Below are 72,089 nucleotides of genomic sequence, written 5' to 3'. Positions count from 1 at the left end.
GTGATTGGATTATGAGTTGTGGACTAATTAATCCACTGATATGGATTAACTGGGCCTTAACTCTGGGCAGCTATGGTGTGGCTGGAGGAAGTGGGTTAATGGGAGTGTGCCTTTGGCAATTGTATTTTGTCCCTGGTGCATGGAGCTCTCTCCCTGCTTCCTTTTTGACATGTCCAGAGTGGCTTTCCTCCGTCACATCTTTCCACCATGACATTCTGCCTCTCCTCAGTCCTAGAGCAATGGAGTTGGCTAACCATAGACTGAACTTCTGAAACCATGAGACAAAATTAACTTTTGCTCCTCTAAGTTGTTCTTGCCCTATATTTTGGTCACAACAACAAAGATTTGACTAAAACAGGAATGTTTCATGGGGTTGTCCAACAGCATTTATTTTATTAACTATCAGAACAAAAGAACTAGCAACAAGGTCATGATCAGGTTAACTAGAGAGGAGGCCTAAGGCTGAGAATGTAGGTGATGTGCCCTGGGAGGAAGCAGCACCACACACTGTGGGAAGAGGTGGATTCCCATGTGTGGGAAATACTGGCCTAAGTGACCTTCATGGAGCCTTCTGCTCTGTGGCTTTAAAGCACAAAGATCCTAGTCATCAGGCTGTGGACAAGTTATCTCAAGGGGGGCCTTTAGGAGTTCTCTGCACCCCTCACCCTCCCTGCTTTTGGAAGAGGAAGCAGATGTTACAAGGTCACCTCATGCTGTCCTCCAACTTCTGGAAGCCAAGAAGCATCCTGAGAGGTTGGGAACCATCCTGAAGGCCTTAGATTCTGCATAAGGTGGAATCTGAACCTTTGCCCTGATTGTTCCCTCCTGAGCCACTCTTCCCTGTGCTGTAATTTGGTCATCCTTGTCTTCAGCTCCCCACGCCTTTATCTTTGCTCTCTGCATGCTCTAATGGCACATACCCTTTCGAATTTTGAACTCAGTGTACAGGCTTGTCTCCCAGGCTGGAAGCATATTGTTTACTTGATAACATGCTGAGGGCCCAGTGAATGCCGTGAGAGGAGAGGCAGTGTGGGAAGTTCACTGCTGATTCATAGCAAGGCTCTGGGTTTTCCTGGATAAACAAACAAGTTCCCACAGCCTAGTCTCCTGCCTCTGCCTCACTAACATGCTATCTGATTCTTGCCCAAGCCACCCAGGACTATTTCCTTTCTTCAGGGCAAATATGGTGCCTTCATAGTAGAACCCTAGCTGGTGTTCGCCTATTTTAAAAACAGCAGCGGGAGCTGAGCCTCAGTCAGCCAAATCCTGTGCCTAATGTTCCCAGAGATTTCATCAAGGGCTCCAAAAGGGTGTTCTGGCCCATTAGGCTCCATGGGGCCAGGAGGGCAGCTTCTTTCCCTCAGGACACCTGCAGATTTACTTATAGTGTTTGCATTCAAGAAGTGACTTGTCAAAGACAAAATCTTAGCTGGTTGTTGTTGCATACACCTATAATTCCAGTGGCTCAGGAGGCTGAGGCAGGAGGATAGCAAGTGCAAATACACCCTAGGCAAAGGCAAGGTGCTGAGAAACTCAATGAGAAGCTGTCTCTAAATAAAATATGAAACAGGGCTAGGCATGTGGTTCAATGGTTGAGTTTCCCTGATTTCAGTCCCTACTACAAAAGGGGAAAAAAGGCTTTACTGCCCAGGTACCCAGGAGGTTGCCCTGCTCACAATTCTCCATGGAGACCACAGATGCAAATATGTTCCCTTGCATTTCCTAGGCAGAGCATCTGCTCTGAATCCACAATGCAGGACCTAGAGCCTGTGTAATGGTCGTGGGTTGTGGGGAGCACCTCCCATGGGATTCCCTCTACCTATGGGAGAGTGCTGGAGAAAGGGATTTCTGTTCTATCCAGCAAGGGAATCCCTGACAGCCTTGGAGATGAGGCCAAAGATGGGATGGGCAGACGGGACCCTTGGAAGACATAGGCCTGTGGTATCCAATGTACACAAAACTCTCAGTCCTGTGAGTCAGGGGTTGGGAACCCAGGAAAAAGGTCCATGAGTTCCTGGGAGATGGAAGCACCTTCTTGTCTTGGAGTATCGGTCCCAATAGCATAATTTCACCCAGCTCTCTGAAGCTCTTTAACTCTGTCCCATGCCAACCTCCATCTCTCTCCCCCTGCTCTTTGGTGTTCTCTTCCCTCCCACCCTCAGTCTCTTTTTCTGTCCCTTTCAGCCTGTCTTCCTTTGCGCACTTCTCTCTGTCTCTGTCACTCTCTTTTCATGTGTCTTGTTTCTGTACTTTTCTGGGCCTCACATACTGCCACAAACAGGGATCAGTTGTGTTAGGAGCTGGAGCAGAAGCTGCTTGGAATTGTTGAAGTTGGGTAAAGTTGGCTTTGACCTTGATTGCTCTTGGTTGTCTTTGACCATGATCTTTCCCTGTGAGTCCCTTGCTCCTTTCCACTGGGCCCCTTTTGCAAAACCAAATAGTCTTCCACCTGGGCTCTGACTCTTGTCTCTCTGCACAGGTGGGAGGAGCCTGCAATTGCAGGAAACTTAAGTACATGCTTAGGACCCCTGCAGATGGAGAGTGACCTGTTTGACCTTGGGGATGTTTCTACCTCTCTAACCTCATAGCTCCCATCAGAAAACTATATCTACTCACTATGCCCAGATCAAAAGAGTAAAGGAAAATTAATTTGAAAAACATTCTTTGTACACCAAAATAGGAACATAAGCCCAGTCACCTTCAGGGCCAGACCAGGAACATGAATGAGCAGAGGGATGAGATGGCACACAGGGCAGCAGGCAGGTGGGGACTGTGGCAAACTGGAGAGCAGCTGATTGCCACCATGCACAGGTATGTGGACTAAACATGGTCAAACTTCAGAATTTCTAAAATTGGATCAAAGATCTGTGTTAAAATTTGTTCATGATGATAGATTCACTTTGTGGACTGGTATGGCCTGGTTTCCACCAGCCTTCCACTTCTGCCTGTGAAGATGTGGCACAATGGCTTCTCTGATCACCCACCTCTCCATGAAAAGGTCACAGGCTGAAGACTAACCTTCACAGAGGATCCCTTTGGGTTAGTAACCTCTTTCACATTGAAAAGATTAACTTCACATTGGGATAGATTTATGTGGTGAAGGACATAATCAGGAGTTGTGGTAGATGGTAACAGGGTGGCAGGTGAATGAGGGGTGCTTTCAGATGGGAAAGGTGATTGGCCTCCACTGGTGAAGTTACTGAGACCAGTCTGCATGTTGAGCTGAGTTAAGGAGGCCTCACTCTCCCGTCTAGGAACTGAAGAGTGAGAGCTTGGCATCCAAGTTGTGACTTTGAGGATGCAGGCAAGAGATGAAGACAAGAGCAGAATGCTGAAAGACCCTGAATCTACAGTGATATCACACTGATGCCACCCCATCCCTAGTAACTCAGGGCTTCAGGAGTCTTGTTCATATAGGACAAAATGATATCTTGTAAATCCTAACACCGTTTGTTGGATGTTCTATAACTGCAGCCAAGCACATCCCAATGTTACAATATTTTCTCTTCAGAATGAGCTTTGATGAAGTCTTTCTCAGGAAGAAATCAACAAAAATGCTATTTATCCACACTTACAGGCTGGTCATTTTCTATGCTCTTAGATTTTGAGATGAATTGAACTCAATCCCTGCTTTCACAAAAGCAGCAAACAGGGAGAAAACAACATGCAAAATGGTAAAGGCGTGCACATCTGCCATTGTTCATGGTGGCTCCACATGGGAGACATTGTGCTTGAGGATCTGCTGGATTCTGGGTGACCAACAATGATGACACATCCTATGCCTTGATGGGTGGGGTGGATCTGGCCATAACCAATCCCAGGTCCATGTTGGTTCTGACTGAAAAAAATTAAGAAAATTCTAGAAACCTCTGCATATGGACACTTGAGCCAATCAGGCCAAATTGGATTCCTATGTGTCCCATGCCTTGGTTCCCCTGGCTGGGAACATAATGGCCTCAATGGTGTGTGTGGCAGGAAGGTCACAAACAAATCTTTGCCCTCCCTGTAGCCCTTGCACTCTGAATACTCAGACTTGGGTATCTTCTCATTGTTGAAAGCTTTGCCCAGCCTGATGTGTGTCCCAGTTAAAATTATGCACAGTATGACTTTTGTAAAAACAATCTTTTATAACCAAACATCTTTGTTAAATTTTGGGAAAATACGTAGACACCAATGGATACACGAAGGAACTTAATTTCTGAAGTAGATAGTGGGTTCTTTTTAGAAAATATTCCAAGGCCTCTGTGGAAGTGAATGTACTTCAATTTATTTATTTATTGTTAGAATTTGGTAAGAATATTGAAGAGGGAAGCAGCCTCCTTCACTAACTTCCAGGTCACAACAGTGCGGCCTGGATATCTATAAGCCCAGCTCTCTAGATTTGCATCCTCTGCATCCCTGAAATTTTATCTCTGGTGATTAACATGTCCTTATGCCCCACCTTTGGCAACTCCCCTTCTACTCTCTGTGTATATGAGTTGGACCATCTTACAGACATCATGTGTGTGGAGTCCCGCAGTGTTTGTTGTGGAACTGGCCCACTTCTTTTGGTCATCTGTGACTCCCTTGTGTTGTCCTGGACTGAAGGTATTATTTCTTTATTTGAAGCTTCATGTGTGATCAGCCATAATCTGTAAACCTATACATCTTTTGATAGACATCTAGAATTGTTTCCACATCCCAACTCCTGTGACTAATGCTAGAATGAAGGTGGAAGTGCTAATACCTTTTTCAAAACTCAATTTCAGTTTTTTTTTAGTAAATACACAGAAATGGTGTGGCCAGTTCCTGAGAGTTCTAGTTCAATTTTTTTTGAGGAACTGCCATACTAGTTTCCATAGCAGCCACACCATGTTTCACTCCCACCAATAGAGGGGTTCCAATCCCCCTAGTCTCCACTAGCACTTGATGTCTTTTGTGGGTTTTTGATAAGAAAACACAGAGCTGTAGCATGTGGTGTGATGTCTAATTGAGGTTCTGATTTTCATTTCCCTGAGCACCTCATAACAGTCATCTGTCACACACCAAATCAACTGAAACAAGGATGAAGATCACATGGTTATCAAATTCAACACCTTCATAACAAATATACACAATAAACTAGAAAGAGCCAGAAGTTAACTCAACCCCATAAAGGCCATATATGAAAACCTCATAATATAATCCTCAGTGGCAGTGGGAGCTGTTTATGTATGATCAGGAACAAGGCAAGAATGCCCAAGCTCACCACTTCTGTTCAGCAGAGTACTAGAAGCCCTAACCAGAGTAGTTAGGAATGAAAAAGAAAGAAAATACACCCCAATCAGAAAAGAAGTAAAGAATGTCTCTATTTGCATATGGTGATCTTATGGATATAAAACCATAACAACTCCATAAAAAAATTTAGTGAGAAACAATATGCCCGCATGCCAAAAGATGAAACAAGATGCTTATCTTATGCCACATGCAAATCACTTTAAAGTGAGTGGAAGACTTAAATGTGAGATCTATGGCTGTAAACTTCCTAGAAAAAAAAAAAAAACAGGAGAAAACAACCCTTCATTGTCTAGTCATTCTCATTAGTCTCAGCAATGATTTCTTTCTTGTTTCTTTTTGTTTTGTTTTTTTGTTACAACATTTATAGCACAGACAACAAAACAAGAATAGATATTGGGCTGGGGATGTGGCTCAAGTGGTAGCGCGCTCGCCTGGCATGCGTGCGGCCCGGGTTCGATCCTCAGCACCACATACCAACAAAGATGTTGTGTTTTTTGGTTGAGAACCAAAAAATAAATATTAAAAATTCTCTCTCTCTCTCTCCTCTCTCACTCTCTCACTCTCTCTTTAAAAAAAAAAAGAATAGATATTGGACAACATCTTCCCATACTGCAGAAGGGGACAATCAAAGTCAGGGCAGAAAACAACCTGCAGTAGGGAGGAAATGCTTTCACATTGTGGATTTCCAAAATATATAAGAATGTCCTAGGGTTTAATAGCCAAAAAAGTTACCAATCCAATGAAATCATGGCTAAGGACTGGAAGAGACATTTCTGCAAAGAGACCTGTCTTTATTAACCTAAGCAACCTTCCTGGGAAAGGTATGCGTGTGAGCAGAGAAATGGTGTCCAGTGACTTTCCCCAGGAACCCGAGGTCTGATTCCCAGCTGGTTCGGACCTTGGTTACAATGATCAATTTAAGAATTGCCACAATGACAATAAATAGGTTACTTAAATTGAAATTCTTGGCCAAAAGGTAAGCATGCACTTCAAATTTTGGTAAATGTTCTAAAACTTCTCTGACAATTTTGCATTGCAATTATCAGAGCATGAAAATTCCATTTTCCAACCCTGTCAATATTAGATTTTTCTCATTCTCTTTATTCTTTTATTAGATAGGAACATACACATTATATATTTTTTGGATAGCTATATTAACATGAAATGCCATCTCAAGTTTATAGTATGTCATATTTTATAAATGACCTACATTTGTCTTTTCCCATTTTTAATAGGCTGTTTGTTACTTTTTCTTGAATTATATGAGCTCAGTGTATGACTAACCTCTGGTGAGTGAGCTGTGCAGGCACCCACATGAACATCACCAAAATTCTGTTTTCAAGCAACTGTCAACAGTTTTGCCTCATGTATAGAGCTCTTTGCCAGCTTGGAAATTCTGGTTCTTCTTATAAGTTTCCAGAGTGAAATCAAGTTTTTCAGATGAGATATTCTGGTGAATATGGTTGATATTGTTGACAAGTCAGAGAAGATAATTTCAATATTTCTCAATCATGATTTATTTTTACATGGACAACATTTGGCCCACCCAATTCAGGATTAGGTTCTATAAATCTCTTGAATTAATGAATAGAGTCAATCCATGAAGTCCTACTGAAAGGAAATGCAAAAAAAAAATCAGGAATATGCATAATCTAGATTCATCTATCTATCTATCTATCTATCTAGGCTATTTGTTTCTTGTTGAGCTCCTGGGGACTTTCCTGGCGGAGAGATTGACTTGCACTTTATCTGAGCCCTGGCAGTCATGCAGGTTGGCAAAGAAGATCTGGGCCAGTCCTGAGCTCCTGCAGGGGATCTCCTGGTGGCGGGATAGATCCAGGGCTATCCTATGCAATGGGCTCCCATGCATGTCAGCAAGGCAGATCTTGGAGGAGCAAGAGCTCCTGTGGGGTTCTGCAGGTGGTGGGATAACCCTGGGCCTACCCTGAACTCTTGCTGCTGCACAGGTCGTTGAGGAGGACCTGGGCTGTGTATGAGCTCCAGAACATGTCTTCCTGTTGGCAGAGGCAATCCTGGGTGCATGCTAAGCTCCAGGCAGTGTATCATGTTGGCAGGATGAACTTGGGCCTAACCTGTGCTGAGGCTCCCTTGCAAATCTGCATGGTCAATCTGGGCAGAGACTGAGCTCCTGCTGGGGTCTGCAAGTAGTGTGAAAGACCAGGGCTTACTCTGTGTTCCTGCTCCCATTCAGGTCATAGAAGCTGATGTGGGCCAGTACTGAGCCCCAGCTGCTATCTGTCTGTGGCCAGAGGAGATCCTGGGCCATGCCTGAGTTCTGGAGAGAGTTCCAGTGGGCAAAGGCATTCCTGAGCTCCAGCATGGTTGGCTGGTGGGTGCAGGTTGTCCAGACCAAACCTGAACTCTGGTGGAGGTCTCACAGAGGTTTTATGGACCCTGGCTACCCTGTCCCCTGGCTCTTGGGCATGTTGGTAATGTAGATCTAGGCAGAACCTTAGATCCAGCAGGGGTCAGTTGGTGGAGGAATGGACCCTGTGTTACCCTGGGCACCATCTCCTGTGCAGGTCGGCAAGGCGGACCTGTGTGAGACCTATGGCTACAAATTTCCTAGAAAAAAACAGGAGAAAAAAACCCTTCATTGTCCAGTCATTCTCATTAGTCTTGGCAATGATTTCTTTCTTTTTTCTTTTTTTCTTCCTTCCTTATTTCCATCCTTTCTCTCTCTCTCTCTCTCTCTCTCTCTCTCTCTCTCTCTCTCTCTCTCTCTTTCTTTTTTTTTTCTATCTTTCTTGATACAACATCTATAGCACAGACAACAAAAGCAAGAATAGATAATGGACAACATCTGCCCATACTACAGAAGGGGACAAAAATCAGCGCAGGAGACAACCTGTAGATGTGAGGAAACACTTGAATCTGAATTTCCAAAATATATAAGAATGTCCTAGAGTTTAATGGGAAAAATGTTACCAATCCAGTGAAACTATGGCCCAAGAGCTGAGAGAGACATCTCTGGAAGGAGGGCTGTTTATGATTGTAAGCAACCCCCAGGAAAGGCATGGGTGTGAGCAATGCAATGGTACCCAATGACTTTCCCCAGGGACCTGAGGTCTGATCCCCAGCCAATGGGGACCTTGATTACAATGATCAATTTCATGGTAAAATTTAAAAATTTGCCATAATAACTATACATAAGTTATTTGAGTTGGAATTCTTGGGTTAAAGGAAAGTGTGCACTTCAAATTTTGGTATATATTTTAAACTTCTCTGCAGAAGGGTTATGACAATTTTTCATTGCAATTATCAGAGCATGACAATTCCATTTTCAAACACTGTCAACATTAGGTTTTCTCATTCTCTTTATTCTTTTTATGTGATATGCACACACACAAATGTACTTTATATATTCTTTGGATTACTATATTGACATGAAATGCCATCTCAAGTGTATGGTATGTGATATTTTATAAACAGCCTACATTTGTCTTTTCCCATTTTTATTAAGGTGTTTGTTTATTTTTCTTGAATTTTACGAGCTTCGTATATGATTAACCTCTAGTGAGTTGTTCGGAAACCCAAAGGAACATCATCAAAATACTGTTTTCTACCAACTGGGAACAATTTTGCCTCATGTAGAGAGCCCTTTGCCAGCTTGGGAATTCTGGTTCTATTTCCAAATTTCAGATGTGAAATCAAATTTTTCAGATGGGGTATTCTGGTGAATATGATTGATATTGGTGAAAGTCAGGGAAGAAATCTTCAATATTTTACAATTATGTTTAATTTTTGCATGGATAACATTTGGGTCACCCAAATCAGGCTTAGGTAATATAAGTAAGTCTCTTGCATTGAAGAATAGAGTCAATCCATGATGTCCTACTGAAAGTAAATGTGAATAAAATCAAAAATATGAATGAACTAGTTTTCTTTCTTTTTCCTTCCTTCCTTTATTTATTTATTGTTTTGGCTATTTATTTATTCATCAGCTCCTGGGGGCTTTCCCCTGGTGGGATTGATCCATACCTAATTAGGGTTCTGGCAGCCATGCAGATCCATGAGGAGGATCTGGCCTTCCTGAGCTCCATTGGGAGTCTGCTGATGGGTGCATACAGTCCTGGGCCCTGCCTTAGTTCTGGAAGTGTCTGCCAGTGGACTGAGATAGTCCTGGGATGAGCCTCAAATCTGGTGAGGGTCTTCTGGCCTCAGGCCTACCCTAGGTAAGGACACCCATGCGGTTGCAATAGGCTGATCTGGACAGAGCCTGAGCTCCAGAAGAGGTCATCCAGTGGCGGGATGTTCCTAGGCTTACCCTGAGCATGAGCTCAGGAGAGTTTGGCCAGGCAGATCAGATCTAGGCATAAGCTCCTGCAGTGGTTGGCTGGTGGGGGAATGGACCTGTGGCCATTCTGTGCCCAGGCTTCCACTGCAGGTCATCCTCACAGATCTGGGGTGATCCTGAGCTCCCAAAGATGTCTGGCAATGAGTGGAGGAAGTCCTGGGCTGAGCCTAAGAACCACCGATGTCAGGTGGTGGCAGGTAGAACCAGGGCTTTCCCTGGGGCCTGGCTCCTGGGCAGAGCTTGAGGTCCAGGTGAGGTGTGCAGGTGGTGGGATGGAACCACTCCTACACTTGCCAAGGTTCCCGTGCAGGTTGGAGAGGCCATCCTGAGCCAAGCCTAAGCTCCACCTGCTATCTGGCAGTGGAGAAATGAACTCAGGCCTACTACTGGACTCCCACAGGTGTACTAGGATAATGTGGGCTGAGCTCAAGCTCCAGCAGGAGTCAGCAAATGAGCAGAGGCAGTCCTGGCCCGGGCCTGAGTCTGGTGTGCATCTGACCATAGATAGAGGTGGTATTGGGCTGAGTCTAAGCTCCAGCAGGGATCACACACTGGTGGGATGGCACTGTGTCTATCCATGTGTAGGCTCCCAAGTAGGTGGACTAGGCTGATCAGAGAAGAACCAGAGTCCAGAATGTGTCTGCCTGTGGGGTGAGGCTGTAGAACTTGTGGACTGAGCTCTACCTGGGGCCTACTTGTGGCAGTTGATCCCAGGCCTAGCTTGGACCAGGCTCCCACACCTGTCAGCACTGCTGATCTGGGTGGGGTTGAACTTGGGTGACTGATTGTCAGTGGGTAGAGTCATTCATGAGCAGAGCCTGAGCTTTGGTGCCAGTCTCATGATGACTGAATCGACTTGGGCTACCCTGGGCTCTGGCTTTGTCTCCTGCCAGGACACTGAGTTAGATCTGGTTAGAGCTGGAGCTCTGGTGGGATTCTGCAGGTTGCAGGGTGGAACTGGGCCTCCCCTTGCACAGGATCCTGCGCAGGTCAACAAGGCCAATCTTGGGCATGTTTGAGCTCTGCCTGTGGGCAGAGACGGTCCTGTGTCTGGCCTTAGGGCTGCTTGGGCCCTGCTTGTGGCATTGGTCCAAGGCCTAACTTGGGGCAGGCTTGCTTGCCTGTCAGAGGGAGATCTGTACTGGGGCTGAACTTTGGTGACTGTCTGACAGTGGACAGTCATTTCTGGGAGGAGCCTGAGCTCAGGTACCAGTCTGAAGGTGACTTGATAGACTTGGGCTACCCTAGGCTCTGCCTCTGTCTCCTACCATGTTGTCGAGTTGGATCTGGGCAGAGCTGGAGCTCTGGTGGTGGTCTGCAGCTGTCAGGATGGAGCTCAGCCTCCCCTTGCCTGGGCCCTTGTGCAGGTCAGCAAGGAAAATATGGGCTATTTATGAGCAGCAGGGGACTGCATGAGGGTGGTGGTGGTCCTGGGCCAAGCCTGAGCTCCAGCAGGGCTCAGACAGTAGAGGAATGGAACATTCCTAACCTTTCCCTGGCTCTGCTGCAGATGCTCCAGCTAGACCTGGGCTGGGAATGAGCTCTGGAGAGTGTCTTGCCTGTGGGCAGAGTCAGTCCTGGGCCAAGCCTGAGCAGAGGTGGAGGTCTGGTGGTGGCCATATGTTCCCAGTGTTACCCTGTGCCAGGGCTCCTGTGCACATCTGCAAGGGTTAACTGGTTGGATGCTGAGATACAGCAGGGTGTCAGCTGTTGGCAGGAGGGAACAGGATCTACCCTGTCAGGACTTCTCAGTGGATCAGCAAGGTGGATTGGGGCACAGATGAGCTCTGGCAGAGGTGGGCCTTTGGGTAGAGACTGTCTTGTTTCTGGCCTGAGCTCTGCTCACAGCCTGCTTGTGGCAGTTGGGTCCAGGCCTACCTTGGGCCAGGTTCCTGCACCTGTCAGCAAGGCTGATCTGGGTGGCTGCCAAAATGACTTTTGGTAGGGTAGGCCTTTGGGCAGAGACTGCTAGTCTCATGGTTACTGGATTGCCTTGGTCTACCCTGGGCTAGGACTTCATCTCCTGCCATATCATGGAGTTGTATTTGGGTAGAGCTGGATGTCTGGTGGGGTTTTGCATGTGGCGAGAAGACATTGGGCCTATCTTTGCCTCTGCCTTCAAGTAGGTCAGCGGGGCCAATCTTGGCCGAATTTGAGCTCCACTTGTTGATCGGAAGTGGTCCTGTGTCTGGCCTGAGCTCTTCTTGGGGCCTGCGTATTTCAGCTGGTACCAGGTCTACCTTGGACTAGGCTCCCGTGCCTGTCAGTGAGGCTGATCTTGGTTGGGGCTGAAGTTCTGCAGCTGTCTGTCAGTGGGCAGAGTAGGTCCTGGGCAGAGCCTGAATTCCAATGCAAGCCTCTTGATGACTGGAAGGACAGGCCAACCCTGGACTCGGCTTTTGTCCTGACAGGTCTTTGAGTTGGATCTGGGCAGAGCTGGAGCTCTGGTGGGGTTCTGCAGGTGGTGGGTTGCAACAGGGCCTCCCCTTGCCTGGGCTCCTGTGCAGGGTAGTGAGGCTGATCTGGGACTTGTATATGCTCTGGCAGGACTCTGCCTGTGGCAGAGTCAGTCCCGTGCCGAGTCTGAGCTCTGGTGGTGGTGTGGCGTTGGACATATGCTCCCAGGGCTACCCTATTCCTGGTCTCCTGTGCCCATCTACAAGGCCAATCTGGTGGGTGCCTGAGATACAGCAGGGGTCTGCTGGTGGTGGGATGGACCAGGGCCTATTCTGGGCTTCAGCTACCACTCAGGTCGTCAAGGCTGAAATGGGCCAGGATTGGTCACCAGCGAGTGTTTGTTGGTGGGCAGTCTGTCCTGGTCCAAACCTGAGCTCTGGAGGTAGCTGCTCGAGGGTGGAGGCAGTCCTGAGCAGAACCTGAACTTTGGTGCCAGTCTCAAGATGAGTGGATGGACTAGGGCTACCCTGGGCCCTGTCTCCTGCATAGGTCCTCATGGTGACTCTGGACTGGATCTGAGCTCCTGCAGTGGTCTGCTGGTGGGTGGAGGCAGTCATGGCCCGAGGCTCAGCTCTGGGGAGGGTCAGCCAGTGTTAGGATGGACCTGGACCTACCCTTTCCTGGGCTCCATGCAGGTTTGTGAGGCTGATCTGGGCAGAGCCTGAGTTCCAACAGGTGTCTGCCAGTGTGGGGACGTGGTCCTGGGCCAGACTTAAGCTCGGTGCAGGTCTCCCAGTTGAGGGATGGACACTGGCTTACCCTGTGTCTGGCCTCCTGCCCAGGTCAGCGGGGGCAGATCTTGACTGTACATGAGCTCTGGTTGGTGTCTGCAGGTGAGTAGAAGCATTCTGGGCTGGGCCTGAGCATCCCACTGCAGCTCCAGTGCATCTGGGAAGGGCCTGAGCTCCGGTGAGTATCTCTGGACCTTTATTTTATTCATTTGTTCATAGAAGGTACTGAGAGTCAAACCCAGTGCCTCACACGTGGGAGACAAAGGTTCTATCACTGAGTCACAACCTCAGCCCTATTTGCTTCTTGTTGACCTTTAATCATACCATCTTTTTGTTCTATATCACTTTTTTCATGCATGAATTTGAATTTTAATAAATAACTATTATTTGATATCACCAGTAATGCTTCCCAAGCTGGCCCCAAATCAGACCTTGATCCTCAGCAGGATTACATCCCACACATCCACGTCGCCTCTGGCATAGGTGCGAAAGAGACATAACTAAGACATGGTCCATGACTCTCAAGTTTTGGGAAAAATTGCTTTGAAGAGGTAAAGGGTAAGGCTACACTTGACAGAGATCTGCAGAATTCAGAGCAGGTATGTTTTTGAATAAGATTTATGTATTGATAGTTTGTTTATTTCCTTTTTGCTGATGTAAATTTATCTGTAATTTTTTTTCATTTTTCTTTTTGGAACAGGGATCAAACCCATGGCTTTGGGAATGAGAGGCAAGCTCTTTGCGGTTTTGCCATTGATCGCTTCCCAGGCCATTCATTCATTGTCAGCGTGGGAATTTGGGGCTGATTCTATGAATGAATGTACTATGAATATTAAAAAGAGACTGACCAATGGCATTAGTATGTGTCCAACCCAATTAGCATAACTTTGGACCAATAGCATTGGTACTTTTTTCAAGTCCTAATTAGCATAAGTTTGGACCAATAGCATTGGTACTTCCTTCAAGTCCTAATTGGCATAAGTTTGGACCAATAGCATTGGACCAAGTGCTATATAAACCTCTTGGAGGTTGTTCTGGGAAGAGAAGCTGTGAGGCCGTCCAGACTGCTGCCCTTTCGCCTCGCCGGAGCCTCGCCTCGTCTCGCCGGAGCCGGAGCCTCGCCGGAGCCTCGCCTCACCGGAGCCGGAGCCTCGCCGGAGCCTCGCTTCGCCTCGCCGGGGCCTCGCCGGAGCCTCGCCTCGTCGCGCCGGAGCCGGAGCCTCGCCTCGCCGGAGCCGGAGCCTCGCCTCGCCTCGCCGGGGCCTCGCCTCGCCTCGCCGGGGCCTCGCCGGAGCCGGAGCCTCGCCGGGGCCTCGCCGGAGCCGGAGCCTCGCCGGGGCCTCGCCGGGGCCTCGCCGGAGCCTCGCCTCGCCTCGCCTCGCCTCGCCGGAGCCTCGCCTCGCCTCGCCTCGCCGGAGCCTCGCCTCGCCTCGCCTCGCCGGGGCCTCGCCGGAGCCGGAGCCTTGCCGGGGCCTCGCCGGAGCCTCGCTTCGCCTCGCCGGAGCCTCGCCTCGCCTCGCCGGAGCCTCGCCTCGCCGGGGCCTCGCCGGAGCCGGAGCCTCGCCTCGCCTCGCCGGGGCCTCGCCTCGCCTCGCCGGGGCCTCGCCGGAGCCGGAGCCTCGCCGGGGCCTCGCCGGAGCCGGAGCCTCGCCGGAGCCTCGCCGGGGCCTCGCCGGAGCCTCGCTTCGCCTCGCCGGAGCCTCGCCTCGCCTCGCCTCGCCGGGGCCTCGCCGGAGCCGGAGCCTTGCCGGGGCCTCGCCGGAGCCTCGCTTCGCCTCGCCGGAGCCTCGCCTCGCCTCGCCTCGCCGGAGCCTCGCCTCGCCGGGGCCTCGCCGGAGCCGGAGCCTCGCCTCGCCTCGCCGGGGCCTCGCCTCGCCTCGCCGGGGCCTCGCCGGAGCCGGAGCCTCGCCGGAGCCTCGCCGGGGCCTCGCCGGAGCCTCGCTTCGCCTCGCCGGAGCCTCGCCTCGCCTCGCCTCGCCTCGCCTCGCCTCGCCGGAGCCTCGCCTCGCCTCGCCTCGCCTCGCCGGGGCCTCGCCGGAGCCGGAGCCTTGCCGGGGCCTCGCCGGAGCCTCGCTTCGCCTCGCCGGAGCCTCGCCTCGCCTCGCCGGAGCCTCGCCTCGCCTCGCCGGGGCCTCGCCTCGCCTCGCCGGGGCCTCGCCTCGCCTCGCCGGGGCCTCGCCGGAGCCGGAGCCTTGCCGGGGCCTCGCCGGAGCCGGAGCCTCGCCGGGGCCTCGCCGGAGCCTCGCTTCGCCTCGCCGGAGCCTCGCCGGAGCCTCGCTTCGCCTCGCCGGAGCCTCGCCTCGCCTCGCCTCGCCGGGGCCTCGCCTCGCCTCGCCGGGGCCTCGCCGGAGCCGGAGCCTCGCCGGAGCCTCGCCGGGGCCTCGCCGGAGCCTCGCTTCGCCTCGCCGGAGCCTCGCCTCGCCTCGCCTCGCCTCGCCGGAGCCTCGCCTCGCCTCGCCTCGCCTCGCCGGGGCCTCGCCGGGGCCTCGCCGGAGCCGGAGCCTTGCCGGGGCCTCGCCGGAGCCTCGCTTCGCCTCGCCGGAGCCTCGCCTCGCCTCGCCGGAGCCTCGCCTCGCCTCGCCGGGGCCTCGCCTCGCCTCGCCGGGGCCTCGCCTCGCCTCGCCGGGGCCTCGCCGGAGCCGGAGCCTTGCCGGGGCCTCGCCGGAGCCGGAGCCTCGCCGGGGCCTCGCCGGAGCCTCGCTTCGCCTCGCCGGAGCCTCGCCGGAGCCTCGCTTCGCCTCGCCGGAGCCTCGCCTCGCCTCGCCTCGCCGGGGCCTCGCCTCGCCTCGCCGGGGCCTCGCCTCGCCGGAGCCGGAGCCGGAGCCTCGCCTCGCCTCGCCGGAGCCGGAGCCTCGCCTCGCCTCGCCTCGCCGGAGCCTCGCCTCGCCTCCCCGGAGCCTCGCCTTGCCTCTCCGGAGCCGGAGCCTCGCCGGGGCCTTGCCTTGCCTCACCGGGGCCTCGCCTCGCCGGAGCCTCCCCAGAGCCTCCCTGGAGCCTCGCCTCACCGGAGTCCCGAGGAAGTTCCAGCCTGCTTTGTTTCCCGGAGATGGTTCTTCGACTTCGTAGAGGCTGCCGAAAGAAGAAATGGTTGAGGATCTGCTGGGATCTGCTGCAGCCCTGGATGGAATGGCCCGCCATCAAGAGCTAGGACTCCTCTCTGCTGCAGAGGCCTCCCTGCCCCTCGCGGGCAGCACCTACCTGCCAGCAGAAGCCATGGAGCTTCGTCTTCGAACTCCGGTTTCAAAGGTATTGTTATATTTTAGATAATTAGTCTAATATTGAAATTTGTTAATTTTAATTTCTAATAGTGAAAATTATGAGATTTATAAAGAATAGAAAATTACTTCCCACAGTTCTGGAGGTAAGAAGCTAGAAAAAGTCTGTCCCAATAGTTGAGTCATTATTTGGCAGAAAAGTGGGAGAGAGTGTATACCCACTCTTAAAAGCCCTTTTTTCTTTCCATTCATTTGATGTTGATTTGAGTGTTATTAAAATGTTTAAAGGAACCGAGGAAATGTTTCATTTTATTAATTTTCACTTATTGGTTGTTTTAGTTATAAAATCCGTTTTAAAATTTTTTTTAGTTGTTAATGGACTGTTTATTTTGTTTATATGCGGTACTGAGAATTAAACCCGGTTCCTCACACATACTAGGCAAGTGCTCTACCACTGAGCCACAAAAAACTCATTTTGATATAGTCCCTATTTATATAATTATACTTTACCTTTTTAGAGTTGCATTCTTAGGATGTACATGGCGGTGGGATTCACTGTGTTGTTTCCATGTATATACATGGGAAAGCTGTGTCAGAGTCTTTCCACTGTCTTTCCTTTGCTTATGTCCTTTCCTTTCCCTCCATTCCCCATCGTCTAATGTACTTTACTTCTGTTCCTATCACTGCTCCTGTTGTGAGTTAGCTTCCACATATCAGAAAAAAACCTTTGTCCATTGTTTTTTGTAAACTGGTTTATTTTCATTAGCATGATTGTCTCCAGGTGAATCAATTTATGGGCAGATACTATAGTCATGTATTTTTCTGCAAACTGGTATGTTTTCTTTAATCAACTTTTTAAAAAAGGTGTTCCACTTTGACATATCATACATAAATATAGTATGATTTCTCATGTTTCTGGTTGTGCGGGATGTAGCATCATACTAGTCATGTATTTGTGTATGTACTTTGGATGATGATTCATTCTACTATCCATTCTACCCACCCAATATACTCCTTCCCCTCTCTTTACTCCTCTATGCAATCTAAAGCAACTGTATACTTTCCTACTCCCCCACCTTCTCATACACTGATTAGCATAAGCATATCAGGGAAAACTGTCAACCTTTTGTTTTTTGGGATGGGCTTATCATTTAGCATAAGCTGCATGCATTTACCAGCAAATGTCATAATTTCATTCTTTAAGGCTGAGTTGTATTCCATCATATATATGTGTGTAAAATTGTTTTTTTGTGTGTGTATATATATACACACACAGAAACACACACACATGTATATCTATACTCATACACACCACATTTTCTTTATTCATTTATCTGTTGAAAGGCACCTAAGTTAGTTCCATAGTTTAGCTGTTATGAGTTGAGCTGCTGTAAACATAAGGTGGCTGTGTCATTGTAATATGTTGATTTTAAGTCGTTTGTGTATAAAATGAGGAAAGGGATAGCTGTGTCAGATATTGGTTCCATTCCATGTTTTCTGAGGTACCTCCATGCTACTTTCCATAATAGTTGCACCAATTTGCAATCCCAGAAGCAATGTGTGCATGCACCCTTTTCCCCACATTGTCGCAAACATTTATTGTTACTTGATGATTGCATTCTGGATAATCATGTTTGTGACTGGGGTGAGATGAAATCTTTGAGTAGTTTTGATTTGCTTTCCTCTGATGGCTAAACGTTGAACATTTTTTCATGTATTTGTTGCTTCTTCTGTGAAGTGTCTGTTCAGTTCCTTAGCCCATTTATTGATTTGGTTATTTGTTTTTTTGGTGTTAAGTTTTGTGAGTTCTGCATATATCCTAGGGATTAATGCTCTGAGGTGCATGTGGGGAAGATTTTCTGTAGGCTCTCTTTTCACATTATTGATTGTGTCCTTTGCTGAGAATATACTTTTTAGTTTGAATCTATCCTGTTTATTAATTCTTGAATTTACTTCTTGGAATGTAGGAGTCTCCTTAAGGAGGTCTTAGGCTGTCATAATCAAGATGTGGGCCTACTTTTTCTTCTATTAGGCACAGGTTCTCTGTTCTAGTGCCTAAGTTTTGATCCATTTTCAATTGACTTTTGTAAAGAGTGAGAGAGGGCTTTACTTTCTTTTTGTTTTATGTGGCTTTACAATTTTCCCTGCACCACTTGTTGAATAGACTTTTTAAATTTAATGTATGTTTTTGGTTCCTTTGTCTAATATGATATAATGGTATTTTTTGTGTTTGTCTCTGTGTCTTCTATTCTGTACCGTTCATTGTTCTCTGTTGTTTTGGTGCCAATGCAATGCTGTTTTTGTTACCGTGGCTCTGTAGTACAGTTTAAGCTATACTATTATGATGTGTCTTACTTCACTCTTCTTGCTAAGTATTGCTTTGGCTATTCTGAATCTCTTATTTTTCCACATGAATTTCATGGTTGCTTTTTCTAGTTCTGTGAAGAATTGTCTTTGGGATTTTAATATGAATTCCATTAAAATTTATGCCCAAGCACAAATTAGTTAAAACTGTGAAAAAGAATCCCTGCTCACCATGGACATGACAGCTGTCTGGTCACTGGTATCTGTTGAGCCAGGTACTATCTCCTGCACACTGGGTGGTGGCTAAGCTGAGGTTACTTGTTGATTTCGGTGTTAATGGTGTCTTAGAGTTGAGTCTACTCTGCATGTTGGTGCTGAGGTCTAGATTCAGGCACACTTTTGCCACCACACAACCTGGGATACTTTTCTGGGTTTTTTAAACTTTTAATTGTGTCTGAAAATTTCTTTGGGTCCTTTAACCACTTTGCTTGATAATTTTGTTCCTTCCACTCATTCATTTAACAAAAATTCACTGGGAACGTAGCACATTTTATCACCCAGTTCAGGGGTCTCACATTCCTAGGAGGGAGGCAGACCACAGAAGGACACACTAGGTTCTTTGCAAGGCCCTTTGGTGGTGAGAGCATGTTGGGATACCTGTTTATCAAAGCCATGGTCCAAGAGGGGAATTGATCTTTCAGGAGAAAAACACAAAATGTGGCTGGCAGCAAAAAGAAATTGAGGTACTGAATCCAGGTAAACTGCACACGTGGATTGAAAGCTTGGCCAGCAGACAGGATCAGAGCTGTGTGCTCTCTGACCACAGTATTGAGGGCCACACGGAGGAGGGCCAGGCCTTGTGACCACTAGGTTGAGGGCCTGGCTGGAGGCTGCCCGGCTCACCCTCCACTCTCCTGCAGTGGCAGGGCCTCCCTTTCCCAGTGGGGATACTCAGATGGTCTCCACAGGTGAAAAGGGCAGTAGTCAGAGGTAGAGCCACTGTATTCTGCAGCTCCACCATTAGGGGATGGGCTCTGTAGAAGTAGCAAGGTTTTTTGAAGAGACGGATTAACCTGAGCCTGTAAGCTGAGGAAAGTTTCGGGTGCTGTCAGTCTCCCTGACTGGTCAAGCCATTGATGGTAGAAACCTGTTGTAGAGTGTCCACTGGCCTCCTCCATCTGCTAAACAGCGTCCTTTTGGAAAAGAGGACACAGCTGCAAGGGAATGCTGCTTGTTCTGGTATACATGAGGTTGTCGGAGGGCTGGGGCAAATGTAGCTCCCTTATTCTTGCTGTCTCCTGGAGGATCCAGAGGGGAGTTTCACTTTAAGAAATGGAAACCTTTTTTTTCTTTAATTGATTTTATTTTTTAAATACATGATAGCAGAATGCATTATAATTCATATTACACATAGCACAATTCTTCATATCTTTTTATATAGAGTATGTTCACGCCATTTCATGTCTTTTATAAATGTACTTTCTTCATTAAAACTCTTATTACACATATATACCTCAGTTTTTCATAACTCTGGTTGTATAGAAAGTAGTCTGACACCCAGTTCGTGTCTTCATACTTGTGCTTTGGATAATCATGTCCATCACATTCCACCATTCTTGCTAATTCCCTGCCTCCGCCCTTTTACTCCAAACCTTCTTCACTATATAGAATTTATCTATTTTTTCCCATGCTCCCCCTCCCTATCCCAGCCAGTATGAGTCAGCCTCCTTATATCAGAGAAAACATTCGGCATTTGTTTTTTGGGGGGATTGGCTAACTTCACTTAGCATTATCTTCTCTAATGCTATCCATTTACCTGCAAATGCTGTAATTTTTTCTCTGAGTAAAATTCCTTTTTGTATGTATGCCACAATTTTTTATCCATTCATCTCCTGAAGGGCATCTAGGTTGGCTCCACAGTTTAGCTATTGTGAATTGTGCTAGTATCAACATTAATGTGACTGTGGTCTATAGTATGCTGTTTATAAGTCCTTTGGGTATAGTATGAGGAGAGGGATAGCTGGGTCAAATGGTGGTTCTATTCCCAGATTTCCAAGGAATCTCCATACTGCTTTCCATATTGGCTGCACCAATTTGCAGTCCCACCAGCAAGTATGTGTGCCTTTTCCCCCACATTCTCGCCAACACTTTTTATTGTTTGTCTTCATAATAGCTGCCATTGTGACTAGAGTGAGATGATATTTAGAGTAGTTTTGCTTTGCATTTCTCTGATTGCTAGAGATGATGAGCAATGAGCATGTTTTCATATATTTGTTGATTGATTATATATCCTCTTCTGAGAAGTGTCTGTTCAGGTCCTTGGCCCAATTGTTGATTGGGTTATTTGTTTTTTTGTGCTTAGCTTTTTGAGTTCTTTGTATGCCCTAGATATTTGTGCTCTATCTGATGTGTGAGGGGTAAAAATTTTCTCCCAGGATGTAGAAAACTTTTTAGTTTGATTCCACCCTATTTATTGATTCTTGATTTAATTCTTGTGTTATAGAAGTCTTATCAAGGAAGTTGGGGCCTAATCCCATATGATGAAGATTAGGGCCTAGTTTTTCTTCTATTAGATGCAGAGTCTTTGATCTAACTCTTAGGTCCTTGATCCATTAAGAGACCCAGAATAGCTAAAGGAATAGTTAGTAAGAAGAGCGAAGCAAGTGGCATCACTATACCAGACCTAAACTATAGAGAAATAGTAACAAAAACAGGACAGTATTTGCACCACAACAGACTTGTAGACCAATGGTACAGAACAGAGGACACAGAGATTAATAAAAAAAAAATTATAATTATCTTATTAGACAAAGATGCCAAAAACATAGACTGGAGATAGGATAGCATCTTCAACAAATGGTTCTGGGAAAACTGGAAATCCATATGTAACAAAATAAAATTATACCCCTATCTCTCACAAGAAATGGAAATCTGCAGGGAGGAACACAGACACGCAAGAGACTCTACAGAGCAGAGGCCACTGGTAAAGACAGGAAGTGGAATACTTCTTGAAGCTGCAAGAAGTGACATGAACAGGAGTGTGTCTTCCTGCAGCTATGTGTGCCAAGATGTGAAAGGGCCATTCCCTCCAGGTCACCTTCATTCCTGGGAAGTGGGAAGATGTATGCCCAGAGAGGTGTGCAGGCTGGAGTTGGGATGTGGAAGCACAGAGAGGAAGTGTCTGGAAATCAGTGCAGACAGTGCGTCGTCGGGAGCTAAAGACCCAATTGGACCTGTGACAACTCAGGCGTTAGACTTCAATTGTAATAACGGAGGCATCTACTTTATAATAAATTCTTTTTGAAAATTGGCTTATAAATGACATTTTGACAAATTCTTTCTCTTTATCCAGGAAGACAAATAAGAAAGTCATGTGCTCATTATGCCTGGAGCTGGAATATAACAACAAATAAGGCAGAGGATCCAGCCTCATGAAAGAGCTCTGTAGGGAAAACAGGCCATGCACAGGCACAGGCCTGCTGCAAGGAGGCACTGTGGAGGCTAAGCTATAAGAGCAAAGAGGAGGGCGTGCATGACTGCTTCAGAGTCTCTAGAAAGTTGATAATTGTGTTAGTCCACTTTCATTCACTGTAACAAATATGTGAGCTAATCAGCTTATGAAGAGAAAGGGTTTTTTTGGGTCCACAGTTCTAGAGATGCCAGTCTACAATGGTTTGGTGCTGTGGCTTTGGGCCTGTGGCGGAGTGGCCCATCATGGTGGGAGGGTGTGTCAGAGCAGAACTACTCCTGTCATCAGCCAGGAAGTCAAAGGGGAGGAGGGAACAGCTAGGGTCCCACACTCCTCCTCAAGGACACACCTCAGGGGCCTCAGGCCTACCACTAGGCCCACCTCTCAAAGGTTCCTCTTCATCCCAATTATACCACCCTGTGGACAAAGCCTCAGTAAATGGGCTTTGGAAGATCTGTCAATACCCAAACTATAGCAAGGAAAGACGCTTAAAGGATCCATGAAATGGAGAAGCATGGCTGTTCCTCACTCCCCAGTTAAGAATCCAGTGACTCTGGTCTCTCCACCCATGCTGACCCAAGGATTCATGCTGATTCAAGCTGGCAATGAAGCCACCTGTGGTTCATGGCTATCTGTTCTGCACAGTATAGAGAAACTGGAGGAATTTGCTCGAGGCCTGAAAATGAGGTAGATATCCATCCAGTCTACTATGAGGGCTCAGTCACATGCACCCAGCTCAACTTCAAAGGGAGCTGCCAGGAAGAGATGGCAGGCCTTGAAAGCACCCAACCAGCTGTCCACTTTGATCCTGTCCAGCATCCCTCAATATCTATCTATCCACTCTCCCATCTCCACATGTACACACTCACAGACATACACATGACTTCAAAGAGAATAGTACACCTACAGCATATTTTATAATTATACCTACAAATATTATACTAGTGTCTTGTCCATTATATAACAAAGTTTCTGTTTGCCAATTGGATGATGAATGAGATCATTTTCTGTTGAACTTGGTTTTGGTGAAGACTCAGTTTCTGTTACAAGTGAATATACCTGGAACAGTGAAAAAGCATGAAGGTGTTCAGTACTTATATTGGTGAGTACATCTTTAGATTTACGGGTGGTTGATATGCAGATCACATCAGAATTGATTCGGTTGTTTTGGAAAAGTTAAACAGCTTGTGGGGGGGCAGTGTTGCTTTAGAGTTCTATCAAGTGAGCCTAGGTTTAACCCATGTACTTCTTCATTTGAAGCAAGAATTATATTTGGAGCATGTGCCTTTAGTAATTCATTTTGCTTGGTCTTTATAGTGTGTTGGATGATGTACTCCCCAATTCATGTTCACCTTGAACTTTAGAATGTGAGGTTCATGGTCTTTGCAGATGTAGTTTATTTAGGATTATTAAGGGTGTACCCAAATTCAAAGATTAGTAACTTTCTAAATAAAGAAGAGGACCAGGTCAAGACAGAGGAGGCCCTGGGTTTAACAGCACCAGCTGAGGACAACTAGCCAAAGAAGAGACAGGAGAGATGAAGAGTACACCTATGATCATAGTCTCTAAGGATCAGAAGGTTGGCAGCCACCAGGCATCCATGTGTGAATAACCGGGAGAGATAGAACCATGTGGTAGCCAGTCTTTCCCAGGAGAAAAGAAAAATTATCTGTCTTTTTTGATCTATTGCTAATTTTAAAAATAATTTTATGCTATACATGAAAGTATACAGCCACATAACAGAATAGATGAAAAATGAAGGGGAAGAAAAAGCCCCCATTGTCCCACATCCTAACACATGGTGCAGTTCCTCCTCCTTCCAGACTTTCTCCTCATCTCTAAGTTCTGCATGGTGATTTTCTCTTCACTTGATCTGTTTGAATATTCTAATTTGTTGAGATGCAGAGGGAGGTGTATCTAATATCAAGAGGAATGGAACCACAGGGCCTCCTCTTCCAGGCTTGCTTGCCCACATTGGTTTCACACTGCACCAGAAACTTAGCCACGTTTGTTGATAGGATTTCTGGTAATTGCTTCCATAACTCTAAATGACATGTTCATGACAATTTATTTTTTTTATTGTTTTTTTATTAGTTGTTCAAGACAATGCAATGATCTTAACATATCATACATTTGATTCAAATGGGGTATGAATTCTCATTTTTCCACGTGTACAGATTCCAGGATCACATTGGTTATACAGCCACGTATATACATATAGCAATACTAGTGCCTGTTGTATTCTGCTGCCCTCCCTATCCCCCGACAATTTATTTTTATTATGAATTATTTAAAAAAACATTAGAAGTATGGTATAACAACCACCCAGCTCCACAGAATGCCAAAATTCTGTACCTGGATTTAGTTTTAAAGAAAAAAGTTTGCAGAATCCATGTGAGCCCTGCCCTCCACTCACAGACCCTGACCCCAGTGACCTTACTGTGTTTATCTTTCCCACGAACACTCCTGTTTCAGCTGTTCCCAGTCCTGCAGAATCCCTTCACATTCTTAAAGATTATAAGGACCCACAAACTATTTCCTGGAGTGGATAATAATTATCAATATTTGCAGTGAAACAAAGATGGGAAATTTTAGAAATATTTATTAATTTGTTTTAAGTTACTTTAAACTCATTGCACATTAGAATAGATATTTTATGAAAAATCGATGTATTTTCCAGAGTAAATGAAGAAGGATTTCTTTTTTTAGTTTTTTTAATGTCTGGCTTTCTGCAAGACAGCTGGCCTCATAGGTCAGCAATGATACCCAAGTGCTGTGACGTTCAGCTCCATGGCATTTGAAAAACAGTCCCACGCTCATAGTAGAAGGAGAGTGGAAGAAAGATGCCTTAGTCTCATGATGTTTTCATCATTGTTGTCTTTAGAGTAAAATTTCTATATCATAATGCCTGACTGGCGTTATGATATAGCTATGATATAGCTATGGAATGGCTGCCCACAGGGCCTGGAGTTTGGGTGGCAAGCTGCAGCCAGATGGAGCCCATCACATTGACGTGGGCCTGAGACACCAAGACCAGGCTTAGACCAGGGTGGATGCTAACTGCACACAGCACTGCCTCCATAACTCCAGCCTCTACAATCCCAAGACCTCAACTTCCTGCTGGCCAACCAATAGTGAGAAAATACCACTGGGGTGAACTAGAATGGAAATTCAGGCTTCAGTGTGGTGACAATCACGTTAGTACTTTTCCAAACTCTGATTATCATGAGTCTGAACCAATATCATTGATCCAAGTGCTAGATAATCCCCTAGACTAGCTCACTTGGACTAAAAACCTGCTGTTGGATTCCTTCTTGCCATTGCAAGAGTTCTGTTTCTATTTTTCATACTTAAATAAATTCTACTGCTTTCACACATATCTTCTGGGACATTCTTTGGATTTGTGTGAGAACAACCTGGAAATAAGTTGGTAGTGAATTGCTAGAGTCTGTTGCAATACTGGAGACCTCCCCAGGCAGGGAGCTCTAGCACAAAACTGAAACACACTGCTCAGTGGCAGTGGAGAAAATGGCCTGGCCTGTTCTGACCCTCAGAGCTGACAAGGGCAGGCATCCCCTGCTGTGATTCACAGTAAACACTGAAATAGGCTTTCTTGGCTAAAGAGGCCTGCAGTGTACACAGACTCATCCTACCAACAGAAGTGGTAGAGTTTCATCTCAAACTGATCTTATGACTGTGCTAGAAAGGAGGCCATGTCCCCCTGTGATGCAAATGCAGTGACTGTAGTCCTGTTCTGGAGGTGATTCTGAATTCCAGCTTGATTCCTCCCAACACAGCCTTCACAGAGCAAGATGCTTTTCTATATGATGAATTCATTCCTGTAGATCAATGGACTTCAGCATAATAAGATACAGTGAAATAACAATAAAACGATGAAGTAAATGACTACACATGCTGTCCATAAATTGCAGTTACACCACCAGGTTGGTGGTTCAGGTGATGTTCAGCTTACTGGCACTAAGCACTATTCTGCTCTGATTTGGGTATCAGTGGGGAGGATCTAGGGCTTCACAAAGTGTTTTCTGTAGTAATCCCAAGGGGCTGGAGCCACCATGGTCATTTTTGCAAGGGTTTTAAGTACCCAGTGTAGAAAAGTCAACACAGCAAAAGCTAGCAGAGATCTTTAGGTCCCTGCATTCTGGTGCAGAGCTCCCCCTTGAAACTTGTCTTAAATCTCAACATCACATGCAGATAAGGTAGCCACTCATTAGAGTTGTTGTCTGTACCCAAGCAACAATGATAGAAGTACACAGCTAGAGTTTAAGAAGCTGAGTTCACCAGTTCTGCTGGTGAGCAGTCTGTGAAGATGCAGATAACTGCAGTCAAGCTGGCTCATTTTAAGTGTTAGCAGCTAATCAAAGAGGGGATGCCTAGGAAACCACAGTTTTGAGGTGAAACTTAATTTACTTCTGCTGCTGCCAGGTGGGGTCTGCACAAGCTGCAAGCATCTGAACTCAGGAAGTACTTACAGCTCCTAATGGCAGGCCCTGACCACCAGTGTTGCAGTATAACCCAGCAGCTCACCTTCCATTTTTATTTTGTTTATTATGAATTCAAAGAATGAAATTCTCAAACCAGGATGAGTGAGTGTAATAGTAGGATTCATTGAGTTACAGGAACACAACTCATGCCACACAAGAGAGGAATAGACAGCTGGGTTTCTCTGCCAAGTGTGCTAGTTTAGGAATTTATAGAGTCCTTGGTTCACTGCTATTGGTCCAAACTTACGCTAACCAGGGCTTGGAAAATTAATTATGAAATTGGTTAGTCCTGAATTTCATCCACATTTAGCTTTACTTTGCTCCCTGCTTTGGGAAGCAGAAGACTGAAGTCATTGATTGCACATGCTCAGTGGGTATCTGAAGCCATGGTACTGCTATAGAGTGTGCTTTTGTGGTAGGTGTGCCACTATGCATAATCCAGGCTTCAGCAGAGTGACAGAACAGCTTGCCCTAATCTACCTCAGCACTGGCCTGCCCTGCCTCAGGACATCCTTGGCTACATAGCAGTCTCCTCAGGGCCACAGGCCACATGAGCTCTATATCGGCATCTTGACAAGAACCAGTAGGATGGCTGATTTGGCTCAGCAGCCAGGAATCCACATCATCTACAAGTGTCAGCTTTGAAGGTTGCAACCAGGAAAGTCTGAATCTTTTCAACTACCATTAAGTGGCATATCATAGCTCTCAGTGTTATAGCTCTGAATGTCTGCTATGCTCTCCAGTGCTGCAATAAGGTCTAGCAGTTTACCTCTAATGTCTTTCCAGGTTTGCCTCACACATCCAAAGAATTAAATTAATGAGATAGGGAAGGCAAGAGTAAATGGAATAGAATTTAATTGGAGTGAAAATAAAAGCAGAACTCCTATAGAGACAAAAACAGACCCAATATCATGTTATCATCTAAGTGTCCTAGGTGAGGGGTTTATATAGCATGTGAGTCAACGCTGTTGGTTCAAACTTATGCTAATCAAGGTTTGGAAAAGTACTGATGCTATTGTAACAATGCTTGAGCCTCAATTTCCATTCATGTTCACCCCACTCCCATTTTCTCACTTTTGTCAAGCAGGAGGTTGAAGTCCTGGGATCATGGAGCCTGGAGGTTCTGGCTGCAGTGCTGTATAGAGCAGGTATCCACACTGGGCCCAGCAGGGCTGCCTCAGCTCAGTGGATCTATGTTCCCTAGTTTTCCTTGGTGCTGGCTCTGCTCACCTCGGGCCCATTGCAGCATGGTGGACTCCGGGTTGTAGCTCATGCTCACTGCCCATGCTGCAGCCCTGGGGGCAGCTATTCTGCAGATCTAGGATAAGGATTGACTTTAACAGTGGCTCTCCCCTGAGAGGCAGGACAGGGAGGAGGTTGGATGGGAGCAGGAGCAAAGCACTGTGAAAACACAGAAGTCCCAGTAGGCTGCTTCCCCATGAGGGTTCACAAAGGCCCTCAGTGTCCTTGGGTCCTCAGAATGGGCCTGAAGCCTCTAAGGTCTCACACTTGGCTCCCCCTGGCACTCAAACAACCTTGCCTCTACCAGCAATTGATGTCTGTGGTCTTCCACAGCTGGGACTTTCCTGGTCCCTGACAGGATCATGCTATTTGTTGATAAGCCTCAGACAGCCAGGTGGGGCCATGTATGGCTACCGTGTTCTGTGCTGTTGCAGGAAGGCTTCGTTCTCCCTACAGCTGGCCTTGGTCACACAGGCCTCAAGGTAGCTCTACCTTGGGCTCTTTACTCCACTGCCTCCCACAGACATTGGCCCCAGTGGCCAAGGCAAAATGAGGAGCCAGAGCGGAGTCTGTGTAGCACATTGCCTTGCAGGACTCAAGCCGACTCCTTTGTCCTGCCAACATTGACCTTACCTGCTTGGAACTGTGCATGAAGGTCAGCTTCCTCTTGTATGGAATGAATCCTGGTGTGCCTCCAGAAGGCTCTTCATCATGGGGGCCTCTGGAGGGCCCACCTTCACCTGCCACCCAGGCAGCTGCCCATTACCCTGCCAACAGGAAAGCACAGCACACCAGGGAACCTACAAGGCCTTTGTTTTCCAGTGGCCTTTGACTGTGCACTGAGGAGAGTATCCAGGTGTATGCCCACCATGCAGGCCAGATTGTAAAAAGTCCAGTCTTATTTCTTGTTTTAGGGTCTCATTGGCTGGTTCTTGAACATTCAGTATGAGGCCAAACCCATGTGGTCTGGACTCATTTTAGTCCTCTCTGCCATGGACAAATATAACAGAATGTTGGGTGTGTCCACAATTTTTTAAAAAATTAATTTTTAGATAGGTTTCCATGTGTGTTTTTATACCTGGCCTACAACGTGTAATAATCCTAGAACCTGAGGAACCATCCATATAATTGTTGTGAAGATCTTCATTTGTTAGCACCTTTTTCCATTATTTATATATAAAGAAAGTGTCTATTTTCTGCATTTTTCTCAGAATGTCATAGCTGACATCTTTCTCATGTTACTCCTTGACAAGTCAGTCTATCTTGTTAATTTCGTGGCTAATAATAACCATTAATGCTCCTCTTCACTGTCTGGATTTGCATGGTTCCTATTGGAGGTGATTGGAGCTAGAAGGACCTGATGCTTCCCACTCCACTTTCCAATTGAGATCTGAGGAAGTAGGTTCAGAGTGGCTACCAGTATTTAGGTGACTTCTAGAGAGTGTCTCTTGCTGAATACACAGGGCATGGATTGGACACCAACAGCATCCTTTCAAAGGTGTAGACACTCCCTTTCCTGTTGTGAAGGGATCAGAGAGCAGGCACAGAAGGCTCCAGGCACCTGGATAACCACTCTTCATTAATGTATCAGCAGCAGGCAAGCCTCTGCCAGGTGCTGGCACTTGAGGAATACTTCCTGAGAAGCTGTCAGCCAGGCATAATGTGCCTGGGACTCTGGAGAACAGAACAGTCAAAAGTCTCCAGTACACAGTGCACATGGATCTTAGAATATTTTCAGAAGGCATGTTCCCTTCATGGATCCAGGAAGGTCATGGCCCCTTCTTCTCACCCTGCTATGTCCTCCACAGCTGGCCTGGAACCTGTAAGGATTATAGGACCCAAGGAACTCTCTTCAGACTGCCAAATTCACATGGTTTCCATCTTTATATTCTGCCTACCTCAAGTGGGACCTTCATGGGACAGATGGTAATGTCCAGTTTAACAGACTCTTCTTGTTAGAGTCACAATATATAACATGTTTAGTGATAATTGTAACATTCCTGGTTACACAGTTTTGTGAGAGTGCAGAGTTTCATTGAGTAGGCGAGACCTTGAGAGGGGAAAAGAAGATGCTTTAAAACATTAACATCTGCAACAGTTCCTCCCAACTCTGTACCTCCTCACTGGCATGTAATTAATGGCTTTGGACCACATCCAGAATCATTGGCTATGGTCTAATTTATGGGAATTGAAATACTCTATCTCCAATCAACAAAATTACATTATATTCCACAGGGCAGTATTTATGTCCCACACAGAAAAGGGAATCAGAGCCTGGTGAGAGCGCAGCTGCTTGACGTGTACATGGAGTTTCTTACCACAGTAGGTCTGAGTGGAAGAAACTGTCCTTAGAGTCAGGTTCAGGCCTGTGGGGACTGATGCTAACTCAGCCACAGGGGACATATGACAGCCTGAAGCTCTCATTACCCCAGGATGTCTAGACTACCAAGGCAGTCTTAATGGTGGCTATTTATTTTGTACTTTCTCCTGTCTTATCAAACTGTGTTGTGAGTTTGCATTTCTTTATTAATTGTGACCTTAAGAGATAATAAGGAACTTGCTGTGGCCTTTATGCTTCCTGTGTTTTTGATTCTTTCTTTTCTCTTTTTCACATTCAGAGTGACAATGTCTATATCAGTCATAGAGGGACTTAAATCATCAACAAGTATTTTCTGAACATCTACCAGACACTGATGGACATATGCAGTAACAAACGAAGTCCTTGCTCTCATTTCTGGGGAGAGAGGCCTAAGCAAGCATGCAGGTAACAGGGTAGTGTCTTCTGCATTGCTTAGTACTGTGAAGCCAGGTTAAATGTGTCTTAGTCTATTTTGTGCTGCTGTAACAACATGTAAACAGATTGAAAAATTTATAATGAAAATTAGTTGGCTCACAGTTTGGGCCTGGGAAGGCCAAGGCTAAGGGAGAGAAAGAAGGGTGGAGCCTGCACAGACCAGTCAGCTCTTAACGATTTCTCCTCCTAGAACTGTTGCCCAGAATGAGGTTTCCAGCACATGAACTTGGAAGGAAATAGTCAGACCTAGGAAGGGGTCAGAGAGGGCATTGAGAGAGGAACTCAACACTTTCTAGGGATCCCTGATATGATGATAGATGGTAACAGCAGAAACCTGAAGAAAGGTGTAGGAGGACTGTGGGTCCTGCGGATTCAGTGCTGAAGGCAGGGAGTCTGTGGAGCACAATGCAAGAGACAGGTGTCCTGGGGGACACAGTGCTAGTGGCAGAGTGTTCTGTGGGACACAGTTGTAAAGGCAGGGGTTCTGGGGATCACAGGGCTAATCAAGGGACCCTCGGACCCTGTGCAGCTCCTGAGTGAGGTTGGCCATGAAGTACTAGAGGAGCAAGGAGAGCCAGGGTGAGAGGCAGGTGAGTCAGAGACAGTCCAGTATGAGTGTGAGGCAGAGAGGGCCAGATCATGCTGTGCTCCAGAGGTCTTGTGAGGACTGTGGCGTGGTGTGGAGACAGTTCCTGGGAGGCTCTGACTAGAGAGTGACATAACAGGTTTTAAAGGAATCACTTTGTTTGTTAAATGGAGCAGATAGTGGGAGGACCAGAGTGGGTGCTGGGACAGCTGGGGCCTTTGCAGCAGTCCTAAGAGAGGTACTGTGATGGTGGGAGCAGAGGCAGAGTGATTGTAGTGACAGTGGTCTCTGGTGTGCCTTGGCCTTTCCCACCATGGGGCATTCTTTCCCTTTACAATGGAGTGTCAAGGCACAGTGCTTGTTTGGCTGCTTACTCAGTACACCCTGTTGGCCTTACCTGACTATGGGATCATGAGGAGCCTTTGGAGGACCAGGCTAGGTTCCAGGGTGGCCAGCATGTAATCGGAGGGTGGAACTTTGAGCTAACCCCTGGATTTTCAGGAAGAGAGGGAGCCAGGGATTGACATTCACTTCTCTCAGTGAGTCCCCATCCACACCACACAATGGAACCTCCAGTTGTCCCTAAAAGCTACAGTTCTGAGAGCCTCCAGAGTGGTAGACACAAGGGGCTGTAGGACACCAAGGGAAACAGTGATGCCCCACCTCCATAAGTCCTGTTTTTATTATGTCATATCAGAGGAGACTATTCAAGGAGTGGAACTTGGGAGTTGCCATGTAACCCAACAAGTCCACACAATGAGATAATAATGTGTGTGTGAAGTCTACAACTACATTACCAAACCTTGGCTTTGAGACAAAACCAAGCTCACTATGGTTGCTGGCAGGTGGAGCCAAGACGTGCAGCAGCAGACCCCAGCAGCTCACCAACACTTTTTTCTATTTGGGCTTATCATCTTGTGCATTTGATGAATGGAATCCACAAACCAGGATGAATCAATGTAACCATAGCATTTATTGAAGAACAGAAACCAGAAACTTGTCATAAAACAGAAGATGCTGGTGACAGAAACAGCAGATTTGACCTGTCAGGGAAGGATGTTTCAGGTTGTATATAGCTCTTGGGTTACTGTTATTGGTCCAAACTTATGCTAATGAGAGCTTGGAAAGGCAATAATGCTATTGGTCAGCTCTGGAGTCCTGACTTCCATTCAGATCTGCCAACTTCCATTTCTTCAGGGCAGGTCATAAGGGGAAGGTTTAGGTGCTGGAATGGGAATGCAGCACTGCAGGAAGCGGGCTGCTGCCACAGGCCTCAGTACTGGGGCCAGGTCTGGCTGACCAAGGGTGACAGGTGGGCATGGCTTGACTGACCTGGGCTATGGTTAACAGTGCCTGAATGGCGGGTTCACATGGCTGTAGGTCCTGCTCACCACCTGGACCCCACTGGGGCCACCACTCCTTGCTCCACTGCTCTGTTGCCACTTTGCTTCATTACAGGGACCAGTAGGCTGGCTATGCAGCTGCAGGGAGCCACGTCAGTTGTCCACAAAGCCTAAAACCAGAAACAACCCAAATAAAAATGGAGAGAACAATGGAGAGGATGAGGGAGGTGGAATATTTAATATTCCAGTTGAAGAGGAAGACAGTTGTGATATGTGTCCCACAGGGTTCCTCCACAACTTGAGCTAAATAAAGACACCTGCATCAAAGAATAGGTGTGATCCCACTATTGGAAATGTCAATAACTGGTAAAATCATGCAGAGAGAAAGTAGGAAAGCTATTGGGATATGAGGGTGGGGGTTCTTGGAGTGACTGCAGAAGCTGTACGTCTTCTTTCGAAGGTGATGGAAGTATTTCAAATATGATATGGTGATGGGTATCCAGAGGCCAGGAGTATACTACAAACTGCTTTCTCATTTGTGTACTTTAGGATGATGAACTTTATCCCAGTAAAAAATTTCAAAAAAGGAAAACACCTTCAGAGTCATACCTCTCTGGTCTTCTCTCCCCAACAATTATTCAATCTTGCAGTTCCTGTCTTACTTGGGAACCTCCTGAGAATTCCATTTCCTTCCAATTTCTGTGCCACATATTCAGTAATTGCCTTCTTGCTGCATGGCCTCCCTCCATCTCTTGTTTTCCACCAAATAATCCAGCACCTTGCCACCAAATTTCCCCCCAAAGCTCTTAAACCCAGCAGGAACTCATGCCTCCAACCAAATAATACCAAATAATACAGTGTGTAAGCAGTTTGCAAATGGCATGACATGGGCTAGATATCCGTTTATACAACATGGCTGGTTGGGATGCCACGCCTCCATTGCCATAAATGTGATACCCTGTTGCAATTGGTTTTTAAGTGAATTAGGCAGATACATCTGTGGAAGCCAAATGTTTGGTAGATACCTTGGTAGGAAACCTAATGATTTTACATAGCCTCTCCAGTGCCAGCAGGCCAGATACTGCTTTGAGGTTGACTTAGAGTCTTTTCTCTGCCTAAGGTTGCATGTTTGTCAAGATGAAGAGAAGCGTAACCAGTTTCTGTTTTGAAAAGAAGAGGCATATAAACATGCTGCTAGGTGAAAGTTTTTGCTTTTGCCAAAGTCCACATATCTGGATGAAACTGATGTCTCCATAAAGCAAGCATGAACCACTTGTCTACTTACTTGGGGCACTCTTCTGGGAAGCTGGGCCAGACATGTACACAGCCAGAATCACTGTGACTGAGAGTGAATGCTTTGCACTCTCTGATAGGCAAGTGGCTATCTGTACTCAGCCACAGTGACAAGCTGGATGTTCTGCTGTGATCTGCACATTCAGAAGAGCCCATTGTGAGGATTACGATTTTTTTCATGACTTGGGAGCACCGTCACAGGGAGGGCAAGCAAAGTTCTTCCAAAGTGAAGTTCTAGAGATGAACTTTCTAAGTAATGAGACTGGAGGAAAAATTTAAAACTAAAGTTCATATTGTGCATATGCTTGTGGGTTGTAGCTTCCATTATGGATGTCCACAAATGTTAGGCCTTCTGTGCTGTGCAGGTGCTGGGAGTTATTTGGGTTTGAGTCATTTAGTTGGTTTTGGTTAATGAACAGGATGCTTTATTTTCCAGTGACCATTCTGATTTTTAGGAAGCAGAAAAAGGCTCAGCATCAGTGCTATAGTGAATATTACTGTAAACATGTCAAGGTTATTTGGAGGAGTATAGATTTGATCTGAGGAATACATTCCATAGTTGACTTTAAATGGAATGAAGTTGTGGAAATAATTCTGATGTTCTTGAGAGAAAGTAGACAGTGTCACAAAGCTCTGACTTGTATGGCTTCAAATTTTCCTGGACAGAGTAAATCTTTTACTGACAGCTCTTCTATTACATTTGTGTGAGAAGAAGGTTGTGGCCCAGAGAGAGGAGTCAGAAGCCAAGTTTCAGAGCATTGCTTTTGAGGGTCACTGGCAGGTTGTTTCCCACTGACTCACATGTTCTGAGAGTCCCTGTAGTAGGCCTGTGGAAACATGAAGTTGGCTTGACAGGATGAAGTGTTCCAAACCTGTGTGGGGTTTGAGGATCTTTAAGAGATCATAAGCTGTTCAGGCAGTCCATGCTTGAACATTTTGATTCGAGTTAAAGTCATGAAAGAGTTCACAAATCCCCAGTGTATGAATGTTTATCTAGAAATTGACATGAAAATGCTAGAACATTCTAGATGATATGAGCAGGTGTATAATCATAGATTTGTCTTCTTTTATGAGTTGTCAAAAGGGAATACAGATAAGAACAATTGCTAAGAAATGAGTGGTGCTTCACGTGCCTCAACTGGAGAGAATTCATCATATATGAGACCAATGATGCTCCCTTGCTTATTTTAAATTCTCTCTGTGTTCTTGAAATCATTATAAGCTCTTCATGTATGCTGTCTACTTATTTTTAAAAACAGCCTTATGAAGGTGGTATAATTATTATGGTGTCTTTTTAAGGGAAGGAAATAAAAAAATAGAAAGGTAAGAACTGGTAAGTAGTTAGGCCAGGATTATTTTTTAGAGGGTTCGTTTATAAAACATGCACTTAGCTGTCTTACTATCCTGACTTTAAAGAAATAAATGAATGTCAGTCTGAAATCATTCCAAGGACATGTTAGAAACAGCTTATCCAGAGTCTTGGAGTTGGTTGATTGGTATCTAAATCGGTTTATCAGATTTACCCTTAGAATATCCCTTTTGTGGAGAAGACAGTCTTGGTTTTATTTTGTGTTTAATGTATTTATAATGTCCTTTTGTTATGAAAATATCTTTTGAGCACCAGCCCATATCCAGTTGGACTATGTGCATCCTGCATCCGGGTTATATCAAGCAGAAGCTTGAATGATTACTAAGGCTCAATTCTCTAACTCACCCATCAGTTCTTATCCTGGTTCCTTCTTCTCTTTGGCAGTCACATTTGAGACTTCCAGAATGTATGGTTTTGATTAGATTTGAAGGCTAACAAAAAAAAGAAGGGAAAATGATTAATGAGAAGATAAAGCAGCACACGTGTGCAGAATGGGGAGCCCAATTACTATGCCCCAGATTAAAGGCAAAATGTGACACCCAGTGAAAGTGTTTATCTTTGTGCCTAAGCAGAAGCAGTGTGTAAATAAATATTGCATACCAGGGCAATTTTATATTTTCTTAACTGCATTATCATTTTGAGGCAAGTATTTTTTCCCTGTCCCTTAAAATGTTATTTATTTTTTAATGTGGAATATCAAATTTTAATTTTGAAACATTTCATTTAGTTCTCAAATTATTAAATAAAAGGAATGATGAATTATGATTTTAGTAACGAGCCCTTCTTACAAAATTCATCTCCTGTCTCAAAAAAACAATAGAAAATCCATATATGATATTAGCTAATGATCTATTTACAGATGAAATTTTATACAAATTTATAGTAGTAAACTATTAAAAGAAATACTTCAATCATATAGCTTAAAATATGAAGACAGGTGAAAATTAACTCAACGTGTAGTAGTCTTTATACATTTTAAAATTTGTATAAAATACAATAATTTCTTAAAATAAAGAATATTATGACATATTGGTGTCAACTTACACAGATGTAAGCTGGCATCAGCTTTTTTGCCTAACTTGTTAATTTCACCAAACTTCATATATTACATGGATATGCCAGTATTTTTTTTTTTACTTGAACACACAGGAACATAATGTACAGTGTTTTATAAAACCAGTGGTTAACTTAGGAATGATTTCATTTTCAACCACATCCTATATTTTTTTTAGTTGTTGATATATTTTTGTTTTATTTTTCATATATGGTGCTGAGAAACAAACCCAAGGAAGGGCCTCATACATGCCAGTCAAGTTTGCTACCACTGAGCTGCAGCCCCAGCCCCACATTCTACATCTTTTTAAGATGATGAACCCTCTTGCTATTGGATGAAGTCTTTTCAGTCCATGTTTCTATTTCTAAGCATTAATTCTTATTTTTTTTTTAAACTTGTTGTTTCAGTACTTAGTTCCCATGGGAAAACTGTGGTAACTACCTCACTACCAGGCTTCTTTCCCTACTTTTGTTCTCAGGACTCTGAAAACCCATAACTATATGACACCATAATGAAATTGGTAGAAGAGGCCAATGACAAAGAATGGATATAAATATTAAAAGGTAGGCTAAGCTGGATCCTGCCACAATTTTAAGGTGTGGGCACACTGGCTCCCTCCAAGCCTTCCAGAGATTCCACAGAACAGCTCCTGGTTAAACTTTTCCTTTCCTTCTGTCTGCTGAGAACACAAAGAGCATTTTTATTCATGACTCCTCTGATGGCTGATGGACACCTTAGCCAGGGAGGGAGCGAGTGTGCTCAGCAGACCTTGGTCAGGAGTGGCTTTGGGGTAGAGAATGCTGGTTATTTTACATCTCTTGTATTGCTCAGTTCTGAATGCAAACTAACCTCAGCAGAAAACTGCAAATGAAATGTATACATCAAGCATGTTCATGTTACTGTGGGACATCCAGGTTGGTTGAGAAAGAGCCACAATGGATGAATGTAAATTTTTCACATTGTTTCTTTAGCATTTGACTTGAACACAAGTGCATCACTTAACCACCACATCTCACAAATGTTCTGGACATGCAGTTCGTGGGGTAAAATGGAAATTACATTTCATAGCCATTGTCTCCCTGACAGCAAGTATAAGATTAATGTTGCCTACTTTCCAACCAATGAATTGAGCTGCTTCTGTTATAAAATTAAATATTATTTCTGAATACATTTCTAGTCAATTCTTTTGCTTTTTTCTCATTACTTTATTGGTTTCATTATAGGAAAATTAAAAACCTATAAAGTTGAGGATCAAGTCTTTAGGTTAACTCATGATCAAACTAGAAAGAATGAATCATTAACATTTTTTTTCTTGAGTTTTTCCTCCCTACCATAGGCCCTTACTGATACTGAGTTGTATGTTTAGTTTCCCAAAGAGGAAAACCCAAGTTAGAGTACCAACATTTCTGTCTTAAGGAAGCAAAATGTAATGATGGGGAACAGGGGTGAGGGAAGGAAGATGCATTCTACAGCACAATGAATCTCTTGGCTTAAGTAGGAGATAATACAGCTTCTCCTTGGCTCTTATTTCATAAATTAATTTCTTAAAATCATAATCCAAAGAGTTTATCTATTACAAGAAAATTTCAGTTTTAAAGAAGCAAATACATTAGCTGAGCCTTGTAAACAAGTGTCCATTTTAGTTATACATTGTAAAGACAAAACAAAATAAACAAATACAAAAATGGTTACTTAGCAAAGGTACACCTTACAATCCCAACTGAGTGGTGAAACCCAGACACCTGCTTCACTCTGATGGCTGGTTTGGTTGTGCTAAGACTCAGGAGCCACACAACAACTCTCTGCACAGCTCCTGACCTTCTGGAAGTCCACACATGTGCTCTTTCCATCAGACTGCTTTGTGATCTTCATTTTTGTGATGTGATTTCAAGTCTTCCCAGTGTTTATTTCCTCTGATATTTTCCACAAAGCCTCCTGGGAAAAGCCCAGTTCTCCCATAGTGTTGTAATGTGCCTTTGGACCAACCATCCTCTCACATTTTATGAACAAACATAATATCTCCTTTAAGTCCCCAAATTCTGCCTCACTCAGTGGAGGATAGGAAACCTCCACCTAGTGCCTTTCACAAACAATAGGATAGATTCATTCATGACAGGACCCAGTGAGGAACATGCCAGACCAGGAGGTAGAGCAATAGGACTGCAAAGTCCAGGGAGCTAGTCTTCAGATGGAAAGCTTCTTGGTTCAAGGCTGTTCCTGCTGGTGCCACAGTGACTGGGCCATTCCCATCCATGGGGCAGTAGTCGGCCCTGCCATGGCCTCCCTCCAAATGGTAACTCAGGACCCATGGCTCCCTGTAGGGATGACTCATCACCATTTATCCCTGATTCCAGCTCCACTTCAACTTCAGCAATGCTGGAGGTGCTACTCAGGGCTTCAATTTTGTGGCAGAACCAGAAGGCAACTTCAGTAACCCCTTTTTTCTATTTTACTGTCCTTGTCAAGTTTCCTTGCTGAACTGCTTCCACGAGATGATGAAGAATCGTGGAGTTGTGGGAGACCCAGGGAGAATGGTCACTGTCTGGCCACTGGGCTTGGTTTCATGAGAGGCAGCGATGATACTTGGGGAGGTCTATGAAGTGACTGAAACACAGGCCAGTGAGGTACCGGCTTAACTGAAACTGACAGCAGCAGCATGGGCAGCAGAACCTGCCACTGGTGGCAGAGGCTGTGGGGAGGCCAGCAAATGACGGGGCAGGCCCATAAATGCAGGTAGCATTCTACACCTGGATGGGCATCAGTGCTGCTGTGGGGTATTCTTGATTATGTGCTGCAACTGCCCTCACTTCATTGGAGGCATGGTTGACTGTAATCTGCCCAGGCATATGCAACAGAACCTTAGTTTGACCACTTATTTGGTTGTGAGCTGCTGACACTACAGCTGGAGAGACAACCATGGGTGTCCCAGCCACACCATTTCTATGGAGCTTCTGGGAAGGCCCTCCTGCAGTGGAGGGCCTGACCTTTGTCATCCCCTAACTTTTCTGACCCACAGTAGACACAGGAACTTTAGCTTGGGTAGCATTTATCACTTCCCTTCTGACAGATGCCACATAATTGCCCCAATCTCAGTGGTATGCATTGACATCCCTTTGAACCAGCCATCTGGCAATGCTCAAACACTAAAATCATCTCCCCTATTCCCAGTTCTAGCTCATCGTCTTTCTGGGAGTCTATGGGTGGATAGCCACATACACACTGGGGTGAGTCTGAGTCTGAAAATGTGCAATCTGTAAAGTGGATCCTTCCATGGGTCTGGGTCCCATTTCAGCAGCAGGAACACCAACAGTAGTGTGGAGGTGAGGACAATGACAGCCAGGAGATGTGGTGGTAGAGGGGAGGATTCATAGTTCCAAGGGCAGCTGGAGTGGGGACATCTAACAGGAAAACGAATGAGGAGCCAGTTATCACTAAGCTGCTTAGGAATGAGGTCACAGTTAACTCAGTGGTATTCATATGAATTTGAGAAGGGACACTGCAGGAATTCCAGACAGTTTGCTGATTCTCAGCAGCTGTGGGGTTGCTGGAGCTGATGAGGACAGGAGGGCTAATCTCCATGGAGTGGCAGTTCTGGGATGTATGGGAAGACTTCTTTGCCATGGTGAGGGAAGTGAAAAAGTGCTACTTTTTGGTGTTGTTCTTGGTGTCAGAGAGCTTTGGGGCAGTGCTGCTCTGGACTATTGCTGAGGGACATTCTCCAGCATCAACTTCTGGCAGGGGATGCTTATCTCATTCCATCAGCTGTTTAGCAGCTGAGTTAAACTCAAATGTGGGAAATCATAAATATGCCTACTTTCTCTGCCAACATTCCTTCAGCCCAGTTTTCATCCACTCTGGGTATCACAGTCAGAAAAATATCCTTCGCAAACAGAAGGCAGCCTTTGTCCGCTTCTTTGTCTTGTACTTCAAAGTCATGAAGTTCTTTGCCCTGAGGTGGGGGTTTAGGTAATGGTTGAATAATCTGCTAAAAGTTGGTGGGGCCAGGCTAGGGATGTGGCTCAAGTGGTTGCGCGCTCACCTGGCATGCGTGCGGCCCGGGTTCGATCCTCAGCACCACATACAAAACAAAGATGTTGTGTCCGCCAATAACTAAAAAATAAATATTAAAATTCTCTCTCTCTCTCTCTCTCTCTCTCTCTCTCTCTCTCTCTCTCTCTCTCTCTCCCTCCCCCCCCCCCACTCTTCCTCTCCCTCTCTCTTTAAAAAAAAAGTTGGTGAGGGAAGAGCCATGGGTCTCACTGACTTGCCCAAGTTACCAGTTTTCATCAACTTGTCCCAAAACGATGATGTCATTTTGGTGAATTTAAAGTCACCAGGTTCCTTTCCCTCATAGTTATATAATGCTTTGGTAACTGAGGTGTACCTCTCACTGGGGGACTCCAGGCTTACACCCAAGGCTGCTGTCCATACTGGGAACTCTGTAGATCATTTGTGCTACAATTAGCTATAGTGCTGCCCTGAGCCGTGAATGCATTTGTGCAGTTGGTCCCACTGCCCCCACTAGGGCTCAGTTTCCAAGGCCTCTGTCCAAGGCCTCTGCTCAATGCTCTCCAGAAGCCTATCCATCAGAATGTCACTGGGAATCTCCTCAACACCAGAGCCAACAAGGGTCCTCCACTCAGAACAACTGAGGGAACCTAGAATCCCCAGCAAACATCACTTGCAAAACCTGTGCTGGCAAGACAAGACTTTTGCAGAAGCATCTAGGTATTCTAGACACACAGGACGCTCCAGGAAGGCAGATTCATCCATCTTGATCTACTGTGCTGAGAAAGAGTCTTCAGAAATGTCCATAGTTGTGTGTAGCTCATAAAATGATTGGTGTAACATGCATTTCAGACTTTGCTCTTGTGCCTTGAGTGCTGCTCTTTGTTTTTAGTCCCTTGTGAAGCCCAGTCTTACCCACTGTTAGCTGTGTCTCTGATGCCATGATGCCCCCAAGACTTTTCCATGCTGCCACACTTCATGCACACACACAGTATGCCACTGCCTCCCACTTGCCCAGCCTTAAATATTATTTTTTAAATCAACAGAATGGGGCTGGGGATGTGGCTCAAGCGGTAGTGCGCTCGCCTGGCATGCATTCGGCCTGAGTTCGATCCTCAGCACCACATACAAACAAAGATGTTGTGTCCACTGAAAACTAAAAAATAAATATTAAAAATTTCTCTCTCTCTCTCTCTCTCAAAAAAAAAATCAACAGAATGCTTGGTAGGTTTGAAACCAATTTGTAAGTTTGGAAAATCCAACTTTCAAGCCTGGCTTGATTATTTTGTGACTTTAGAAAAGTGACCTAACTTTTTTGTTTTCTTATTCTCTGGTGGCAGAAAGAGTCCCTGTTGTAGAGAACAACAGGGACTACAGACAAAGGTCCAGTACAGTGTGGCATGTCAGGATATACACTCCAGACATGGCATGCTCTTAAACAAGAGCAGTAATGACAGTGTCTTGTGGTGATGGGCAGCTGACAGTGCAGAAATAGCAAGCACCCCCATCACTCTTTCTGTGACAGCAGCTGGAAGACACCAAGGTAGATGGGGCCTGGATGCTTGACACTGGTGACATATTTATGGCTCTCCCACTTTCCTTGCAGAATGTCTCCCAGGACTTGCCCATCTGTACCTTTTTGCTAGAGCAGTTCCTCCTGGTGCAGAACCTGCAGGAGATGCTGGCTAACATGGTGGAGAAGCTGGAAGGGGCAAGTACACTTTAGACTTGAGTATTTTAGTGTTCTCAGCTGCTATGGGATGGTGGCTCTTACAGGTATTGGAAATCATGTTTGTGGAGATAAGTCAATGACTTTCACTGACTCCCTTGGGGTTGACCTTCTGCTTTATGTAGCACCCCATTATATCTTGAACTTGAAAATATAAATCCAAGTGCAATGTTATCTGTGTGGCTGCTTGTTGTGCTCATGTTTAACAGCCTTTTTTGGGCATCTGTGTATCTCCCTGCATCTTCAGAGCTCTGACTGTTCCTGTTTGGACTAGTTGTTTTGTGCATGGCTCTTTGTTGTATACCATTATTTATTGTCAAATACTGTTAACTGTGTAGCTATGTTCTAAGCTGTTGTTTGAGGAAAAAAATTTCATGGCATTGTTACATACTTTAGGTATTGAAATCACAGTGATATGCTTTTAGTGAATTGTAATTTGCAAATAGCTAATCATTTTCTTTTGAAAATTAAGACTCTTATTTCTGTCTTCAAATGCAGATATTTTCCTTCAAAAATCTATCTGGTTATTTTAATTACTTTCCATGTGACAAACTCTTACTGACTGGGTAGTACCCATTGGTAACAAATTCATAGTTCAGAGTTAAGGAGAAGTGTAAATGGTCACATTTTTGGGTCTTCTCTGTAATTTTTAAGGGCATTCTAAGTGCTGCACTGTTGTGTAGTTTAATAAACTAGAGTATTTCCAGGAGTAGAACCAAAATTTTTCTTTTGTCATTAGTGATCTCTGTATTGCTATCATTGTTGTATTATTATTATAGTTGAGATCAGAATAGAAATTAATAATACATGGTTCCAAAAAAATGAATGATTAATTGGGATGTAACATATAGTTTTACACATGTACAAATCTTATAGCTCTGCATTTTAAAATATATTAGCATCACAGCTTAGGACTTTTAATTAGGCTGTGAATGAATTCTAAATTAAATTTTAACATGCATAATTTGATGAAAACTTAATATAGGAAAGAGATGCATTTCATGGAGCTGGATCTTTCTTTCAGATGCTAGAATTTCTTAGGAAGAAAACACTGTCAAATAGCTCAAGGGAAAAATGTATGAGTTTTTAGGGGTAAGAAAGATTCTTATTTAAACAGTTTTGATGGTACCCAGTAGATATTAAAAATATTTTACAATTGCTTTGGCATAAATACCAGTGAATCAGAGTGGCTGGCAGCCAGAGTGCTGGAGGTTGGGTGGTCTGAGTGATTTGTGTGGGGTTCTTGGAGGACCCTTGGGGAGGTCCAGAGATGTACACCAAGAAGGATAGTTATTTTACACTGTAACAATCATGAGAGCTTTTACCGGTTATATTTGATTGATGGATGCTGCTGGAACTTACAAGAATCATCTTTCAGATTCCCTAGATGCCAATATAATCTCTCCTTAAGTCTTCTTATGTCTCCTTCAAACTCCTTATGGTACTTTGATGGTGGGAATCCTTTTATCAAGCAAATTGACATTTCTCAGTTAACAAATTATTCACAGTACCTTCTCTGGATTGAAGATCCCCCGTTTCCTAGGGTAACGTGTCAAAAAGGAAACACTAATCTTTTTTTGGGAAGCAGAATACCAGGGATTGAACTCAAGGGCACTCAACCACTGAGCCACATCCCCAGCCCTAGTTTGTATTTTATTTAGAGACACGGTCTCACTGAGTTGCTTAGCATCTCGCTTTTTGGTGAAGCTGGCTTTGAATCACAATATTTCTGTCTTAGCTCCTGAGCTGCTGGGATTAGATGCATGCACCACCACACTCAGCTTACCATTTTCTAAATATAGGGTGCTACTGATTTCCTACAAGACAATGTTTGCATTTTATAAAGCAAAATTTTAAGTATTAGAATTTTGGTAGGAAATGAAATTACAAGTTGTAGAAAAGTGCACAAACAGTTGTTTCTGAACTCTGGAAATGTTCAAGAATTGCATGGGGTACTGCATCTGTCATCATCATCTCTGGTGATCTGGAGAATGATTATATGAATAATGTAAAACTTTCTTAAATTTAAATAAGTGGAAAGACCAGGTGCCCATGTCACAGAGTGGAAAATCTCAAATGTAATTGCCCCAGACTTCAATTTTTAGCTGGGTGTGGTTCAGTATCTTATTACTATTTGTTATGCTATCAAAGTTTCTTTTCCATTTCAAAATTCTATAATCCTTCAAAGGGAAATGATTTTTAAGAATTCTCACTTTTTTGCCTCTAGTTAATAACGGGTAAAGGAGAGTGGGAATAAGTGGAACAACATTTGATGTCTGTTCTGTCTGTCCATTTAATGATGAGAATAACTCTATTAGTGAATATTATTATTAGCATTACTAAAGTGTGAATGAGCTGCATGTTCAGATGAGGAAAAGGCTCAAGAATTTGATTTGAAAGTAGGTAGATTGATACAGGTGCAGTAGATGCAAAGAAGCTACTCTCATTTAGTGGCTTTTACATCCAAACAGAAACAGCTCTGGAAAGTAAAGAGGAATCTGCAGCCTGATTTTTGTGTATTTTACTTGATGGCTAACTGCTTCCATTGGGGTATGGAACTAAAGACAATTGTCTGAGTCCCAGAACTGTTGCTTTTTAGTGGTATGCCTTGACCAGTAATCTCTCTGAAACTTAGTATGATTTGTGTTGCTATAATTGAATATCACCCTTAGTAAGTTATAGAAAAAAGACATTTATTTAGCTCTTGGTTCTGGAAGTTCAAGAGCACGCTTCTGGCATCTGCTGAGTCCTACTGGGTCATAAGGTGGTAGAAGATAGCACATGTTGTGGTTTCAGAGGGAATAGCCAAAGTAGCCTTAGTGTGCTGGTGGGGCAACTGCTTCCCCTCACCCCTACATGGGGGTGGTCCTGGAAGAAGTAAGCAGGGTTGTGGTGTGCATTGTTGGAAGACATGGAAATACACCCTAGTCCTTATGGCTGTCTGTAGGAGTTGGTGATATTTACAGCTATTGGGTTTTTCGTTGATGTTTTGTTTTTGTGGAGAAGTTATCAGTCTGTGAGGAGCAAGTGTTGCATGAGAAGAGAAAAAAAGCTTGCTCTAAAACTTTCTGGATTAAATGAAGAAAAATGTGAACTACTTGAAAAAGTTATCCTTGTTCAAAAAGAGTATGAAGGCTTAGTCACCTTTAAAGGATGACATTTTGGTGAAGGAGTCAATAGAAGCAGAAAATTTGGAGGCAATTTATGAAAACTTGGATAGGTTGGTATTTAAACTTGAGGATGAAATAGTCTTTATAGAAAAAGAGCTAAGAGAAAACTAAACATTCTAAACTGGATGAATTGATGGTGGTTATATCAAAAAGGATTAAGTTCCTAGAAGATAAATCAAAATCACTCAGATCACAAATACCTGATAATAAAACAACCTTGAGACTATTCCAAATGAATGAAGGAGGATTTAAGGAAGCAATAAAAGGGGTTTTGAATGAAAATTCCCAACTTCAAGAAAGTCAGAAACAGCTTTTACAAGAAGTTGAAGTATGGAAAGAAAAAGTAAATGTCCTTAATAACAGAAAATGACATTTGAACACTCTAAAGTACATGCAGAATAAGTTCTAAGAGATAAAGAAAATCACATTAAGTCTCTGAACACTTGCTGCTGCTGAAAGATTGGGCTTCTGTGGTTGGGGAAGACCTAACAGATGATGGTAACTTAGATTTGGAAATGAAGAGTGTTGGATGATCACTTAGAGGATCAGCCAAAAGGAGATTTGAAGGGATGGTTTTATGCGCCTAAGTTAAAGACCTCTTTTAAAACCTTAGAAGGAGAAGAAAATCAGGGCTGGGGATATGGCTCGAGTGGTAACACACTTGCCTGGCATGCGTGGAGCACTGGGTTCGATCCTCAGCACCACATAAAATAAAATAAAGACGTTGTGTCCACCGAAAACTGAAAAATAATTATTTAAAGACTCTCTCTCTAAAAAATGAAATTTTTACTTTATTTTCTTATTTAATTGAAACAAAGGAAGACCTTATAGAGAATATTAAAAATTTTAAGCCAAAACAAGTATCTTTGCAGTCAAAAAATACACCATTTAAAAGTGAGAATCAGAATCTGCAGCAGCAACTTAAAGTAATGATTGAACTATATCAAGAAAATGTAATGAAACTCCAAAGGTAATAAATAGTAGAGGGAAATTACCAGGTAGAGAGAGAGGAGCAGCTTTCAAAAATGGAGGAAAACATCAGCCATGCAACTGAACAGCTGGAGAACTACAGAAAGCAAGTCCAAGATCCTGAAGAAGAATTGGAGAGAACCATTCATTCTAACCGGGGGCTGATTATGTACTATGAGAAAAAAGCATATGATAATGAGTTGGCAGCTCAGAGTGCTGAAAGAAACCTCAATGATTTAAGGAAACAAAATGCCCAAAACAGACAAAACTTAACTTAAAATGAATATAAATTTAAGCTTGTAGAAAAACATCCTTCTGCACTTGATGATTCAAATACAGCTTTTGGCAGAGAGAATTCCCCAAATGGTGCCTCACCATTGGGTTGATCTTCATCTGAAGTGAGAGATCCTCTTTTGGAAAAGAAATGTCCACTCAGACTCTTACCTTTGCTTACAAGGGCAGGAGGAAGAGCCTGAAGAGGCCCAGAGGATTCTCTGGGCCCTCAGATTATCAATGAAAGAAGAGAATCAGGCTATGATGGGATAAGTGATTCTCAGAGAGCAAATTATAACATTGGGCCCCTGTCAACTCCATGGGAACAGAAACCTAAGATGATGATGTCTCCACCAGGCCAACCATATTCTGAACCACATCTTCCTGTACTAAGGCAAGATGAATGTTATTCTAATTATGGTTGACCACCTTGGAGCAGCAGAACGCAGAAGTTCTACTATGTCTCCATTGGATAAAATGGATGGTCCTATGTCTTCAGAAATGGGATCCAGTAGAAATGATACCAAAGTTGATCTTGGTGATTCCAATGTGCCTGATTCATCTGTCCCTGCTGAAAATGAAGCAACTGGCTCTGGCTTTTCTTTCTAACCTTTCCCTCCAATCAGAGGTCCATTGTTTCCAGTGGATCCAAGGAGTCAGTTGATGAGAAGAGGACCTTTTTTTCCTCCACCTCCTCGAAGAAACATGTATGGAGCCCACCACCTGCTCCATTCCCAATGGGATTGTTGTGTTTTGCTCATTATCTCCTCCCAAGAGCTGAATTTCCCCCCTCCCTCCCCCGCATTCTGAAAGTAGAAATGAGTTTCCTTCAGGGTTGTTTCCATCTTCAAATGAGCCTGCTACTGAACATCCAGAAGCACAACAAAATCCTGACAATATTTTGTATCTGCCTTCAAATGTAATCTATCTCTCATTTTTAGTTTAACTAACTGCTTTTACTCAAGTGATTATACTTCTGCTCCAATTGAAACTTAATGGAATTATAATTCTTAGAATAACATTTTGTAAATAAATATGGTTTAAATATGAATCCAATGAGTCAATTATTTCCATTTTATTTTATTCTAGATAGTGTAACTTAAGTTGATTAATTTACTATTACATAAGCAACAATGGGAATATTATATACATAATCTTGCAATCAGTGATATTTTAAAATCTAAACAAAGCTTGTGCCTTGATACAATTAAGTGTACTTATTATGACTGTAGCAAATATGAACATAACTTTATGCTTAGTGAAAGATTTTAATTGATTTAAAGTCTTATTTGCCATTGATGATAATAATTAAAATCATGTAGTTTTTCCATAAAATAAAAATAACTAGAGCATATTAAGAGTAAACAATAAAACATGACTATGTCATGTAAGTAGGAAATTTAAAATATAAAAAAATTTCAGTTCTCAGAAAACTTTATAAAATTGTAATCTACAATTTAAGTTCATTCAGCCCCCTTTGTCGCTTATATCCTTTATTTTATGCCCATTTTCATAAAATTATGAATTGTATTCTGCTCTGAGCTAGGTACCCCTTTTTTTGTATTGACAAGCATGTCTTCAGGGTATGATGTGCTCCTTTAATGAAGACTTGTGTGGTAGAATGGGGCATTCCATGGTTTAAAATTATATTCCAATGAGTGTAAAATTATGCAAAATCACAGGTTGTATATGCAGGAAGTTATGTGTCTTTAAATAAGTAGGCTTGCCCCTAGTGGCAAAGCAGAGTAATAAATGAGAAATCTAAGAAGATACATTTGTTGATCAATAGGCAATAGCCAGATAAACCCAGAATGAGTATCAGTGGAAATATGAAGAAAGAAATAAGGATGAAAAGGAGGAAAATGTGTAATATGCATTTGCCAAAGTGCATTAAATGGATTTTCAGATTCCCACATAGGGGCCTGGAAGGGTGTACAGTGAGAACAGTTATTGACAATGGCATGAGCTTGTTGAGAAGAAATGGAAAACATCATCACTAGTAATTGAGCATTTTGATGAAAAAAATCCATGAAATTTTACAGCATCTGAAAATAAAAGATAAAGTGATCTCACAGCTCTGTGTGGGTGTTATTCTCTATCAAAAATCCAGGAATCTTAGTGTGGCTGTACATATGAGCAAGGAAGTTGGGGGGCATATGATGCTCTGAAAGAGTTTGAAGAGTTAAAAAGAAGAGACAGTAAATTGGATTCCAAATGAGGAGATAACACAGCTACAGAAATATGAGGAACAGGTTTACCTGTATATTAAGAATCTACAACAATGTTTACAGCAGTAGAAAATAATCTCAATGCCAGGATAATGGCAATTAATTTAGCTTCCTCTGAAGAGATTTGATGCAGGATCCTGTTGTTTCTTTAACAATTGGAAAGAAAAAGTAGAAAGTAGTTGGGCTTCAGTTGTAATTTCTAATTTCTTTGAGAAACCATATTGCTGAAACTTAATTCCAATTATTCTATATTTAATTTACTTATTTTAATAATAAAATAAGAATATCAGAACAATGTGATTAGCAGTATTAGTTATCTCTTCTCTGTTGAAAAATTTTAGAAACAATGGATTTTTATTACATTTTAGACATTTTTTTAGAAATAAAGATTTTATTGTCTGGCCATCTAAAAAATCTTGTGAGTTAGAATTTTAAAGACTTCTATATTTTTATTTAATTAATTGATTTGAATTGAATTGTTTGGCTCCATCTACTGACTTAAATTTTAATTGATGAGTGCCAATTTGTTTAAATGCCAGTTTGATACCAAGCACACTATATATAGACAGGAAAGGCCTATATAATTGGAAATGCTAGGTATAAAATCTAGTAGCCATGACGGATACTGAAGTCAAAGGTGATCCTAGAGGTGGTGCCAGATGAGATGCTAACATCAACCTGTGGTCCAGTATTCATGAAGCTGATCTTTGCAAAAGCAATTAATAGTAAAGCAGCTACATATCAGACAATATGATTCATTGCAGGTAGAGTTCTTTCACAGTCTACCCCTAGAACTCTATCAAAGACTATAACAATATCTGAAAGTGGTGTTATTGCATCAGCTTTCAGTTTTACAATGCAGATGCCAAATAAAATAGCCATCTTACCTTTGAAGTCACCAAATAGAGCAATGAAATCAGCTGTGCAGGGCATCACTGTTGGAGGAGTGAGCATATCACGATTTAAGACAGATATTCCTCTGGAAACTGCTCCCAATTCCTCTAGAAATGCTGGCAACTGTTCAGCAGATTCAAGTGCCTGGAAGGAAGTTTCATTATGTCTGATTTGTTACTGCCACAACAGCCAGTATCTTAACTCAATCAGTTAGTCAGAATCCAAGTACAAGCATTAAGCCTCTTTAGGAAGCAAAGCCAGTGGTTGTTAATACAACCCCAGTGCACATGTCAGTTCTGTTTGTCCAAGCTCAGGCTTTCCAACAAGTTGTCCCAAAATCAATCAATCCAGCTTCATAAATAGTAACTAACAGCCAACCACAGCATTGATGCCTTTCACCCCACTGACACAGATCCAGCCCAATTTCTCTAACCTGCCTCCAGGTACTATCCTGGCACCAGCTCCAGGAACAGGGATTGTGGGTTATGCAGTGCTTCCAGCTCAGTACATTACTCAGCTATAGCAGTCTTCATATGTGTGTATAGCAGTCAGCTCTAATTTTACTGGAACACCTGGTATCCAGACTCAGGAAAGTCTTCCATTCAATGGTATAATCCCATCAGTATCTGCCAGTCAGACAAGAATGCCCTGTAATTGTAGAAAATCACTGTTTGAAATTATACTGTGATTGCTTCGTAAATGGCAAATTTTATAACAGTTGCAGTTCTACTAATTGTTATAACAATTTGGAACATGAAAATAAAAGGCAAAAAGTATAAAGGAATGCCTTGACAGAAATACAGATTTTAAGCCTAGGATAGGGAAAGGAAAGGGGGAGAAGCATATCGATGTCATAGCAAGGGATGTAATTGTAAATGTCAGGATGTCTTAAAAACTCCTGAGTGCTATGAGGAAAAAAATAATGTGTTCCTCAATATGTAAATGTGTTGACTGTAAGAATTTTGAAGAAAGCCCAGAAAGAAAGACATGGATGCATTTGTCAAATAAAGCTGAAATAAGAGTGCAGCAACAAACTTCATGAAGACTAAATTATCTTCTCAGACTTGCTTACTAGGCCAACACTGGCTTTTGAATAGTGGAGGAGGAAAATTGCCACTTAGTAGGTTTATAACTAAGAAAGTAGTAGTTGGATTCACACCCAGGCAGAGCAGGCAGACAAGAAGAGAAAATCAAAGGCAGCAGCAGAGTGGATGATTCTTGAGGAATTGGGACGCTGTTTGATGTGCATCATCAACTCTGCAGGAAAAGCAAAAAGTTACCCTGCATCCATGAATTACTAACTCTTTCACAAGACTGATGAATGGACCTGTACAGAAATGTTAAACTATCTTTCAGAAAGTCAAGCATCCTTAACAATTACTGTATTTTAATTTATTTCTTTTTTAAAAAATATGAAATTATAATATTGAAAGAGAAGAAATGAGAACATTTTATATCTTAATTCTATGCCTCATCTAAATTGGATTTTCTTTTTAAATTTTTTTCTTTATTATATGGATTCTTAATTTCCTCAAGTGGTTAAGAATCAGATGTCCTATTCTTCTGATTCTATTGGCAAAGAACATTTATATATTACTATAATATAATTTATAAAGTATGGTATTGTGTGACTTCGTTCAGTTGAAACAGCCAAAGAAGCATTGGTATTGCCCAATCATTCTTTGGTTCTAGATTTAGAATAAACACAGATAGAATGTCTAGATAAACAAATTATGGAACATATTTGAATCAAATGACATCTTGTGTTTAGAAAACCAATATCTTTTTACGAAAAATTAGCTTTATTTAGGGTGAATTATGGAATATGCTATTTTTACTTTGGAAAATAACCAGGGGAAGAAATCCCCAGGCAAATTTTTTAAATTAAGAAGTTATATTTTCAAAAACACCCAAAATATTAAGGTACAGTAAGTGATTTTCAGAGGAGGGGAAGTTTTTCTTTAATGAGGAATGGCTAAAATGCTTAGAGGTCTCTTCATTGTCCTTCAGAGGTGGTATGTGTTTGAAACAATAAATTGTTGAAGTGATTACTGGGTATTGTTAAAATGAGGTGTGTGTGAATTTAATTAAACATTATGTAGGGGGTAACAGAGATCTTCACATAAGTATCAAGTATAAAATTTGGCTTGGATGGAGAAATAAGGAATATAGAAGCTGTAACAGATGAGTTTAGGGAAAGATTTTTCATCAATACATTTCTCTTTGTAGGCTTGGACTAAAAAGCTTCAAACCAATACATGATTCTTACTTTTTAACTCAAATGGACTGCCTAACAAAGCACTCAAAATTGTAGTGGGATTTGTTTTTATGAGGGATATTTAATATGCTATTATTTTTAGCTAGTGATTTGGTAAGGTGAAAGTATCTGTGTTTTTATATAATTGCTAAAATAACCTAAATCCTTTTCAGTAATTTAAAAACTGAATTTAAGAGCCTTTTTAAAATTAGGACTCCAGATTTTATGACAAGAAAAAACGATGTTGGTATTCAGGCATTCTGTTAGGTACTTTAATCCTCAGTAATTATTATTAGTCTATGATCATTACTTTCCTACAAGGACTCCATAGTTGTATGTATTAAGTATATATATATATATATATATATATATATATACATATATATATATATATATATATGCTAATATGAAAATGCAAGATATAGGTAATAGAAATTAAGTAATCCAGAAGAGGATTCCATTAATCATTAAAGTATCCTTCTTTTGAAATTTGGATTTATAAAATTATAGCATAGTAACTTTAAATGTAGATACTGCAGACATTCTTAGCACCTGAATCTATTATGTTTAAGTAAAATTTGTATCAATATAAATTAGCATAAGAGACAAAATAATATCTAGTCAAATTATTTTTCAAGAGATTGCAATTAAATTGCTGGTATAAATCTACATTTTGTTCATTTTTATATATTCCATATTAATTCTAATTGTATCATTGTGATGTGTATTTATATAAAGTGTGCAAAAAATGTCTGTAAAATTTTGATCATAATTGTAGAGTATGTATGATGGCGTTGATTAAGAATGTCTTGTTTGTAATCAAATGCTATTTATTTGAAATTTTCAGGAAGATAACTAAAGTCTTAAACTTTTTTCTTCCCATGTAGTACTCACTAAAAAAAAAAAAAAACCTTTTTGTATTTAGGTATTTGCATCAAATTGCTGAACAAGAATAATAGCCACATTAAATCAACAATTTTAAATGATTATTTGGGGGGGTTTTGGGCATATAATTTTTTAGCTCTGTTTATGTCCCAAAGTATAAATATTATATTTACTAGAGCTCTTCAGATATACTTTTGTATATTGTAAAAACAGGAGAGCAAATTCAATTTCACAGAAAATAAACATTTATACTATTCTGTATTACACACACACACACACACACAGAGACTGGTTGTAGGTTAGCATAGAGTGCTGTCCTAATGTGTGGAAGACCTGAGTTTGAGCCATTCCCAGCACAGAGGGAGAAGTCAAACTCATGCATCTGTAGACTTGTGTAAACACCATTAACAATTGTGTGCTGTTTTCCAGAAGCATACCTTGAGATTGTCCCAGAAAGGGCAAAAGTAATAGGTTGGCAAAGTTGTACATATGACCAAGTGGCATGGAAAGGACACTGGGTACATTTTTATTACTACCTTAAAAAGAAATCATGGTGAGAATTATTGCTAGAAATGAAAACAGACATTTAATTATGATGAAATTAGGGAGTTCAAAAGAAAAATAAAATAATTATGAATTTATATGAATCTAATGACATGGCTTTTAAATTTGTAAAGACCCAAATGGAAAATAAGTATAAGGAAAAATAAACCAATTTACAATGTAACCATACATATCTCAACTATTACAATAAGCAGTCATATCAGTCAATGAAGATGTAGAATCTGAACAGTATGATTGATAAACTTACAGAATACTGCACTAGCTATTGACAAAGTACACAACTGTTTCAAGTGCAGGTGGATCATTTGCCAAATTTGGACATGGTCCATGTATAAATTTCAAAGGTTTGAAATAATTTAGTAGTATATTCTGACCATTATGGAATTAAACTAGAAACCAATAATAAAAAGATAAACAAAACCCATGACTCTATGAAAAGAATGAGTTAATTACAATGAAAATTTAGAGAATTTTTAAAATGAATAATAATGGAAAAATGAAACATATCTAAAATTACAGATGCATTAAATATTGTTTATAGTGGTTTTGGCCCAAAATACAGAAGAATGACTAAAATAATTGACTATTTCAAGAAGATAACAGAAAGTAAATATTAAACACTGAAAAGTGTAGAAAGAAGAAATAATAAAGAAAACAATTTAATAAACTGAAAAGAGACATAAGTTATCAAAGTCATTCCACTGATTCTGAAATTTCCTGGAAAAGTAGTTTACCATCTCTCACATAAGAAGTGGGAAATATGAACTCTCTATTTATTAAATAAAGTTAAATGATAATTAAAAGCATTACTGTCACAAAGAAATCCAGGCCTAGGTAACCCTCCTGGAGAGTTCTACTAAATAGTTAAGGAAACACTAATACCAATCTTAAACTCTGAGGACAGAAGTTTCAGCTGATTTTATGAGGTCCAATTAGTAACCTGATCCTAAAATATGCAAAGACTTTACAAGAAAATAAAAGGTTGTAACATCCATTATGGATGTAGATGTACAAACACTTTGGAAAATAAGAACAAATCAAATTCATCAATATATCCCATATTACAATGAGGTTGGGATTCAAATATCAATTATATATTCACAAAACCAATTATTACGTGTCACCATGTTCAGAGAGGAATAAAAAAATGGCACCATAAAATGTTTTTAAAAATTTAACACCCATTTTTTGTAATACTAGTATGTCAGTAAATTAAGAAAACTTCATTAAACTGGAAGATATATCAGCAAAATGGAAAACCAATGAAATATTGAATTCTCTCAGTACAATGTTGAATACAAGTATTAAAAGTGGACACTTTTAGGGCTGGGGTTGTGGTTCAGTGGTATAACACTTGTCTAGCATGCTTGAGGCACTGGGTTCAATCCCCAGCACTACATAAAAACTAAATTAAACAAAATAAAGGTATTGTATCCATCTACAACTAAAAATACTTTTTTTAAAAAAGTAGACACTTTTAGAATTAAAAAGTGATGGAGCTGGGGTAGTAGCTCAGTGGTAAAGCACCTGCCTGATATGTGAGGCTCTGGGTTTGATCCTGAGCACCACATATAAATAAATAAATTTAAAATATTATGTCCATCTACAACTACAAAACTATTTTTAAAAAGTGAGTGAAGCAAAAACATTTCTCAACATAATTTACTGTTACCCTTTTATATGTCAGCAAAAGGTAATTGTAAAATAAAAATTTTAAGTGAATCCACCTAAGTCATATAATAAAACATCATATATCTGGAAATAATTCCAATGAAAGATGTGCAAATCTTTACACAGAAAATTGAAAGCATTTTAAGAGAAATAGTGATAATTTTTAAAAGGAGAGATGCCATCTATGTTCATGTACCAAGAGGCTTGGCATTACAAAAATGGCACTTCTTTCCAAATTAACGTATAGATCACTGAAGTTTCAATCTAAATTTCAGTGGGCTTTCTTTTGTATGTGAAAATTGACAGCTGATTGTGGGCATCACAGGAAATGAGGAGATGTACTATTAAAAATATAATATTGAAAAACAAATTTGGAGTCTTTGTCTACCACAAGTTGAGACTTATTCTATCTCAGAGATAGAAAAATAATCCCCACTAGAAAAGAATTTTGAAGTAGATCTTTGAGTTACTTTCTTGACACATCATTACCTGGCCTTCAGGGCAGTGGTTCCTCAGTTTGGAATTAGTGCAGGGTCAGCTGGACAGCTACCCAGGATGGAGAGACAACCCTTGGATCCTCCCTACCATCCCACAAAGAGACAAATGACCAGGTGAGTTCTGGCTCTCAGGTGAAATGTAAAACAATGACCTTTCTAAAAACAAAAATGCAGGAGAAACTTCCTGATGGAACACTGCCACAATAATCAAAGAAAGGATTGGTAAATTGTACCCTGCTTAAGATGGTCCATTTATCCAAGGTGCTGGTAGGAGAGTAAGAAGGTGAGTCTCAGGCTGGAGTAGACATTAGCAGTGCACATATAGGGCAGGGCACCCAAAACCAAAAACTTGAGTCATCAGACAAATTGGGGTAAAAGGAATGAATGGTGACCAGGGTGGCTCAGAATGCCTGTGGCAAGCAGAACCTGTAAAATGTGGAGCTTGCCATGCAGATTGGGTGTCCTTAGGTGTTGTGAGTCAAGTTACCCTGATCTGTCACCCTTCTGTGGCCAGGCTAGGGCATGGTACTGACTCCTATGGCTGAAGCCCACTCCATGCAGCTCTGCAGCCCCATCCCAGGACCTCAGCCTCCAATTTCCTGGACAAGCAGGAGAAAATGGAAGTGGGATAGAATTGAATGGAAGTGGGGACTCCAGAGTTGACCAATAGCATCCTATAGTATATCCAAGCCCTCATTAGCTTGAGTTTCAAATCAGTAACATTGATACTTCTTCCAAGTCCTAGTTAGCATAAATATGGACCAATGGCAGTGAATCAAGTGCTATATCAGCCCTGAGACTAGCAAACTTAGATTTTTATAGTGCTCACAGCAAGACTTCCAGACTTGCTTTTGCTCTTGCCCCTGCTTCTGCGTGTAGTGAGAATAGGTAAATCGTTTTTTTCCTTGAAAAGACCAGAGTACAGGTAAGGGAAAAACACAAATTACTGCAATCAGATATCCATAGGCTCAAAGAGCCCATGAAATATAACTGAGGCACTACCTTGCCATCTCCCAGCCAGTGAACACCAGCCAGGTTTGTTAAGAACATTGGAATGATTTCTCTTTCAATAATGCACCCCTTTGTGGTTGTCACATGTCCATTAAAATCCTGCAGTAGTTCCCATCAATACTTCATTTACTTTATTTTGTTCATTAATTCTCCCAGAAACCTAAGTATTCACCATGAAAAAAAAAAATCCCAGATTTGCCTAAAGAGGGCTGTGGAAATAGGTGTTTTAGGATAAGTTCTGTTGTTGTATCTTAATTGCTTATGAGGAAGTGTTATGACCCTGCATTTTTGCTACTTGTTTTCATGTTTCTGATATATATATTTTTAAATTTTAGATCTTGTTGCCTCGTCATCCAGAGAGGGTAAGAGTAAAACTAGCCGAGAATATCCAGGAACTGTGGGTTATGAATAAAATTGAAGTTGACTGGCAGTATGTTCAGGTACATGATGTTAAAATATATTTTCAGATTCTTTTAATTCATCTTAATATAAACCCTTTTTTTCCTTTGTCCTGCTGTGAGATGTCATGAGTCAATTGGTTTGATTTTTTAAAGCATATTAATTTTGCATAGGTTTTACTTTCACTTTCTAGATGGACTGAGATTATTTGTAGACTCATTTAAGGATGGATCAGTTGCCAAGTCATTGAAAGTTATCTGTCTTTGGGGTGAAAGTTATACTTTAAAATGGGATTAACAGACAATGGGCAGCAGAGATTTCTGAGCCATTTAAATAACACCTCAAGCCTGAAGTAAAAGAAATAAGTCAATCTTATTTCCTGTGTCAAATCTTCATCTCCTCTTATTTTCAGCTGTACATAGTAGTCCAATATCTGTGATTAAATGCTTCCAAATGCTGATTTTCTAAAGATTTTAGTTCAGAATATTTCAGTACATTGAAAGACCTGTTTTTAGTAGGACCTTGTTAATATTCTCATTTTTATAATATTGTTATTCTAAATATCCTAAAGTTTGTAGTATTTTGTTGTACTTGATTGAACATACAAATTGTACTTCCAAGTAATAGTCTATTGCTATGATGTATGAATGAAGAGCATTTATTACTAATGTTAGTATCAGCTACTCCACACCACTCTGTAGTATGCCTCTGTAGATGGCTTTGTACTCTCACAGAATATCAGGTTGAGTTGTCATTACAGAGCATGGTTATGAGATGTTATTTGTTTATCTGAAGACGTAGCTGAGGCTCTTTGCAGACTTGTTAAATGCTAGTCCTATAGCTAGTGAGTAGCATCTATCGTGCTGCAACCCAGGTTTTCTAACTTACAGTTGAGAACTGGTTTTCACTACAAAACTTGTCAAAGCATGTCCAGAAAATGAGATCCTTGCATTAACCAAACAACAGTTAGATGTTTATTACATCAGAAAACACTTAATTGTTATCTAGTTTGGTGTTGTGTGCATTGACTCTTAAAAATTGAGAAAGTGGATAAATGCTTAATAAAAAGAGCCAGCAGTTAAAATCAGTAGGAGAGATTGTAAATGTGTAAATTATTGATTGCCAGAGGAATTAGATAATATTCACCAAAAGTTTCAAGATTAAGGAAAGATGATTATAGGATAAGAAGATTGAAAAAGAGCTCATAGAGAAAAATAAAAGAGCAACTCCCATGCCCCTGTGGTAAGTGCAGCCATTCTCCGAAGCTGTGCTCAGTGAAGACACTGTCCTTTGCAAGCTCAAAAATTACCTCAATAGTTATGCTTTGCAGTGAATTATTTGTTATGTATCTTCTTCAAAAACTGAGGGAAAGTTCCCATGACTGTTACTCTGGTTAACTTTGGTTCAGTTCCATTCAGTGTCATAAGGGCTCTTCCTGCTGTACTCAAAGCACTCTGAGTTTCCAGATTCTGAACTGCAACAGTTGCCCAGAGACACACACATATAACACATAGCCTATTGCCTCAAGTTACTATTTCTTGATCCAAGATGCTTTGAAGGAACTTGAGCTTCATGTGGCTCCAGGAAGTGATTGAGCCCTGGGTCCCTGAAGTCCTGCTGCAATCTGCCCATTTCATGGGCTGTGCTCCATAAATACTTCCTTGTGTTTTCTCAGGACCCCTTCTGGGCAAGTAAAGTATTCAAGGGTATGTGTGTCTTTAGGAATTTTGCTTAGCTGTCTGGTGTGTTAAATTGGTAGTTTTCTGCATAGATTTTGTAGTTGATATGGGATATATTTCACAGGAGCATCATGTAAGGGCTCTGTGTTATAGAATAACACCAGGCAGGTCCCCTCTGTTATTTATCTGTCCCTTTAACATTTATTGCTTTCCTTCTGCTAGCCTGGCTGTGCTTGGTACTGGGGACACAAATTCAGAAAGACCTTGGCCCAAAGGTGCTCTGTTTACCTTTTAGGACCTTTCTGGTTAGCTCAGCAAAGACACTCAAATAGTCCCAGAGAGAAAAAGAATACATAGGACTTTTCTGAGAAACTAGGAAGCTTCAAGGAGATAAATGTTAGCCCTGAGTATAGTACCTGTTGGCAGCAGTCAGCACAGGACCAGATGGTTCACTTTACAGATGCTGGTTCCTGGGCTGAGGAACCAGCATCTGTAAAGTGAGAAGGGGAAGGAATTGGGCATTTGCACTGGCTTTTAAGTAGCATAGAAGAGAGGACCGTGCTTTGTACAAAGTAGTGGGAAGTCTAGCCACTCAGGTAGAAGTTATATCACAAAGGACTTTGGGCAGTGTGCTTTTATTCTGTAAGGGGTAAGAGCTTAAAGAATGCTGAGGAGGGAGATAATATTCTCAGGTCCCTGCACTGGGGAAGCTGTACTATTTTGCCCAGGGGATAGGCAGTAAGTGTCGCCACTCTGCCTGGCCTGGGAACAGAGGGCATGATTGCAAGAGTTGGTTCAGAATTCAAGAATGCCACATGAAAGGGTAGGTTGCTGTTTCATTCCAGACACCTGAGAGGACAGTGACATTCCTTCTTCCCTGAAGCAAAGGTGAAGGTGGAGTTCCATGCAGGGATTACCTTGGGACTGACACACATTCACTTTTTATTTAATATTTAGATCTAGGATTAGAGCTGTTTTAAAACACAGTTTCATGTATAAGTCCTATACCTTTATAATGATTGAAGAAAGAAAAGAATGAAGCTTTTATTTCTAACTTGGTAATATATTAAGACTTTTAAAAAGTCCTCATTTGTGTTTGCAAAATTTTTCTTCAGCACTTAGAGAAACTGGTCATTATTTCCATGGAGGAATGTGTTTCCTAACAGCATATGGCTGTCATCCAGTGCCACTATGGCACTAATGCTATAATTTTGGTCTCTAAGAAGATAGAAAATATAGTTACCAGTGCAAGGATAGGGGATGTCTTCTTCACTCCTAATGCCATGGCTGATAAGTTGGTCCTCTGTAATCTTTGTTTTTGACATCTATGTACTCAACGAACTGCAGATCCAAAATATTAAAGAAAAATGATTTCATCTTCACTGACCATATGTGGACTCCTTTTTTGTCATGATTTCTAAACAATATAGTGTAACATCTATTTGCCTGTTAACTACTTTCCATCAGACTAATACAATAATTTAGAGGTAATTTAATGTATCCAGCTGGGTTCTATCAGATTATATGCAAACACTGCCATTTTAAAGAAGGAGCTGGAGCATCCATGGGCTTAAATATCCATGAAGAGTTCTGGAATAAACTCTCTGTGTATTCTGAGGGACAGCTATGTACACTTTCAAGGATTACAATGAAAACTGGCTTTGTTAAGCTAACCGGTTTTGTTAAGGCAGTAGAGTGATTTGTGAGAGTATAGATGACTTTCAAGGGATGAAACGAACATAAGTATAGAATAAGTCAATCATGTTGTTTATTGATGTCTCTAATCAAATTAGAGCTAAAAAGAAAAAAAATATTCCTGTAATTAAAATTATGTAATTACCACACCCTCTTACACAGGATTTGTTTTAGTTTATAAAACTTGTTAAGTGTCTGCCATGCATCAGGCACATTCTCGGTGTTTGGAGAAAATCAAAGAACAAAAGACTGGGGTTGGGGTTGGGGCTTATTGGTAGAGCACAGTGCTTGCTTTGCATGTGTGAGGCACTAGGTTCCATTCTAAGCACCACTTAAAAATAAAATAAAGATATTGTGTCCATCTACAAATATTTTTTTAAAAAGAACAAAAATGCAAATCCTTGTTCCTTTGTTCTTCTCTTACAAGTGCAGGGAGACAGACAATAAACTAACAAATAGATTGGGATCTAATCTGTTAAAAGTGTTGAGTATTTTGGAAGAAAAAATAAAGGAGTAAAATGGGTGGGCATACTGCCCTGTGAGCAAGACTAGTGAACCTCATGGAGAAAATGAGATCTGAGCAAATGCTGGAAGGAGTGGAGTGAGCAGTAGTGTGGGCATCAGGGGAAGAGTATGCATGGCAGAGGCCCACGTGAGCTTGAGGCATAGATGGGTGTAGAGAGCAGGGAACACAGAGGATGGTAGCCCACTACTAACACTTAATCTGATGAGGGCCTGGGATCCTGAGACAGCTTCCTTTGGCACAGTCCTGAGTGCTACTTCTTGCTCTAGGTCTCTACTCACCACCTGTTGAAGCACCATTGCTTGTCTGATGCCTTAGAGTATTTTATTTCCTGTCAGGTCCCAGGTTAGAGATGACGATAAGAGACAGCACCCTTGTCTGGTAGAGTTAGTTTTCCAAGCTGCCTGAACAGGCACACAATGACAACTTCAATCTGTCTCATTTTTCAATCTGTCTCACCTAAAAAAAAATACAAAAAGGAATGTTTTACTTTAACTTAGCTATGAAGTTAGTTGAATTCCAGCTAGAACTTTCCATTAATGTGTAGGTGGATTGGATGGATATTTGCTGGGAATTTTGCTCTAACCCTGTTATGTTCTGCCTTTTTGCTTCATGTCAGCATTCCCCAAAGGTATCCTCCAGGTATTGATGATGTTACAGAACATGGAAATTTTGTGATCCAATGGATTTCCACTCTGAGTGTGGGTCAGAGATCAGGAACCAGGCCAGTCAAAACTGGTTACTGGTCTGTGACTAAATGAGTAGGGATATTAAGAGTAAAGGATTAAACATTTTATACATGTTGAAGGGAGAAATTTAATCCTATTAAGCTAATAACTTGAAATGGTGAGTATGTATCCTTTATGTCTTCATTTTGAAATGTTAATTCTTCTAGAAGTTTTATTGTATTTTATTAGAGATGAAGACCATGATGGAACTGGAAATTTAAAACTACTACCTTGTCATGGGTGGTTTGAGAAGTACTGATCTGACCTGTTTAAAGGATGCTGAGTTCAAAGGGTTAAATAAGTGTCATTTTTACTTCACACTTTTCACATCTGTGTACTGTCAGTAGCTAGAAAGGGTAGAGTTAGCCTTTCCTGTGTCTAGGCATACTGAGTCACAGCACCCTATTTAGAGAGTCTTCTGAGACTGTCTGTCTAAACAATAGTCTTTTCTTTTGGGAAGAGCTCTGATGGGAAGAGCTTTTTTTAAAATCATCTCACAAAGGTGACTTTGCTCTTCACTGGCTTTCTACCCGTGGATCTCTTGAATTTGCTCTCCCTTTGCAAAGGTAAAACTGGGGCTGGGTAGAATAAATGAATACACATTCAAATTTATGTAAAAAGTTTAGAAAATTATTTTGAAAAGTCTGTGACTTTTGTCCCTTTCATTTTTGATGTCTTGTAGAACTAGTTTTGTTCAAATAGGTTACTCACCATGTACATTTTGGTTTGTTATTTTGGTTTCTGTTTTGCTAATGATAAAGAGTTATTTTCACTAAAGCCATTTTACCAAGGACCCAAAACATAAAACTTAAACAGTGTTTCAGATTCTAGAATTTGAGAAATAAACAAATTGGGCACAGACTTTGTCTGTTCAAGTAGTTTGTTTGTTTTGTTTTGTTTTGGGTTCTGGGGCTTTTACCAGGAGACACTCTTCCATTTAGCTACTCCCTCAACCCTTTTAATTTTTGAGAAAAATTCTCTTTAAAGTTGGTCTTGAACTTGTGATCTTCTTGCTTCATCCTCAGGGTACCTGGGGTTAGAGGTGTTCCCAGTTTCTACTAGTAACTTAAAAGAAGGAGGAATACATACCAATCAAGTAACTTATTATTCTACGAAAGATGACACATGACAGGTATGCCTGTATGAAGAGTGCACTTTGTCTCAACACTGGGCTTTTGTATGTAGTATGTCCTATATTTCTCTGTGTCACAGAAGTTTGTCCATTATGCTTAGTAATTCTTTGAAGCTCATAATCTCTCCATCTTTTACAACATAATTTGGTTAAATCTGAGCTACATTCCTGTAGTTTTAGTGGTCAGAAGCTAGGATCCAAAGAGTAAGCCCTGGAATGTACACACCATATTTGCATGTAGTATGCTGAGCCCTGCCCACTGCAAATAATCCACTCTCATTGATGACAGCTACTGGTGGATGGTTTGATTAATGACTAGCTATGTAAACTGTAGTGTATTTCCCTATACTGAATACTAACACACCTTTTCATGTGATAATTCTTAGCATTTCTTTGCAGATATTTCATAGAGATACATAGTGTTTATTTATATGGTTTTGTGATGAAAATAATTCTACTAGTATTTAAAAAAATCAAATTAGAGGGGTAAAGCCCCTCCTTCTCCCAAATTTACACCGTGTTCATTTCCACTATGCAAAGGATGTAGGGTGATTTCTGTTTTCTTTTTGTTTGTTTGTTTGTTGTTGTTGTTATTCTTGTACTGATTTGGCAAGGGCCCCAGCAGAGTAGATGAGAGAACAGTCTCTGGCACTGGGCAGCCTGGTGTCAAGGACTAGCATCCACCAAGGTGATCTTCCTGAAGTAACACAGCTTCACTGATCCTACACTTTGTTCTCCTTGTTCAGTGGCAATATTAGTGTATCTATTTCTTGTCATGATGTGGGGGCTCAATGACAGCATTATGTTGAAGCCTTTGGCATCACCTATGTACAGCAGAGCAAGCACCATCAAGGGTTTCTGCTTGCTGGCTTTACAGTATATCTCAGAGGGATTAACAACTTTTTTCATCGAATCCTGAGAATTAACAAACCCTCATTTTAGATGAAGGGGTGATTTAATCTAAATATAACATGGTACTCTTTCTGTGGCTTCCTCCCATGTAAATTGTAAGCATATGACTTACTTTATACCCAAACTATCATTTGCATATTGTAGAACAACATGAAGTTCTGACATCTCCTTCGGAACAGCTCAGATCACTAGAGTATGCAACCAGGTGTCCCTGAGTGGACCACCTAGCTCAAGATCTAGTATCTGGTCTCCTGTTCAGTTGATACAATATTGTTCAAATTCCAGGTCTTAATTTCTGAATCAATAAGTCATGGTTCAAAAATTAGTATTATAATGGTGTTTAGCAACACACAACATACTTTTGTAGAACACATTCTTTAGAAGTTAACACATAGTCAGTGATGTTCTCCTAGCTGAGTATTTTTCCTTGAGTGCTAGTTGTAGGATTGGTACATACGTGGGGGTAGGAGAGGGAGGAATGAGGGAGATAGGACGGTGGAGAAGAGTGATACAGAGGGGGAGAGACAGTATGTAAGGGCAAGTTGTTATTGCTATCTATAGGAGCAGGAGGTCCTCCCTCTGCTCCCTCTTCTGTACCTTTTTCTTTTTTTGGGGGGGGTCTCTTTCTGGCAGCAATCTTCCCAGTCCTGAATATTGTGAATCTTTATGTTTAAACTGGGGCCTTTGTTCTTCTTGAGCTAACTCTCTGCAGCTGTTCTCATCATGCCATGATTTAATTACCACAGAGTTGCTCAAAAGTGCCCCAGTGTTTATCCTTAACACAGACACCTGCTTTGAGGGCAGGAGGTATGCATCCCAGTGTTCCTCAGTGTATGATGAAGCAGTGTCACCTGAAGGCTCTTCATTAGCTGAGCTCATGGGCCACTTATCTGGCTGCCCAGCCAGGAACCCTGAGTCATTCTGGATACCTAATTTTGTCTTAACCCTGTGTCCAGCCCATCATTAGTCCCTCCAAGTATAGCTCCAATCTGTCCCTCCCCACTACCCCCATGTAGACTGTCACCAACTGTCATCCAGACTACCCACAGTCTCCTAACTGGTTCTCCCACCCTCTCTCTACATTCTGCACTTGGAATAGCACATTTACACATGCAAATATGTGCCCCCACACACAGGTTGCTTAAAACCCTTCAGTGGCTTCTCATTGCTCTTGAACCCCAAATTGTCACAGGAGCTGCAGGCTGTTCTACATCTGTGTCTTACTCTCCCTTCTTCCCTGTCTTCCAGCCCCCATGACCTCCTCCCGTGAGTTCACTCTTTGCTGCCTTGTCTGTTCTCTTTCCCTTCACTAGAAAGTTCTCTGCCTAAGGTTCATACGGCCTCTTTCCTTCTTACACTGTTTCTACTTATGCCACTTCTTTGGTAGGGATTTTCCCACCACTTCTTGTCCTCTTTTACAGCACCATACAGAATTTTTATAGTTCTAATTTCAATACATAATCTTTCTTGTCAAAGTTATTCAATATTTGCCTTTTCTGTGAGACTCAAAACTTCATGGAGGCAGATATCGTGATTATTTTTATGACTTAAATTTTTTTAGAGCAGCTTTAGTTTTCCAGAAGAAGTTGAGGAGGAATGTAGAGGTTACCCCATGCCATGCAAGGCCCCATCATCCACAGAGGTGTCTTTGTTACCCTGATGAACCTGCATTGATGTATCATTAGCACCAGGTGTTCAAAGCAGGGGTTCAAAAGCACAGTTCTGATGTGAATTCTAGCATGGTGTTCTCCACACATTTGTCCAGATGACTTCTTGCTCACATACTGCAAATATTCCCTGAACATTGATTTTATTTTTTTATCCTTTTCCATGTCCTGCTTCTTTGAATTTCCCTCCATTCTGATTTCTGATGCTGCAGAGCAAACCTGGTGTCTAGGACTTGGTTCTCTCTTCCCTCACTCATGGCTTCTAATCACCTTTTAACCCCTACTTCTTTTCTATTTTCAGTCCCCTTTTAAATGATACATTTTTTTATTTAGAAAATACATTTGGGGGCTAGGACTGTAGCTCAGTGGTAAAGCACCAGCCTTGCACGTGAAAGGCGATGAGTTAAATCATTAGACAACAAAACAATAAGTAAAAAGATATTGTGTCCATCTGCAACTAAAAAAAATAACTAAAAACAACAACAACAAACACGTGGGTATCTATTCCTCTATCAAAATCTCAATTGATATTGATCCATCCAGGCAGATATATGTCCAGATATCTCCATATACATGATATTTAGATAGGTAGGTAGCTACACAGGTAGCAGGATGTGGTGTATGTATTCAGTGTAAAAGGTCATTCATTACACTGTTTGAAATAGCTGAAAACTGAAGATCTCCTTGAAGATAATGAAAAGAAAACATGGATGCAGTTGACGCTGAAAATCAAGTGGAACTGGAAGAAAAAAAACATGACTTTATTAATCAAGTGTTGGAACTCCAACACAAACTTGAAGATCTGTCTGCAAGAGTAGTTGCAGTTAAAGAAGAAAATATGAAGCTAAAATCAGAAAACCAAGTTCTTGGACAATATATAGAAAACCTCATGTTTGCTTCTAGTGTTTTTCAAACAACTAACACAAAAAGCAAAATAAAGTAAGAGATTGGTTTCCCTTCTGTTTCATGGGATTTCTGCTGATCATTTTTTTTCTTTAAAATTTGGATAGATTCCAAAAGTTACAGTACCTTTGTTTGTGGCTTCATTGAATATTTATGAAGATAAAGGCATATCTAGGCAAAATTAACTGGATAGCAAGATACTTCCATGAGTTTGTGTATTATGTTAGTCTATGAAAATGGGCAAATATATTGTAGAGACTTTATAATTAGAACTGCGTATATTTATGAGAATTGAAGAGGAATGTTTTATCAAATTTGCTTTCACATATAGGTTTAGCACTGTCTTTTATTATATAGGCTTAGTAAAATATATAAGAAAATAACCACCATGTTGTGGAAAAGTGACCAAAATCATGTACTGAATGCACAGCTTTATGTTCTCTGTCCACCATCTTGTGCCTACCATTTCCCTTCCCCTAAGGGAAAGAATATTTCAAATTTGTAAAAGAAATTTTAATAGTTAATTATTTATGAGAGTAACCTGACTCTAATTGTTGAAACTCAACCAAAATAAAATACTCTCTTAGCTATGGCTTTTCCTGTGTGATATTTAATAATAAGAGAAGATTGCTGGTTTCTCTTTAAGCAATTGAAGATGAACTGAAACTATAAAAATGGTCTCATACTGGGAAGATTTGTTTAAAACTACCTTTTGCACAAAATAACCCACTTGTTACCTAAAAAAGATAGGAGTTCTTATCATGTGTGTGTTCAAGATAGAGAATCTTGAGAAAAAATAGAAATGGGACAGGAAAGAACTTGGTAAGTATACTAGTAAGCAACTCCAAATGCTTTCACTCCAAATTTGTGTTCTTTCTGGAAGAATAGACTTTTGGCAGACAAAAGATAAAGTTATTCTAACTTAATGTACTTTCATATTTATGTAAGCCACCTATTAGGGAGATCAATTGCCATTTGGTCTCAAGGACATTTACCCAGTAGATCAACTCTTGCAAATTTCCTTGAGAGAGGTTTTTTTTCTTTTTCTTTTTTTTTAAGTAACAGTATCATGAACACATGGTAGAATATACATGTACAATAATGGTAATTTTAATTTTAGTATTTTAGCTCTTTATTCTACCAGAATTTTCTGTAAATTCAACCATTTAGTTTGCAGAGGTGTAGTCATTCTTTAACAATTTTTTTTAAATTTATATTTCAGATTCCTTTTGGCAAGGGAATCCATATTGAAAATAATATTAAGATAAGAGGAAAAGAGATCTACTAGCATAGCTTATGGTTATTAGAGTTGAGCTAATTTCAATCATGGAATAATCTTCTGTATTAGTGTAAGATTTGATATGTGCCATTTTCATATTTACTTTATTTAAAAGTAAAAAAAAAATGAAAATAAAATGTTTTGTTTAGCTTTAAAACAACTGACTTATACTGTGCTTTGAGTTGTCCCCTTCACAACTATTAGGTTTGGTTGTTTGGACACAAGGAAGGCACTGGTAGCTCATGTTAGCTTCTGTTTTGCAGGAATTTGTTGGCACTAGGATGTCATGTGAGTAGTTTGGATGAATACACTGAAGAAAAGGTGAAAAAAATGAAGCCCCCCAAGAAGTAAGTTGAGAGACAGGCTGTATCCACCTGCAGGGTGCAGTTGGTGCAGCCTTTGCAGATTGAGGGAGACCTGGGTGCCTTGCTTGTACTTGGCCATCCACTTCAGATTCAAAAATTCACATGAGCTGAATCACATGTGCTTTTTCATGTCTATGGTGGACAGTAGACTCTCAGGTTGCCGAGAGGAAGAGCAAAGCTCAGTGTGTGTTTGAGAGTGTTTTTAAAAAAGAGTCTTATTCCTAACCTAGTGTTTGTGTGTGTGTGAGCACTTATATCCAAATTTATGACTTTATGTGACTTTTAATTTCTTATCAATTGTTTACAATTTTATTTACTTTTATAAAGAAAACATGTTTGAAAAATAATTATAAAGTATGTTTGTTATCCCTGTTTGAAGATGAGAAAGCTAAGCAAACCCATGCTGAATGACTCTGCCTGCAGTGGTGTGAACTGTACCTGTGGCAATGCTTAGCCTTGTAAACCTCTGCATCCTCACTACTAACAGTCCTTGAAATTACCTGCTTTATAGGAAAGTGTTAGTGCTAAATGAGCAGGTATATGATGAATGGTAGCTATTTTATGATGTTATTATTTTCTCATTTATTCTTACTTAAATATTTAAGCCACTATTTGCAGGCCACACATTATTTTTCCCCACATTTTTTATTGGTACGTTATATTTTTATATAATGATGGAATTTGTTGTTATGTCTTTGCAATACACACAATATAACAATATCATTTGGCTAATATCACTCCCCAGCACTTCCCCCCTACCTCCACACTTCCCACCCCTTGGTCTCTTTCCTTTATAGACCTCACTTTGATGTTCATGAGATCCACTCCCACCCTTGTTTTCTTTTTTCCTTTCTAACTTCTGTGTATCAGAGAAAACACATGAACTTTGACCTTCTGAGTTAAACTTAATTCACTTAAAATGATGGTCTCTGGTTTCATCCATTTTAATGCAAATGATATTATTTTTTTCTTTATGGCTAAATAAAGAAAAATGTATATTAAAATTATGTAGATAGCCAAGCAAGGTGGTGCAAACCTATAGTACCAGCAACTTGGGAGGCTGAGGCAGGAGAATCACACATTCAAACCCAGTCTCAGCAACTTAGCCAGGCTCTAAGCAACTCTGAAAGACCCTGCCTTTATTAAAATATTAAAATAAAGTGTTGGGATTGTGCTCATCATTAAGTGCCACTGAGTTCAATTCCTGGTACAAAAAAAGAAATAATATCCTGCATAAATACCACATTTTTATCCATTTATCCATTGATGGACACCTAAGCTGGTTCCATAGCTTTGTTATTCTGTACTGTGCTGCTATAAATACGGGTATACATGAATGGCTATAGTAAGATGATTTTAATACTGCCATTCATTCTGAAGAGTTGTATAACAGGGTCATATGGTAGTTCCGTGCCTAGTCTTTTGAGAAGTACCTCCATACAGACTTCTGTACTTGCAATAATTTGCAATTACACCAACGGTATAAATGTGTTTATTTTTCTCTATATTCTCTCTACCATTTATTATTATTTGCTATCTTGATGACTACCATTCTGATTGGTGTGTGATGAAATCTTGGTGAAAGTTTTTGGTTTTCCTTTTTTAATTAGAACTTTATGGTTTTCATAGTAGCTGGATTTATCTTGATGAACTTACACATACATGAAATTTAATTTCAGATCATGAACCCTCTTTTATCTCCCATCATCCCACCCCTCCCATTCTCCATCCTCAATGTAGTTATTTGCATTTCCCTAGTTGCTGATAATGTTGAACATTTTTTCAAATGTTTATTGGTCATTTTTGTTTCTTCTTTTGAGAAATGTATCTTTGATTCATTTGCTCATTTATTAATTGTGTTATTTGATTTTTTTGGTGTTAAGTTTTTTGAGTTCTTTATATATTTTAGATATTAATCCTCCATCAGAAATCTGCTGGGGTAGTTAGCAGATTTTCTCCCATTTTGGAGGTTCCCCCTTCACTTTCTTAATTTTTTTCACTTGCTGTGCAGAAGCTTTTCAGTTTAATGTCATCCCATTTATTAACTCTATTTTTCCCTGAGCTTTAGAGGTCCTATTGAGAAAGTCACTTGTGCCTAAAAACTGGAGTATTTACCTTATGTTTTCTTTTAGGTGTTGCATAATTTCTGGTCTAATTTTTAGGGCTTTGATTGATTCTGAGTTGATTTTTGTGCAGGGAGAGGGATAAGGGTCTTGTTTTATTCTTCTACTTATGGATAACCATTTGTTTAAAAATTCTGTCTTTTCCCAGTGTATGTTTTGTTGCCTCTGTCAAGGATCAGATGGATGTCTGCAGATGTGTGGCTTTATCTCTATGTCTTTTATTCTGTACTGTTGGTGAAAACTACTCATTATCAGTAGCATGTGTGGGAATGTGGTAAATAATATCATGGAGATGAAAACAAAGTATCCCCCAACTATCTCTCTTGTGTCATAAGGCCTCTGGCTCCCCCAGATAAACATGAAACCAAAGTGGAAATGTTGTGCCTGCTGAAAATGCAGCCTTACCAGCCAGGGTCTAACCCAGCAGGCTGCACACACCAAGCTCATTGCTTCCAGAGAGAGCTGATTGAAGCTGAGTTAGGACCTTGCACACTCTTATGTTCCAGATGTGTTTTCAAAATGTGTGGACAGTCTCAAAGATGTAATTTTAAGGTATATTTTATACATTTATGTTTTGAAGCGATCCATTCTGCTCAGTTTTTAGTGTAACTAATGGTAACAGATGAGCTATCTGCCATTAGAATCTACTTAAAATCCATATGAAAACATTGATAACTGAGAATTTTACATTGTCCATTTTTATCTGAACTGTATTTCCAGTTTATTTTCCCCACTCTAGATTATATCTTTGGGTGATGTTCTTTTGTCCAGCAGTCTTTGCCTTTGAGTCAAATTGCCAGATCAGTTGCAGTGTTTATTCACATACAAAATTTTGTTATTAAAAAGCTCATTCTTTTCAGTGAACCCAAAATTGCCGCTGTTTATCACAAAAAAACTCCTGTGTTATTATCTCTCTGGTGACAATCAAGTCTTTGTTGAATTTTTTTAAGAAGAAAATAATTACAAACCACATAACGTACAAAAGAATTCATTATCCTCTCGTTAGAGCCATTTATATTCTTTAAGGTTTTTGGAATGTATATGAAAAAGGCATTATTAGTGCTAAAAAGATTTTTAAAAATTAAAAAAAACCCAAACACAGCAAATAATATTCACATTTTTTTTCACCTGAATAAGGAAATGGAATTATTAATTTCATGTTATTTTGTAAGCATAATATTTAATTTTTATACTGTTCTGTGTGTGTGTATAGAGTGTGCTATGTGTTTCACTAAAACCTTGAGGTACAATTTACAACAGACAGGTGCATAGTACCTCGGTTGTCAGGTTGTGGGCTAGTGTGCAAAATGGTCCACAGTGCTGTGATACCCATAGGTCCTGGATGCATTGTGCTGCCACTCAGCTGTTACCTGTGAGAAAGCTTTTGCCCATAACAGGGGCTGGGCTTCCTGGGTTGCCCAAAAAGAAAGAGTTGTGCAGTCAGTCACTGCCACCATCAGCCCTAGTTGTAATCCATAGTATGTATAATGTATGTGTGTGTGTGGTGGGGGGCTGATGGGTGGTTTCAGCACTACTAGGATGCTGGAGAGCAGAGCTGGGTCCCTGCACCTGCTGTACATGTCAACTTGTGGATGAAGGGAGAGAGGCAATGCTGCCATTGGGTGGGAGGTTCCATAACCAGCGAGCAACCTGTTGTATGGGCTGGAATAGTGCTCGAAGACAAGAGGGGATTAGAAGATGGCAGCCTTGCATAGAGGGGTGGTATCCATAGCACCTTCGACAGCAGACTTAATGTTGATCATACAGAGACTCTGTCATCTAGGAACGCATCCACTGTATGATCCATAACTGGGAATAACATGAGGATGGGGTGTCGTAGAGAGGCTCTCCTTAGTTCTTCATGAGGGTTTTAAGATGTGGGCTGAAGAGTGGTGTGTGGAACAAAGGGATACTTATACTTTATACTCCCCATAGGAGTTGGGGCAGGAGACCCTAAAAGTAGGTGGTCTGGGAGAGACTGGTCCATTTTCCACCTGCCTATAATGGATAGAGTTATGGACCTGGGTGCCTGGCAGGAGCTGCTTATTTGAGCCTGGGACAATTATAACAATCTCTGCCATAGAAGAGGGTGTAGTGTCCATGCCAGGGACCTCAGATGGGCAGTTGGCTGCTGCGTCAGGTATGTGGATGCATTAGCTCTGGAGATGGCAGATTTCCTTGCCAGAGTTGGGGGCTGGCCAATGCTAACAGGTTTGCTGGTGGAAGGGATTAAAGGAGAGCTGAGAACGAAAAAAAGAGAAGAAGGAAAAATTCACACACTTGAGGGGTGGGGATTCCATTCTGCAGGAGGCAGGCTGAAGGGGAAAGGCCCCAGGATATGAGGTGTGGGGAGGAGAGAAATGGGGGTGCAGCATCTCTTGTCAAGTGAGTAGAGTGTTGATACTTACTAGCAAGTACACCCACATTGGGACTGGGCCTCAAGAGATCCAGAGAGCAGCAGGAGCAGACAGATGAAGACAACCTCCTCATCAATAATTGGTTTGATTTCTCATTGGTCATGCAGTCATGTATATACATACAGCAATAATAATGTCTATTACACCACATCTGATTCAAATGTATGATTGTCAAGAT

General features: G+C 41.8%; 1 long non-coding RNA gene and 5 pseudogenes across 1 annotated transcript; 4 read left to right on the top strand and 2 right to left on the bottom strand.

Moving 5' to 3' along the window:
• Nucleotides 1-15,703: 15,703 nt before the first annotated feature.
• Nucleotides 15,704-66,988, top strand: LOC144370355 (short coiled-coil protein pseudogene; annotated as a pseudogene).
• Nucleotides 31,829-35,484, bottom strand: LOC144370357 (uncharacterized). Its single transcript, XR_013430343.1, has 2 exons — nucleotides 35,225-35,484; nucleotides 31,829-32,387 (listed from the first exon to the last, which is right to left on the bottom strand). It is a non-coding gene; the product is annotated as an uncharacterized LOC144370357 (long non-coding RNA).
• Nucleotides 37,589-41,008, bottom strand: LOC144370356 (E3 ubiquitin-protein ligase SH3RF1-like; annotated as a pseudogene).
• On the top strand, nucleotides 41,500-45,563 carry LOC144370515 (melanoma inhibitory activity protein 2-like; annotated as a pseudogene).
• Nucleotides 45,560-47,028, top strand: LOC144370514 (melanoma inhibitory activity protein 2 pseudogene; annotated as a pseudogene).
• On the top strand, nucleotides 48,725-51,797 carry LOC144370354 (protein lin-54 homolog pseudogene; annotated as a pseudogene).
• Nucleotides 66,989-72,089: the final 5,101 nt, after the last annotated feature.

The sequence above is a fragment of the Ictidomys tridecemlineatus genome, chromosome 14 (genome assembly GCF_052094955.1).
Source record: "Ictidomys tridecemlineatus isolate mIctTri1 chromosome 14, mIctTri1.hap1, whole genome shotgun sequence".
Classification (NCBI taxonomy): domain Eukaryota; kingdom Metazoa; phylum Chordata; class Mammalia; order Rodentia; family Sciuridae; genus Ictidomys; species Ictidomys tridecemlineatus.
The sequence above is the reverse complement of the archived record's forward strand: the minus strand, read 5'-3'. Positions and strand labels throughout refer to the sequence as shown.